At 38.1% G+C, this 72,089-nt stretch overlaps 2 protein-coding genes across 2 annotated transcripts; both read right to left on the bottom strand.

The window, feature by feature from the left end:
* Window positions 1–55,519: 55,519 nt before the first annotated feature.
* LOC143585973 (uncharacterized) lies at window positions 55,520–59,379 on the bottom strand. Its single transcript, XM_077067629.1, has 4 exons — window positions 58,465–59,379; window positions 56,956–57,619; window positions 55,604–56,309; window positions 55,520–55,532 (listed from the first exon to the last, which is right to left on the bottom strand). Exons 1-4 carry the CDS (start codon window positions 59,377–59,379, stop codon window positions 55,520–55,522), a joined length of 2,298 nt encoding a protein of 765 aa, XP_076923744.1.
* A 595-nt stretch (window positions 59,380–59,974) lies between these two features.
* On the bottom strand, window positions 59,975–60,980 carry LOC143585972 (putative receptor-like protein kinase At2g23200; the record flags this gene model as incomplete). The annotated part of the gene is made up of 2 exons (XM_077067628.1): window positions 59,975–60,019; window positions 60,152–60,980. Coding segments are annotated over 2 exons (874 nt in total), but the record flags the coding sequence as incomplete, so codon positions are not given.
* Between the last annotated feature and the right edge of the window lie 11,109 nt (window positions 60,981–72,089).

The following is a 72,089-nucleotide window of genomic DNA, read 5'->3' as shown; positions in this document are numbered from 1 at the left end:
CCACAAACCTCCACTCCACCTGAACAACCATCCCAAACCACAACACCACCCACACAACCTACCACTGAAATCGTAACCACCTCAATTTTCACATCTTTCATTTTCAGCTCACCAATCCAAACCACAAGCTTATGGAGCCAAACCGTTATTTCCTCACCACCAACAAAACTAGTATCAACCACCTTTGAACCCAGACCATACACACCTCTTCTTTCTAGACCACTCATCTCAACAACACCCACCTCCACAACCTCACCAATGCCTACCCAATCCATTACCCTACCCATCCAAACCACCTCACCACCCACTATGTCCATTACTCCATCATCTACAATCCTTTCACCAAACCCATCACCAAAGGAAAGTCCTTGACGCCTCTAGTGTACGCTGATCCTATCCTTGATAGGATCATCGCCTTGGAGGAATCTAACGTGAAGAGGGCTGAACGTGAGTTGGTGCTTCTTGAGTATATCAAGAATCAAAAGAAGAAGGAGCGTGAGGACGCGGTTACGAATGCAAAGTTGGTGTCAAGAGTTCAAGTCTTGGAGGAACAGAAAGAGTTGAATGATGCACTAATAGAAATTCAACGTATGCTGATCAACACTCTCCAAGACCGTATTTAGAATCAACAACAACTGCTCAACATTGAAGCCCTGAACAACACAATTCAATGAGCTGAGTACAAGTAAGTGTCTAATAGAGTGGAAACACTTGAAAAGAACTTGCCAGCTGCTGATCCTCTTGAAGAACGCTTGAACAAGATGATTGAGGATGCTATAACCAGGTGAGATGTTGATAAGGAGGCCACGAACTCCAGGGTGTCCATGTTAGAAGGACAGTTGGCCTCCTCGGCCTCTCTCGGTACGCTTATTTTCGAAAATTCTAAATTCAGAACCGAGATAGAGGCAATCAAGGTGAAGATTGCTGAGCATGATCGCCTAAATGAGTTGCAGTTGAAGACGAACGAGGAGTTTGTAAGAAAGCATCAAGCTGTCTCTGATCTTATGGGTATGCATGATGATGATTTCCATGCCCTGGAGGACAGACTTGATGCTTTGTTCAAAAGCTGGAGAAGGTTAGGTGATACTTTAAGGATGGGAGGACCACAACCTACAGTGGGTTCAAGTGTGGCCCTGCGAGGAGCTCAGGTTGTGGGTTCGGAAGGCGAGGCAACTGTTGGTCGCATTGCACAACAGGTTGGCCAAGCCGGAAACGGTGTAGGTACCAGCTTGGGTCCTGAACAAACTATACAACCTCAGGCCCAAGCTGGTGGTGATACAGGATGTGATGGTGGTAATTGTGACAATCGTCAATTTCAGGTTAACTCCGTTAACTCAACTCCGTCAATTCAAACTTTAAGATCGTTGAATCTATAACGCACACTTCATTACATTTAAACTAGTGTTTAAATGACGCTTAAACACTTACTACATGTGTAGTCTTTTGGGATTTGCACCGAAACGCAAACGAGTTGACGCAAACGATTGATAAACAAATGACAAACGTCAAAACAATAATTATGTGTTAATTATGTGTTAGATATATGTGTGTTACTTGATTGTTATGTGGAATGTTAAACAAGAAACAGGAACCAACTATTTAGGCTAGAGATGTAACATTTGGAAGTTTAGGGACTAGAGTGTAACTTGTATATCTATAAATATATCATTATCACAAACCCTAACTCCTCTCCTTCCCCTCACAAAAACCGACGGCAGCTAGACCCCCCCCCTCCGTGCGATCGGCTCACAAACACACACCAAACACTTGGTTTTAATCTTGGGTTTTCACAATTGAAGCATCCTACACCCGTTTCTAATCATCTCCTACCTTCCTCTTGCTTGTATTGGTGTTTTAAAGGTATAACTTGCAAACCCTAGGTCCGACTTTTTCCTATGCATGGTGTTCATATGATTCTTGTTTATTTGATGGTGTATTAGTGATGATTTGATAACTAGTTTTGATAGTATTGCATGATTCATTGTTGTCTTTGATTTGAGTTAAAACACAAACCCTAATCTTGTATGTATGGTGTAATTGAGTTGCATGGATAGTAGTATTAGTGTCTAGCATGTTATATGATTTATTTGTGATCCATGGCTAGTGAAATTGTTAAGTTTTGATGTGAACAGAATCTGGACAGAATGTATGTACGATGTTCAAGTGACTGTAACGAAGTGTAAACGTGAAAATTGGTTGAGATTGTGGGTACTGCAGTAAACTAGGTTGAGTCTAGTTTTCATGAAGTATAAGTTTGTAATTTTTGGACAAGTATAAGTGTGCTTTTATGATTTTACAAAAACGTGGTGCAAAGCTGAGCTGCTAGACCTGCTGTTAGGTTATGTTGTAAATGTTATATCTCATGAACTACAAGACCAATTGGGTTGGTTCCACTTCTGGAAGTTGACTCATTGAGTTAGGAACCAAACCCAAGTGGTCTTGCATTTATTGGATTCTTCGTTTAACGGGAATTGCAAATAACATTCTGTTGCGCATGAATCTGACTGATATGAGTTTGCTGTAATGTTTTGGTCATTATAAGAAAAATATGTGGAATAAAAATAAGATAAAATATGTTCTGGAAACCTAAGATATGTATGCTTCTGTGGTGATTTTTGGTGAATTAATTGAGACGTTATGATCGGTGAAATAGTACAATCTTTCAAGTAGAAATTCTGTCATAATGAAACTAACTGCTGAGTTGTGTAAAAATGCATGAAATATGATAGTTTTTATATAATTGTTGTGTTTTGACCAAAATACCCTTGCGGGGAATAGTTGTAAATTGATTGCCATGAATTGACCAAATTGCCCTTATGGGGAATAATGGTTAGTTAATCTTTGTTTGTTGACCAAAATGCCCTTACGGGGATAATTGCTAGTAAAGTATGTTATTAATACATGACACAAAAGTAACTGTTCACTCACGTATCGTATCACAATTGTACTTGTTTAAGTCACACACGATTCACAAACGAAAAACGAAACATGTTACGTGCATAGGTATTATGTGCCGAGTCTAGAGACTCGTTAAACATACCGATACTTAGAAAATCTCTTTGTTATTTAGAACGCTAGAGAGTTTCTACGACGCGCATCACTTGGTGATCTAATTCGGGATATTCTTCGCAAACAGTGAGTTTCACTTACCCCGCTCTTTGAACTGTTTTCAAACGTTTTTCACTTGGGGGAGATAACATACTCCGATAAACGCATTTTCTGAGATAAACGCATATTTAAGATTTTGTTATAAATTATATATCACTTGTAAAGGCTAAGCGGCAAACGTAACATTTGAAGTCCCACACATCGGACCGGTTAATATTTGGAATAGCGAGTCACTGTTGAGTAGTACTACTGGGTTTGACAAACCCCACCCGACGCTAAGCTCAACTGGAGGTTGAGTGGGTGTAATTTTGGCTAACACTTACCATGGTCTGGATTGACCTGGTGACGGGCACTTGATAAACAGTCAGCTTCGGTCGCGAACCACTTAGCGATACTTGTTGTATAGATTAGCTACCTATCGATATATAATTTGACATAACACTATCTGGTAATGCAACACTTAAACGTCGTAACGGGGTTACGCAACACTTAAACGTCGTAACGGGGTTACGCAACACTTAAACGTCGTAACGTGGTTACGCAACACTTAAACGTCGTAACGGGGTTACGCAACACTGAAACGCCGTAACGGGGTTACGCAAAACGCTAAACGATTTATCTTATTTAACTTGTGAACTCACCAACCTTGTGTTGACACTTTTAGTATGTTATTCTCAGGTAGCCGAGGCGGGCGCGCGGTTTAGGAGCATGCATTAAATGAAAACACTTTTATTCTGCAAACTTATTTTTAACAGTTATCTTTGGTTTTAAGTCGTCCTGCGAGACGCAGCTTTTGAATTAAGGTTTTTACGCTTCCGCACTTATTTGCATTTAAACGTTTTTATGGTTTGATTATAACTGATGATTCCGATCCTGCCAGTTCACACCCTCTGACGGTAAAACTCCGTTAGTGGATTTTGAGGGTGTGACAGATTGGTATCAGAGCCATTGGTTATAGCGAACTAGAAGCTGCATGCATACTAGACTATAACCGCGACGACCCATTAGTTATAATGATACGCACTGCATAGGTTTGTGTAGTCTGGTAATCTTATCTCTTTATCTCTTTCACTCATACGCGCGCATACACGGCTTACCTGTAGGAATGTCGACGCCACCCTCACCATCATCCGATTCGATGACGCATACTCACGGGAAGGAACCTCAGTTACCTACCGCCTCGCCACCCCGCGTAGTCCCGGAACTCGAAGCTCCCGCACCGAAGAGGTACCGCCTATCCGGAGGCCTTTACGAAAACGACGTTAGCTGGGATTGGTACCCTAACATGATCAGACGTATGGTCTATCGCGAACAAGTTCCCCCGTTGCCTCACCCGAACCATCCTGCTTATCCCAACACCCTACCACCCATAACCGAACCTGTGGAGCGAGTTCTCGCAGCTGTTGTTTCTTGTTTGGAGCGTGATGTGGGTTACATGCGCTACACGAGAGAAAACGTTTCCAGACTGTTTAAAGACGGAACCAAGACTAAGGAGGAGATTGCCCGCATGGCAGCGGCAATGAAAGATATGCAAGAGACTAGTGAGCAACAAATGAAGGTTATGATGAAGATGCAAGCTGAGATGATAGACTTGCAAGAGCAACTCCAAGAAGCAAGGACCCGAACTGAGATAGCGTTAGAGCGTTGCGATGTCTTACAAATGCAACTTGCTCAGAACGCAGCCGAACCTGAGGCAGAGCCTGAGGCCGAGCCCGAGGCAGAGCCTGAAGTAGATCCTGAGGAAGATCCCGAGGAGGAACCCGAAGAAGAACCGGAGGAAGAACCGGCTGAGGAGGAGGCACACTCGGAGGTGTCCTCAGATGACGACATCTAGTAATGATGACACTTAGATGGAGGGGAAATGGCTGGAAGAAACGCTGGACGAGGACGTGGTAACATCAGCATGACTGCAGCTGAACTCCAAACTCTGCTGAATGACCATGTGGCGGCCGCTTTAGCCGCACACGTTCAGAATCAAACTGGAGGTCCGAGTGGAACGTGTACCTTCAAGAACTACCTTGACTGCAAGCCCAGTACGTTTAAGGGCACTGAGGGAGCTATAGGCTTCCTGCGTTGGGCTGAGAAGGCCGAGTCGGCTTTTGAGATGTGTAATCGTCCCCCTGCCAGTAGGGTCAAATTCGCTGCTGGGACACTTGAGGATTCCGCCCTCACTTGGTGGAATTCAAACGTCCAGATCCTTGGGTTGGAACTGGCTAACGCGATGAACTGGGAGGAGTTCAAGAGCATGATGCGAGAGGAGTACTGTCCGAGGGAAGAAATTTCGAAGTTAGAGTCGGAGTTTTGGTCGTTGAAGATGGTGGGTTCGGAAATCGAAGCCTACACCACTCGTTCGCACGAGTTGGCTGTGATGTGTCCGCGGATGGTGGATCCGCCGAGCAAGAGGATAGAAATGTACATTGATGGTTTAGCACCGCAAATTCAGGGCATGGTGACGTCTTCCAGACCAGCCACGATCCAACAAGCGATCCGTTTAGCTCACAAACTGACGGATCAGGCTGTGACCCAAGGTGCGTTACCACCTAGGGGTTCGACCACTAAAGCCCGTGACAACCCGAGTAATGACCACGTCAGCAACAGTAACAGCAACAGCAACCCGAACAGCGGGAAGAGAAAGTTTGACAACACCAGATCTTCATCCTCGAACCTCCCACCGCAACAACACTACCGTAAGCCCGAGTTCACTCGGAGCTTTAACACTCAGAATCACAACAACAACAACAACAACAACAACAACGGTAGCGGGCAGGTTTCGAGCGGATATGCTGGGAAATATCCAAAGTGCAACAGGTGCAACTATCATCATGTTGGCCAGTGTGACCGTGTCAAGTGTCAAAGATGCGGAAAGATAGGTCACCCAGCGAAAGAGTGTAGAGGAGACCTTGCGGCAAAGGGTGCTCCTAAGCCACCGATGACAACTAAGGGATGTTTTGAATGTGGGCAGGAAGGTCATTTCCGGAAGGATTGCCCCAAGCTGAAACAGAATGACAACAATGGGGGTAATGGAAGTGGCAGTAATGGTGGAGGAAATGGCAAAGGAAGAGCGTTTGTGATTGGATCGGGTCAAGCCCGCAATGATCCGCATGTGGTGTCTGGTAAGTTCCCTGTAAACGATTGTTTTGCTTCTGTTTTGTTTGACACTGGAGCTGATAGGAGTTTTGTGTCGAAAGCCTTTAGCCAACTTTTAGACCTTACTCCAACCCCGTTAGACGCTAAGTTTCCTGTCGAATTAGCTAACGGTAAAACTGTAGTAACAACTCATATACTTGCGGAATGTAAATTGAAACTGTCAGTTTATGTCTTTGATATCGACCTTATTCCTTTTACGCTTAGTAGTTTCGATGTCGTTGTCGGCATGGACTGGTTGTCCGAGAACCGAGCGGAGATTATATGCCATGATAAGATAGTCCATATTACCACCCCTTCCGGCGAGATCATTTCGATCCGAGGCGAGAGAAGCGGCATGACCACCAGCGTCATTACCCTTTTGAAGGCACAGAAGTATCTACGAAAGGGTCATCCGGCAATTTTGGCGCAGATTGTTGAGAAACCCGCGGAGGAGAAACGAATTGAAGATATACCGGTTGTGCGAGACTTTCCGGAAGTTTTCCCAGAGGATTTGCCCGGACTCCCTCCTATTCGTCAAGTCGAATTTCAAATCGAGTTGACACCCGGTGCAGCACCCATAGCACGAGCCCCGTATCGACTCGCACCGGCGGAACTTCAGGAGTTGTCCACTCAGTTGCAAGATTTGTTGGATAAAGGTTTTATCCGACCTAGCTCATCGCCATGGGGAGCCCCTGTCTTGTTTGTCCGAAAGAAAGACGGGACTTTCCGAATGTGCATCGACTACCGGGAGTTGAACAAGGTGACGGTCAAGAACCGTTATCCTTTACCCCGAATTGATGATTTGTTTGACCAACTTCAGGGATCGAGTTACTACTCGAAGATCGATCTACGATCCGGTTACCACCAGCTGAGAGTGCGCGAAGAAGATATTTCAAAGACGGCTTTCAGAACACGGTATGGTCACTACGAGTTTTCGGTTATGCCTTTTGGCCTAACCAACGCGCCAGCTGTATTTATGGATCTCATGAATCGAGTATGCAAGGCGTACCTTGACAAGTTTGTGATTGTTTTCATTGATGATATTCTCGTCTACTCCAAGAACGAGACTGACCACGAAGAGCACTTAAGGATAATTCTGGAACTACTGAAGAAGGAACAACTGTATGCTAAACTCTCGAAATGTGAATTTTGGCTTCGCGAGGTTCACTTTTTAGGACATGTGATCAACGAGAATGGTATCCATGTCGATCCCGGTAAGGTAGAGGCCATCAAAAACTGGGAAGCACCTAAGACTCCGACTGAGGTGCGACAATTCCTAGGACTGGCCGGCTACTACCGGCGTTTCATCGAGGGATTTTCAAAAATTGCTCAACCCCTCACCGCTTTGACCCACAAGGGCACTAAGTACAACTGGGGTGACGCGCAAGAATCCGCTTTTCAACTGTTGAAAACCAAGCTTTGTAGCGCCCCTATTTTAGCCCTCCCCGAGGGAACGGAAAATTTTGAGGTACACTGTGACGCATCTATACAAGGTCTCGGTTGTGTGCTGATGCAACTCGAGAAGGTTATAGCCTACGCCTCTAGACAACTACGGGTTCACGAGAAGAACTACACGACCCATGATTTGGAACTCGGAGCTGTGGTGTTTGCTCTTAAGATATGGAGGCATTACTTGTACGGTACCAAGTTTACCATTTACACCGACCACTAGAGTCTCCAACATATCTACGATCAGAAGGAGCTGAACATGCGACAGCGTCGTTGGGTCGAGCTGCTTAAAGATTATGATTGTGCCATCAAGTACCACCCTGGCAAGGCCAATGTGGTGGCCGACGCCCTCAGCAGAAAAGAAACAGATAAACCCAGACGGGTGAGAGCATTGCAACTCACGATTCATGCCAGCTTACCCGATCAGATTCGCGATGCGCAACTGGAAGCTTTGAAAGGTGATAATTTTCCATCGGAACTCATGCGGGGCATGAGCAAGCAACTTGAAACCAAATCGGACGGGGTCCGATATTTTGAGAACCGGATTTGGGTTCCACGATACGGAGAGTTGAGAACTCTAGTGATGGACGAAGCTCACAAGTCACGATATTCTATCCACCCTGGCTCAGATAAAATGTATCATGATTTAAAGGCACTTTACTGGTGGCCGAACATGAAAGCCGACATTGCCACCTACGTGAGCAAATGCTTGACTTGTGCCAGAGTCAAGATAGAATACCAGAAACCATCTGGTCTACTGCAACAACCGGAACTCCCAATGTGGAAATGGGAGCACATCTCAATGGACTTTATTACGGGTTTGCCTAAGACACCGACGGGATGCGATACCATCTGGGTGATCGTTGACCGGTTGACTAAATCGGCACACTTCCTAGCAATTAAGGAAACGGACAAAATGGAAAGACTGACTCGCGTATACACGAAAGAAGTGGTGTCTAGACACGGAGTGCCTGTCTCGATCATTTCCGATCGAGATTCTCGTTTCACCTCGCACTTTTGGAAGTCGCTGCAAAGCGCACTGGGCACCCGTCTCGATATGAGTACAGCATACCATCCTCAGACAGATGGGCAAAGTGAACGGACTATTCAGACCCTGGAGGATATGTTGCGTGCATGCGTCTTAGATTTCGGAAAAGGTTGGGAACCCCACTTACCCTTGGTAGAGTTTTCGTATAATAACAGCTACCACGCAAGTATTAAGGCAGCGCCGTTTGAAGCGCTGTACGGACGAAAGTGCCGATCACCACTCTGCTGGGCAGAGGTGGGTGATAGCCAAATCACTGGTCCGGAACTGGTACTCGAAACCTCGGAAAAGATTGTTCAAATCCGAAATCGCATGGCAGCAGCACGTGATCGCCAAAAGAGTTACGCCGACAAGCGCCGAAAACCTCTCGAATTTCAAGTGAACGATCGGGTGTTACTCAAAGTCTCACCTTGGAAAGGTGTGGTTCGCTTTGGGAAGCGAAACAAACTCAACCCACGGTATGTTGGTCCGTACCGGATAACTGAGCGCATTGGTCCGGTGGCGTACCGACTGGACCTACCAACAGAACTCAGTGGCGTACACGATGTATTCCACGTATCAAATTTGAAGAAATGCCTATCTGATGAAACCCAAGTAGTCCCTTTGGAGGAACTACAAGTTGATGAACAGTTACGGTTCATTGAGGAACCAGTCGAGGTTTTGGATTGGGAAACCAAAATGCTCAAACACAGCAAAATTCCAATCGTTAAGGTTCGTTGGAACTCGAGACGTGGACCGGAGTTCACATGGGAACGCGAGGATCACATGATGAAAAAGTATCCTCACCTTTTTGAAGGGCTAACCAAACACCGAAAATCGCGAAACCCGGAAAACCGTCAAACATCACCGGAGGTATGAAGTAAATTTCGGGACGAAATTTCTTTCTACTAGGGGATGATATGACAAACTGAAAATTTTTCTTACTTTTTTTCAGACACTCATCACGACTTGACTCAAATTTTCGGGACGAAAATTCTTTAACATGGGAATGATGTGACAATCGTCAATTTCAGGTTAACTCCGTTAACTCAACTCCGTCAATTCAAACTTTAAGATCGTTGAATCTATAACGCACACTTCATTACATTTAAACTAGTGTTTAAATGACGCTTAAACACTTACTACATGTGTAGTCTTTTGGGATTTGCACCGAAACGCAAACGAGTTGACGCAAACGATTGATAAACAAATGACAAACGTCAAAACAATAATTATGTGTTAATTATGTGTTAGATATATGTGTGTTACTTGATTGTTATGTGGAATGTTAAACAAGAAACAGGAACCAACTATTTAGGCTAGAGATGTAACATTTGGAAGTTTAGGGACTAGAGTGTAACTTGTATATCTATAAATATATCATTATCACAAACCCTAACTCCTCTCCTTCCCCTCACAAAAACCGACGGCAGCTAGACCCCCCCCCCTCCGTGCGATCGGCTCACAAACACACACCAAACACTTGGTTTTAATCTTGGGTTTTCACAATTGAAGCATCCTACACCCGTTTCTAATCATCTCCTACCTTCCTCTTGCTTGTATTGGTGTTTTAAAGGTATAACTTGCAAACCCTAGGTCCGACTTTTTCCTATGCATGGTGTTCATATGATTCTTGTTTATTTGATGGTGTATTAGTGATGATTTGATAACTAGTTTTGATAGTATTGCATGATTCATTGTTGTCTTTGATTTGAGTTAAAACACAAACCCTAATCTTGTATGTATGGTGTAATTGAGTTGCATGGATAGTAGTATTAGTGTCTAGCATGTTATATGATTTATTTGTGATCCATGGCTAGTGAAATTGTTAAGTTTTGATGTGAACAGAATCTGGACAGAATGTATGTACGATGTTCAAGTGACTGTAACGAAGTGTAAACGTGAAAATTGGTTGAGATTGTGGGTACTGCAGTAAACTAGGTTGAGTCTAGTTTTCATGAAGTATAAGTTTGTAATTTTTGGACAAGTATAAGTGTGCTTTTATGATTTTACAAAAACGTGGTGCAAAGCTGAGCTGCTAGACCTGCTGTTAGGTTATGTTGTAAATGTTATATCTCATGAACTACAAGACCAATTGGGTTGGTTCCACTTCTGGAAGTTGACTCATTGAGTTAGGAACCAAACCCAAGTGGTCTTGCATTTATTGGATTCTTCGTTTAACGGGAATTGCAAATAACATTCTGTTGCGCATGAATCTGACTGATATGAGTTTGCTGTAATGTTTTGGTCATTATAAGAAAAATATGTGGAATAAAAATAAGATAAAATATGTTCTGGAAACCTAAGATATGTATGCTTCTGTGGTGATTTTTGGTGAATTAATTGAGACGTTATGATCGGTGAAATAGTACAATCTTTCAAGTAGAAATTCTGTCATAATGAAACTAACTGCTGAGTTGTGTAAAAATGCATGAAATATGATAGTTTTTATATAATTGTTGTGTTTTGACCAAAATACCCTTGCGGGGAATAGTTGTAAATTGATTGCCATGAATTGACCAAATTGCCCTTATGGGGAATAATGGTTAGTTAATCTTTGTTTGTTGACCAAAATGCCCTTACGGGGATAATTGCTAGTAAAGTATGTTATTAATACATGACACAAAAGTAACTGTTCACTCACGTATTGTATCACAATTGTACTTGTTTAAGTCACACACGATTCACAAACGAAAAACGAAACATGTTACGTGCATAGGTATTATGTGCCGAGTCTAGAGACTCGTTAAACATACCGATACTTAGAAAATCTCTTTGTTATTTAGAACGCTAGAGAGTTTCTACGACGCGCATCACTTGGTGATCTAATTCGGGATATTCTTCGCAAACAGTGAGTTTCACTTACCCCGCTCTTTGAACTGTTTTCAAACGTTTTTCACTTGGGGGAGATAACATACTCCGATAAACGCATTTTCTGAGATAAACGCATATTTAAGATTTTGTTATAAATTATATATCACTTGTAAAGGCTAAGCGGCAAACGTAACATTTGAAGTCCCACACATCGGACCGGTTAATATTTGGAATAGCGAGTCACTGTTGAGTAGTACTACTGGGTTTGACAAACCCCACCCGACGCTAAGCTCAACTGGAGGTTGAGTGGGTGTAATTTTGGCTAACACTTACCATGGTCTGGATTGACCTGGTGACGGGCACTTGATAAACAGTCAGCTTCGGTCGCGAACCACTTAGCGATACTTGTTGTATAGATTAGCTACCTATCGATATATAATTTGACATAACACTATCTGGTAATGCAACACTTAAACGTCGTAACGGGGTTACGCAACACTTAAACGTCGTAACGGGGTTACGCAACACTTAAACGTCGTAACGTGGTTACGCAACACTTAAACGTCGTAACGGGGTTACGCAACACTGAAACGCCGTAACGGGGTTACGCAAAACGCTAAACGATTTATCTTATTTAACTTGTGAACTCACCAACCTTGTGTTGACACTTTTAGTATGTTATTCTCAGGTAGCCGAGGCGGGCGCGCGGTTTAGAAGCATGCATTAAATGAAAACACTTTTATTCTGCAAACTTATTTTTAACAGTTATCTTTGGTTTTAAGTCGTCCTGCGAGACGCAGCTTTTGAATTAAGGTTTTTACGCTTCCGCACTTATTTGCATTTAAACGTTTTTATGGTTTGATTATAACTGATGATTCCGATCCTGCCAGTTCACACCCTCTGACGGTAAAACTCCGTTAGTGGATTTTGAGGGTGTGACAGTAATGATGGTGATGACGAAGATGAGAGTGAAAGTGATGATGACGAGGAAGACGATGACGAGGCGACAATTTCCATGACAGTTTCGATGAAGATGATTATAATAATAATGGAGGTGATGGTGGAGATGATGGAGCCAGTGCAGCAGGAGGTGGAGGTGGAGGTAACACTCAATCACCTCCACATACTCAAGAAACACTTCAAGACCCTGCTACACATGACTCGGCAAGCAAAGTCAGGGACGCTGACTCGAGGATTCAAAGTATATATAAAGAGTTGTTTGATGATGCAGGTGATTTTGCATAAATGATGGATGCTTTTATTGAAGCCGGGAAGATCTTGGAGCACTTCATTGCACCAAGTACAGAGGAGGCAGTAGACAACGATGATATAAACTACTCGTCGAATCCTGACACACCCCTAGCTCAAGCTCAAGCTACTTCAGATGCTCCGGCCCAAGATCCCATTGCTGATCCAACCGCCGACTTGGCACATGCCACACCAAAGAAGAAAAGAACTCACATAGTGTTAAGTCGTGCAAGCACCCGCTCCCTCAACTATCCCTATCACGATGACTCGCTAATCGTGTATGCAAAGTATAACAAGGAGAACAGTTGTTGGGCCATCAGAAGATACATCGGAGATCTCATATATATCTCTCATCACGAGCTTAAGTCGTTGCCAGAGCTTGACATCAATTATCTTCGCAAAGCTCTGGGATGAGGAGAATATGATGATTCATTGGAAGGTTGGGTCACCACACATCTACATCATCAGTCAAAGGTGGAATACAAGGATTTCGAGCTGAATAAGGATCGCACGTTCAAGAACCCAAGGGAGATTGACCCAGCCACCGAAGAGCCACGAACAATGTGGAGGTATAGGGCACCAAAGGACTGTCACATCATTTATCATGGTGAGCCTTATATTCCTAACACTCTTCGAGACTTCATTGGCTGGGAATTCGATAACAAGACAGGTGAGGCCATCATCCACTGCCAGAACATGCACGAGATTCGTGTGTTTGACGAGCACGAGCTTATGGTTTTACATATGGAGGACGTGAAGAAGCTCTACAACTCACCTCTGGGGAACGACGAGGATCTTGGTCGTCAAAACACCGACCGGATAGTCGAAGTCTTTAACAAGTTCGTCACAAGACTTGTTAAACTTCCACTGACCGAGGATGAATGCCTGGTCTACGATACCAACGAGTTCCAATACTAAAGACTAGAGGGAGATTGTTAGGTCCCATTTTGTGTATTTAATCTTTCGTATTGGTGTGTTTATGTATTTGGGCCTATTGGTCTCTTTTGTATGTATTGGGCCCAAGGCCACTTATAAACAAGCCCATTGGGCATAAATGAATATAGTCATGCTTCTCATGCATGCTTCCCTATAAATAGGAAGCATGCCATGAGAAACACAACCTTTTGCCCAAATCTCTAACTTACTTTGTCACTAGTTCTCTTTCTCTCTCACTCATTTCTTCAACCGAAAATAACTCTCAGGATCCGAGACCAAAAGGTGATTCGGTGTGATTTCCGCTAGCACCGGGTTTGGTTGATCCAAAGATTGTTGTTAGATCCACCCGCGTTGGGACCTACATCAGGCACAAGAACCCATGCAATCACTGGTTTAATATTTGACTTAAAGGAAATCATTCGAACCCCCAAAAGCTTACTGTGTTAGGCATTTCCTCCATTACGCTAATAATTTCAGAAGAAGACCAACATTTAAGAAATGTTTCCAACAAGTTCATTAGACTTATGAAGAAAAAAAAAGCTAATACATAGTTAGACAACCATAAAGTGCAATTTAGTTTAATTTTTGTCTAATTTGTTGGCCCAATCTTGATCTTTTGATTGTGAATTGATAAGATAATGAGATGAACAATATAATATAATATGAGTAACAAACTTTTATTGATAACTTGAACTTGGATTGAATGAATGAATGATCATATGTTACCCCTATTTATACATCACTGAGAGTCACGGTGATTAGGGTTGCAACCTTTCAAGATCAACAAAAAAACAAATACGTGTCTTTGACAGTAACAAACTTGACATGCTGACACTCTAACCCCTAGACTTTAGAGACTTGTTTAAGTAAAACTTAAACATACTTTCAACTAATTACACTACGACCCTTGTACTTCTTGATGATGAGTGATTAACACTACATTCACCCCCTTAATCACGATCATCTTCTTGTCGTAAATCTTGAACACCGAGCATTTGCCTCATTGTTGCAAACTTGAGTCTTGCGAATGCCTTTGTCCGAATATCCATGATTTGTAACTCATAGCTAATATGTTCAACATTGATGTGTCCGACTTCCACGCAATCTCTAATGAAGTGATTACGTTTGTCTATATGCTTGCTTCTTCCATGAAACAATGGATTCTTTATAAGCGCTATTGCTGAAATGTTGTCAACCTTTAGAGGTATATTCTCTTCCTTTTAGCCAGCTAATTCTCAGAGTAACCACTTTAGCCACAGTGCTTGACATTATGTTGCTATTACTACCATGAATTCTGATTCACACGATGAGAATGTTGGACTCGGTCTGCCCAAGACACATATTATAATTGATGTGGCTAGTATGTTATGATCCAAGTTGGGTAATACCCAATAACAAGCTAGACAAACACCAATATTATTATTTGTTTATGTGTGATATGATCATAGTAAATAAATAATAGCACTTATGTTATTTGGAAAGAGTTTCTAAATGCAATGTACTTATGAAATAAATAAATCATATGGATGATTTAATTTTGAGAGAAGATATCATATATATATATATAATATATATATATATATATATATATATATATATATTTATATTTAATGTTAATGTTATTTAAGTTGGTTAAATAACTTTCTGATAGGGACAAATGATCTTGCATGTAGCTTATATTATGTAACAATTTATTTTTGCATAACATAAGTTTAATGAGATGGATATTGTATCAAAAATTTGAATTTTGAATATGAAATAGGGAGCCCCATGTGGCCGCCCCCCCCCCCCCCCCCCTCTTTCCCACTCTCCTTCTTTCTTGATATAGTATACATGCAAGGCTTTTGGTTGGTTGTCTTGGTGGTGCCATAACTCCCTTGTTTCTCTCTCATTTTTCACAAGATACAAAATTTTTCCTCTCCATCTTTTCTTTCTTCTTGTATTCGGCCAAAAGGAAAGGAAAGGAAAGGAAAGGAAGGAAGATTATCAAGTGTTCAAATCCTAGCTAAATAAGGTGTTTGTTGGAAGGCTTGGGTATACAAGCTTGAGGAACTCCTCCTTTAAAGTTCTTGCCTACCATTCATCATCTCCTTCTCCTTATATTGATTTTGAAAGGTAGACTTAACATGCATGGACTTATAGTTACATGCATGTGCTTGTAAGTGTGCTTTTCGTATTTGGATCCGGGCTTGGGTTTTGCATGTGTAAAATCGGTTTTATACACTTCAAATTAACAAGATTTAAAACTTTAATCCGCTGCGTTTTTCATAAAAATGGTGTTTTATGACTTTGATAATATTGTTAAAACCCAACAATGGCATCAAGAGCCGCTTATACGGATGCACGCTTCATTAGACCCAAAAATTTTCAAGTTTATGGTGGGTTTTACCATTTGGCCGAAAATTTTAGGGGTTTTGGTTTCCCCTTGGTTTTTCAAGATGATACTTTACATGCATGTGGTAATCTTGAAAAATTGAGTCATTTGAATGATTGTTTATTTTGTTTGGACAAAACCCGAAACTTTCGTTTTGGTTATATTATGGCCGAAAGTTTTAGGGTCAAAGGGGAACCATTTTTGGTCATTGTGTTATTGCATATTTGGATGTGTAATAGATGTTCATAACCTAGCCATGGCCTTGTGTTTGGTTAAATGTTTGTGTTGTTATGTTTATTCATTCAAGTGGTTGTTTGTTCATTCAATATGGTTTTAATAGTTCTATTTGGGTTTTGTAATCTATTTATTTATTTCATTTGGTTTGTAATAATAAGTAGGTTAGATGCATTTCTTTTACTAGAAAAAATGAATTAGGATATATTTTGTAAAAGAAGATGCAAAGAAGGAAACCCAAATAAAATGATGGAGACCACAACACTTGGTGAACACTTGGAGCATTTGGATGCGGAATCAAGTGGGAGTTCACCGACACAAGTTTATGTTCTTAAGGGTCCCTTAGGAGAGACTTTTTGGCACACTTGTCTTCGGTCAACAAGTGTAGTCAATATTAGGTGGCTATGGTTATTAGCTTATGGTTGTGTGTTTTATGTTTGTATGGTTGATTTACTATTGTTTGTGTTATTACAATATGGATTGTTAACAACTTAAAATCAACAACTTGCATAAAATTGGTTCCTTAGAAATCGTTAGGTAATAAAATTGGTTTTATTAAAGACTAATAATTTCATAATAAAATGGGTTTTATTAATAGGAACTTTGAAAATGGGTTTTTCAACTAAGTACCATACATTTGAATGCATGCAAATGCAAGGTACATAAATTGTTTTCCAATCTAGAATTTAGAAAACGGAAAATCCCTTTTATAAAATAAGTCAAACACCATCCTTTTATACAACACTCGAATCAATTGGGAACTCGATGTGGGATAAAGGTCACCTAACCACATTGGAGGAAACTTGTGAGTTTGAGGTGGGTTTACCATATTTTTGGGATAAAAGGGTCACCTAACCACTTGTATGTGTAAACTCACATGTGTGTATAAGTAGGACGACTTAAATTGGAAACCATGTGAATAGGGTCACCGAAGCATGGCGTACAATGGTGTTGATGGGATTAAACATGCCAACTAAACATAAGATGTTTAACCGATCCCATAAAACTAGAAGTTGCAAAGGGTTGAAATCGTCAAACGTTGACTACCTTGTTAATTTAAATAGTAGGATAAAGGTCACCTAACTACTATTTGAATGTAACGTTGGGTTCTAGATTTTAATCATTAATTGTCTAGGAGACAAAAAGGGTATTAACGATTAAAATTAATTATTGATATCAAAAATACTAAAATTAAGCTTTGTTAAATTTGTAGATGGCCGCAATCAACAATCCACCTAACACTATTATCCCACCCGTTCGTAACCTATCACTAAAAGCTATACTTGATAAGGATCGTCTAAACTATAACAACTTTATGGATTGGTATCGAAACTTGAGAATCGTTCTCAAGCAAGAAAAGAAATCCTACGATTTAGAGGATCCTATTCCCGATGAACCTAGCATTGACAAAGCCGATGACTATAACGATTGGGTAAACAAAACGAAGATTCGGTACAAGTTTCTTGCCTCATGTTGGGAACTATGATTCCTGAGCTTCAAAAGGATTTTGTACTTCATGGGGCATTCGACATGATCACCCAACTTAAGGAAATGTTCCTTAGACAAGCTAGGGTGGAACGCTTCAAAATGGTTCGAGCGCTTCATGCATGTCGTATGGAAGAAACCCAATCGGTTTCCTCTTATGTGCTTAAGATGAAAAGCTACATTGATCGTCTCGAATGGTTAAATTGTCCAGTCTCAAAAGAGTTAGTGATGTGTTGTAAAACACACGTATTTTCCGCATGTTTTATCTACGTTTTATATTATATTTTATATGTTTTAACTCGTTTTAGATAGGTTTTATGTACATTTATTAATCTTATAGGTTTTGGGTAAAAGAAAGAAGAAAAACCGAGCTTTTCGAGCATTCTACGAACATTTTTACGCATACAAGTTCAAGACAAAGGTCAAGGCCCGACCCGTATGCATCATGGAGGCCCAAGATTATGTTATATTATAACATAAAAAATAAAAAAAACCCTAAGCACACAGCTACTGCTGCGATCGGACTTCAGCAAGGAAGAAAAGAAAGAAAAAAGTTTGTGGAGCTAGGGTTTGGACTTGTGGCGGCTAGGGAAGGTAGAAGACACAAGAACCAAGTCTCAGGAAGGTTTTTCATCAGTTGTGGCAGCCAAGAACAGCCCGGAATTCATTCATATCCTTACATCTTTTTCATTGTTCATATACTTTGATTTATTTGTTCAATTGATTAGTAGTTTTGCAATTACTTGAGAGATTGACTTGTTATTGATTAGTTTTGGTTATTGAATGTTTGAATTGATGTTTAAGATGAGTTTATTGATGCTTTTATTTAATGTTCATGGCTGTCCAAATATGATCATTGGCTAATCTTGTTGGTTCTACCTAGGAATGATGATTATTGTTAGTGTTTGATAGGTTTTATGGATAGTTTGATTAATAGACTTGAATTGCTATTGTAAAGTTTGATTTAGACATGAAATAGGTTGTGTTTAAGGGCTGGAAATTTTGGTGATTTATTGCATAAACCCCGTGTGTTGATTGATTAGTTTTGTATTGATTGATCGGTGCATTGTTTGATTCTAAACTTTGTGTTTCGGGTTTGTTTGCGGTAGGAACAACCGTAGGGTTTTGTTGCATGATTAATTGGATTAAGTACAGCGGTTAAACACCTTCCTTGAGACCGAGAGGTGATAGGAAGTTAGGGTTGTCTCATTGCCTTTGCATGATAGAATAAGGATTGCGCGAGAGCGAGTTCGTTTCTTGTCGGGTTTAGGTGTTTGAGCGACTAGTTGATCTAGTAAAAATCAAAAATCAATTAAATATTATTCTAAGGTAGGTCTTGTCTAGGGTTAGTGATCTTTAGCGTTCTAACGTGTCCACGTGTTCGATACTCGGACTTCCTAAGTCTATACTACTTGCGATCAGTACACTTGCCGGTTGTGTGTGGTTTTAGGATTTTCGTTTTAATATTAAAGCTTAGTTGTGAGGGTTATATTTATAGGGTTATTAGTCACACATCAGTTAGCCACGGATTTGATCCTAAATGGCCTAACCAAGAAGTTTGAAACTTTTGTATAAATTATAACATGAATGGATGGGACAAAAGCATTGGTGAGCTTCATGCAATGCTTAAAACGGTCGAGACGGGAATGGGTAAAAGGGTTTTACCCGTTCTCACGATCAATGAAGGAGAAAATAGGAAGAAGCATCACCCGGAACCCAAGGCAAAGGTTGCCAAAGGTAAGGGACAAGTCAAGGGTAAGTTCAAGGGAAAAGCGAAAGCGGAACCACCCAAACCGAAAGAAAAGAAGCCAAAGGGTTGTGCGGTGGATCCGTGCTTTGGATGTGGGGAGATAGGGCGTTAGATGAGGAATTGTCCAATCTATCTAAAAGAGTTGAAATCTAAGAGGGATGCGGGGCAAACCTCGGGTACAACTTTCATGATTCATATTGATCTTAATATTATTTCTTCTAACACATGGGTATTGGATACCGAATGTGGAACTCATATTTGCAATTTGTTGCAGGGGTTCAAAGGAAGTGATGGATTCAAGAAGGGAGATATTAGTCTCTTCATGGGCAACGGAGCAAAGGTTTTTGTCGAAGCCCGAGTGGACTACATTTTGAAGCTTTCAAATGGTTTGAAAGTTATTTTAAATAATGTCTTGTATGCTCCTAGTTTGACTAGGAATATTATATCCGTTTCACTTCTAAGACAATATGGTTATGATTTTAAATTTATGGATGATTGTATTTGTGTTTTCATGAATGATGTCTTTTATTTTAAAGCAATGCCGTCTAATGGCATTTATGAATTAGTTCATGATAGCACATCTTATGATAACACGTTGTACCAATCAGGCACCAAGAGACTCAAAATGGATTTGAGTAAGACTTGTCTTTGGCATTGTCTCCTTGGTCATATAAACAAAGATCGCATACATACACTTCAAAAGAATGGTCTTTTGGAATCAAGTGAAGATGATTCATTTGATAAGTGTGAGTCTTGTTTACTTGGAAAGATGACCGAGGACCCCTTTAGTGGAACAAATGAAAGGGCAAAAGGCTTATTAGGTATCATACATTCGGATGTATGTGGTCCCTTTAAGGCAATGACAAGGAATGGTGAAAGATACTTCATAGTCATTATGGGTATGTGTACTTTTTAAGACACAAAGATGAAGCTTTTGAAATGTTCAAAATCTTCCAAAGTGAAGTACAAAATCAACTCAATAAAACCATAAAGGTACTTCGATCGGATAGAGGAGGTGAATACCTAAGTGATGCTTTCCGAGATCATCTTAGAAGTTGTGGGATCATCTCGCAACTTACTCCGCCCGGAACACCACAACACAATGGTGTGTCCCAGAGGAGGAATCGAACTCTATTGGATATGGTTCGATCTATGATGGCTAGAAGCACATTGCCTCTATCATTTTGGGGTTTCGCTTTGCTCTCTGCGGCCCGTATTCTAAATATGGCCCCAACCAAGAAAGTGGACAAGACACCATTTGAAATATGGAATGGAAGGGCTCCATCGTTAACATATTTAAAGGTATGGGGTTGTGAGGCTTATGTCAAGAACAACAACCAAAACAAACTTGAAAGTCGATCCACTAAGTGTATCTTTGTAGGATATCCCAAAGATTCTATGGGATATTATTTTTACAACCCAAGCGAGCAAAAGGTGTTCGTGGCTCGAAAGGCCGAGTTCTTGGAAACTAAGTTCCTTATGGAAGGTACTAGTAGAATAGTGGAACTCGAGGAGGATCGAGAACCACAAGCTAATACACGTTTGGTTGACACTAGCAATCAATAAGAGGTTGTTGAGAATGATCAAATGGATGATCAAGACACACAAAACGTTCGCAAATCCGGTAGAATAAGTCATCCACCCAAAAGATATGGATTTTTCATAGACGGATGCTATGTGGTAGATTCGGATGAAACCACCGCATATCGTGATGTAATGTCACAATCCGATTGTGACAAATGGCTTGAAGCCATGAACGTTGAGATGCAATCCATGCATGAAAACCAAGTATGGGATTTGGTTGTACCACCTCTTAATTCCATACCGGTTGGAAGTAAGTGGGTTTTCAAGAAGAAAACCGATATGCATGGAAACTTGGATACTTATAAAGCAAGACTTGTAGCAAAAGGTTTTACTCAAACTCAAGGGGTTGATTATGATGAAACCTTCTCTCCCGTGGCAATGCTAAACTCGATTAGGATAATGTTTGCCACAGCCGCATATTAGTACTATGAGATTTGGCAAATGGATGTCAAAATCGCTTTTCTAAATGGGCATCTTGAGGAAGATGTCTATATGGTTCAGCCCGAAGGTTTTGTTGATCCACAACATCCTAATAAAGTTTGCAAGTTAAAGAAATCAATCTATGGATTGAAATAAGCATCTAGAAGTTAGAATCATCGTTTGATGAAGAAGTTATGAAATTTGGATTCATCAAGAACGCCGATGAAGCTTATGTGTATAAGAAAGCTAGTGGGAGCATCGTCACCTTCTTAGTATTGTATGTTGATGACATACTACTATTTGGAAATGACATTCCAACCATGGAAGGTGTAAAAGCATGGCTTGGAAGTTGTTTTTCCATCAAAGATCTTTGTGAAGCCGCCTATATTTTGGGAATAAAGATCTATAGGGATAGATCAAGGCGGTTGATAGGTTTAAACCAAAGTACGTACATTGACAAAATCTTGAAAAGGTTCAAGATATAGAACTCTAAGAAAGGTTTTGTACCTATTCAAAGAGGGATGATATTGAGTGCATCTCAATGTCCAAGCTCAAAGGATGAGCAAGAGAAAATGAATGGAATCCAATACGCGGCGGCTATAGGATCCATCATGTATGCAATGATATGTACTAGACCGGATGTGTCATGCGCTTTGAGCATGATAAGTAGATACCAACAAAATCCGGGAAGTAGCCATTGGATGGCGGTAAGAGTATATTGAAATACCTTAGAAGGACTAAGAACATGTTTCTAATATACAGTTCGGGTGAGGAGGAACTCGTTGTAAAAGGTTACACAGATGCGAGTTTCCAAACCAATCGAGATGACTCTCGATCACAATCGGGATATGTTTTCTTTATGAATGGTGGGGCAGTCTCTTGGAAGAGCTCAAAACAAGATGCGGTAGCATTGTCCACTAGAGAATCGGAATACATCGCCGCCTCATTGGCAGCTCAAGAAGCTGCGTGGATAAGGAAATTCATTGCCGATCTAGGGATTCCGTACCATTCAAGACCCTCTAGAGACCTTTTGTGACAACGAGGGTGCGATTCCTCAAATGAAGGAACCTCATGCACATCAAAAGACGAGGCACATTGAGCGGAGATTCAACTACATAAGGGATGAAGTTGAAAAGGGAAAGATATGTATTCGCAGAGTTCACACCGATCAAAACATTGCGGATCCACTCACGAAGCTCCTTGAAAGACCAAAGCATGAAGGTCACACTTGTGCCTTAGGACTTCGATATTCTAGTGATTGGATATGATCTATTTTGTATTTGGATATCAGAACAGTTTTATTTTACTCATCATATGATTATGACATTTTGAGTTATGTTCCATTTTAGCATGTTTAAATCCATGAATAAGTTAATTATTCTAAATGTACGTAGTCGCTCATATTTGTGGGAACAAGTATGAAGGTAAGACTATTATGAACTTGGATTGGTGGATATTCATAAGGTATGAATATAGAGAAAGAGGTTGCTGCCAAGGTTCATAGATATTTATGGGATATGAATATTGGACTGACCCGCTCTCAAATGTTACTACATGGAATCTTTGTGATTGATCATAAGTAAATTTGAGGAAAGGAGAATATCACAGTATCCTCTGACCTGAGATACATATTGGGTCTTGATATTCACCAAATATTATACTTTGACTTCGTTCTTCGCTGCTCTGAAACATGACGGTACATAAGTCTAAGATCAGGTATGGTACAAGGTGATTGTGAGAGACATATGTAGTCAAAAGGGGATGTGTCCTTCTTATTCGTTGAGAGTAAGATGTCTAAGGCCTGCTAAGTTAAATCAACAGAGAATGATCACTCTGTGTCTCTGGATTTGACATGACATCTGTGACAAAAGGATAAATGATAGTTTCACCTAAATCATTTCAAGTAAGGGACTTGAAGGGGATGATGTTATTGAATGACACCTCATTATGCGTATTAGGGGTAGTAAACCGTAGTTAGGCGGTATTTGATACTTGCATCAATCTTCTATGTATCTTGTGCAAGTGGGAGATTGTTGGACTCGATCTGCCGAAGACACGTATTATAATTGATGTGGCTAGTACGTTATGATCCAAGTCGAGTAATACCCAATAACAAGCTAGACAAACACTAATATTATTATTTGTTTATGTGTGATATGATCATAGTAAATAAATAATAGCATTTATGTTATTTGGAAAGGGTTCCTAAATGAAATGTACTTGTGAAATAAATAAATCATATGGATGATTTATTTTTGAGAGAAGATATATATATATATATATACACACACACACATATATATATATATATATATATATATATATATAATGTTATTTAAGTTGGTTAAATAACTTTCTGACAGGGACAAATGATCTTGCATGTAGCTTATATTATGTAACAATTTATTTTTGCATAACATAAGTTTAATGAGATGGATATTGTATCAAAAATTTGAATTTTGAATATGAAAGAGGGAGCCCCATGTGGCCGCACCCCCCCCCCCTATTTCCCACTCTCCTTCATTCTTGATATAGTATACATGCAAGGCTTTTGGTTGGTTGTCTTGGTGGTGCCATAACTCCCTTGTTTCTCTCTCATTTTTCACAAGATACAAAATTTTTCCTCTCCATCTTTTCTTTCTTCTTGTATTCGGCCAAAAGGAAAGGAAAGGAAGGAAGATTATCAAGTGTTCAAATCCTAGCTAAACAAGGTGTTTGTTGGAAGGCTTGGGTATACAAGCTTGAGGAACTCCTCCTTTAAAGTTCTTGCCTACCATTCATCATCTCCTTCTCCTTATATTGATTTTGAAAGGTAGACTTAACATGCATGGACTTATAGTGACATGCATGTGCTTGTAAGTGTGCTTTTCGTATTTGGATCTGGGCTTGGGTTTTGCATGTGTAAAATCGGTTTTATACACTTCAAATTAACAAGATTTAAAACTTTAATCCGCTGCGTTTTTCATAAAAATGGTGTCTTATGACTTTGATAATCTTGTTAAAACCCACCAGAGAATGCCACCGTTTGTTGCTTCTGTGTACACCTGGTTATAGGAGATTCTCCAAAGTAGAATACGAGCTCAGTAGTTCCCTTTCCTTTGTGTGTTGACGCCATAACTACTATCACTATAACCAGCTATCTTGTAGTTTCCTTTCTTGTAAATGCTTCCATGCTCCTTCGTTCCTTTGATGTAGCGTATCACTTGCTTAACAACTTTCAAGTGATTATCCATAGATCCATAGGTTTTTGCATGAATCTACTTAATAATCCCACTAAGTAACATAAATCTAGTCTTGTATGCAACAAGTACCTTAGGCTCCCAATTAGACTTATGTATTGAGTACAGTCTATAGCTGTGCCTCCCTCAGTCTTGGTCCGTACAACGCTTTACTAAGCTTGTATACCTTTCCCGCATTCTTAGGCTCTATGAAATCCTCAGTTTTGAGACATAGACCTTTTATTTCAATTCTCCATTTAAGAATGCTACCCTTACATCCATATAATGTACTTCCCAGCCATGATAGGCTGCCAAGGCTAAGATTAACCGAACAACTTCGATAGGCGTAACTAGTGCGAGAACTTCATCGAAACCTATTCCATGCTCTTGAACATAACCTTTTGCTACTAGCCTTTCCTTGTATTTCACGATGTTTCCCTTCGCATCTTTCTTCGTCTTAAACACCCACTTTAGACCAATTTCCTTATGAATGCTTGGCAAAGTAGCCGACTTCCAAGTGTTGTTCTTTTTGATTGAGTCCAATTCAACATTCATTGCTTCAATCCATTTTTCATCAGTAGATGCTTCCATGTAGTTGCGTGGTTCTTCTTCCACCATCATAAGCTCTTCAAATTCATCCATGTTTAAACGTTTTGCTGGTGCATTTTCTTGCACTTGTGATACCCTCCTAAAGGCTTGTTTAGGGGTATGATCACACTCGTGATGCGAACTCCTAGTATTTTCATGAACCTCTTCTTCTTCATCTGATATAGGTTCATAAGAATATGTTGGAGCGGTAACATGAGAGTTTTGATTATCAACTTCTCCTTTATGGTTATTATCTTCACGAATCTCGGGATTTACTGGTACTGTTTGAACGTCATTAAACCCTTCATTGAAAAACTTGTCCAATGCTTCTTTGATGTATCCTTCTCTTTGATATAGCTATCCCAATTCCAAGTTTCTTCTCCACAAATTTAACATTATGACTTACATAAATCTTATCTTTTGCTGGATCATATAACATATATGCCTTCGATCCTTCCTTTACACCTAAGTAAACCATAGCTGTTGTCAGGACCGGATTTCATGACACAATTACAGTAATTGGACAAGAATAATCACGAAACACTAATATGTGAAGACCTCTTGAATGTGGCTAGTGGAATCAACCACAAACAACATGTTTCTAATTATAGCAAGTCTTTGAGGAACAAACACACAAGATAACTCAAAAGATTTCCATTATCAAATATTCAGAAAGATACAAGGAAGGCTTAGGGTTTTAGGTGGAAAGCTGTCAAGTGCGGCTGTCAATGCTTGGTCAGAGAATAATCAGAGGTGTTTTCGCATGAATGAGGCGTATCATTCTATTATAGACGTCTGGCATTCCTTCTAGAAACCCTAATCATTACAAAACATTCTTAAAATAAATACAAGTGCAAACTGGTATTCGAGTAGACATATTCCTTTGTCGAGTAGACCTTGTAATCCTGAGTATGCTCGGAACATTCCGAGTAGATTTTTACTTAGAATGTTTTCCAGTGAAAATATTCCTCTCAAGTAAGATTTAATCTTCCTTATAAATCCAAACTTTGCTCGAAAATATCCCACAAGTAAACAAGTTCTTCACTGAATCTCTTCAATCTTCACAAAGGATTATTAGAGCAAACTTAGTATACTCGAATACTATAGATTACTCGAGATTGACTATGTTCAGAGTAACACTTACAATAATTTCTATAAACTCCCTACAAGTATACTTGAGATCCATCATTATTATATTCTTGCTCGACCCACATGGTTACTCGAGAACATAGTTTAAGCAAAGACTCATCAAGGGTTTGCTCGTTATAAAACCATGCTTGATAGAAGAACTAACCTTGCTCGATGAAGTGTAGCTTGCTCGAAACTAACACTCAGAAGATTTCATGAAGGATATCTTGCTCGGATAAGATATCTTGCTCGAAGAAGCAAAAACCTTGCTCGAAGTGCTTGAGTTTGCTCGAGTTCCATACTTAGCTTGATTTTGAGAAGATTCCAATGTTCCTTTTGACCCAACAATCTCCCCTGGATTGGAACAAACTCAGATGCACCAAAAGACACCTGTATTACATGCACTTTTCAAAAATACACATCAAATCCTTTAAAACTGTAAATTACATTGCAACGCAAAGGAAATGATTACATATTCAAATTCTACCACTTGTACATTACACATCAAAATAAAGCAAAATACATAAAATTCAAAAGATAAAAAGTACAAGAACCTAAGAATGGTGTTGGGTCAGAAAATTGACTAGGAATATTGGAATCTTCTCAACCTCCTCAGAAAATGGCTAAGTATGGAACTCGAGCAAGCTTGGAGCTTCAAGCACGACTTTTACTAGCTTGAGCATGATATCTTACGTATGTAAGATTATCTTGTAGAATTCTTCTAAGTGTTTAAAGTTTCGAGTAAGCTGCACTTCGTCGAGCAAGGATAAACTTCATCAAGCACAGTTTGGTATCCGAGCAAACACTTGATCTATCCGAGCTTAAACCAAAGTTTACAAGTATTTTGGTGGGTCGAGCATGGATACAATAAAGGGTGATCTCAATATGTTCTAACTAAAGCTTCAAGCATGGTTCAATCTCAAGCAAGTTTCTATACCCAAGCATACTGGAGTTGTTCTCAATAAACCTTAGTGAAGATTGAAGAGACCTAGAAGAATATGTTTGCTCATGGGATTTGTCCGAGCAAAGTTGGGATAAGTCATGAAGATTGAAGTCTGCTGGAGTAGAATATTTTCTAAGGAAAATATTCTAAGTAAAGGTTGCTCGAAGACATGTTTCGAGCATACTCAATGTTACAAGGTCTGCTCGACAAGGATATATCATACTCGAGGACCTATCTTACACTTGTATTGATTTTAATTGTATTTGGTAATCATTAGGGCATCTAGACGGAACGTCTACGGGCCTATATAAAAAATACTAGGTTTACATCATAGGTACGCGTGCATAAATGATTAATGAGAGACTAAGACCTCATTTATGCAAATCTAGCACGACCGTCATTGAATACGAAACCCTAGACGTTCCATGCAAACCCTAAACACTTCCATTGTTTTTGAGTGAATATTATAGTATACTGGAAATCTTTTGAGCATATTTGTGAGTGTTTAGACAATCATATTGCTATACCAACATCCTGATTATAACTGATTCTGCCAGATATAATCAGTGGGTCTTCATATATTGATTTTGTAACGCCCGTTAATTTCCGACAAAAGGTTTAACCCTGTAGTGTTGTGTACACCTTTCGGGCTTGACCCGGCATTTTTTCGAGAGCTCCTTGCCGGCCTCGTAAACGTTTCTCACTTAAATTTCTTACAAATTCGATCATTAGTAAAGTGGAGGGGCTAGAATGTATTATTGTTATTATATTATACAAAAAAATAAATAAATAAACCTAACAATCTAGGCCGATCGGCGCCCCCGTCCCCCTCTCTTCTCGATTTCTGTGCAAGACCAGCCCATTTCCGGCCATCCAAACTTCAATTTCAGGTTGGTTCTATCTTGTTATAACTCTTTTTCACCATTAAACCCTTTGTTGAACACATTAGGGTTGAGTTTTGATTATAACAATTTCTGACAAATTCGTACTCATTTATTGATCGGTCTGTAACTCGATGAAAATATATTTGTTTTGATCAATTATTGTTTCTATGATATTCTACTTTGAGTCTAGTTTCCAGAAAGGTATAATACGTAATTTTTGGACGAGATTTGAATACTTTTTATGATTTTATAAGATCGAGTGTCAAAGCTGATGCGGGATGACGGATTCTGGTCTGTCTTCCCGACATCATAACCCTTTTTAGACAAGTCTAAATTGGTTGGTTCGACTTCTAAAAGTTAATATTTTGAGTTAGGAACCAAACCCAATTAGAATCGTTTAATTTGGCTGGGTAATGAATTTTATAAAAATAAAACCATTTTATTGCGCATTAAAATATATGCACATACCTTTCTGTGTTGGAGGAATTTTTATGATTTTTGTGTCCACTAGAAAAATATAATAAAAATATTTTTATAAACTTAAGATATTTATGCAACTCTGGTAAAAATTTAATAATTTAATTCCATGGTTTTCCTATGTAATAAAATACATCTTTGCATGCTAAAATCTGCATGTTATATTCGTTATTGATCGATAAGTTCGTTTTAGGCTTAACCGGTGGCTGCCCTTTCTCGCATCTTTCGGGGCTGTTATAATTGAAGTTCGTGCTCCGTCATCTTCTTAGGTATGTCTAATGTAATATACTTTAGTATCATGAGTTTTGGCATTCGTTAGATTGGTCAACTGTTGATGAAGTGAAAACTAGGTTTCGGTTGTCTAGTTTGTCAATTGTTGCGTCTAGCGCGTTGTTTGAGGGAATTAACAACCAATTCGGATGTTGTAGCCTAGGTATGATGTGTTGGCTGTGAAATACTATATTTTTATGTTATTGGGGCTGAATTGGTTGTCGATTACTCAAACGGGTCGGTACGGCGCAAATTCGCATTTATTGGTAATTTGTGCATCGTGCTTGCGAATTACCAACCCATCCAAATCGTGTAGCATCGTGTGGACTTGTTGGCTGTGATTTTACTAAATTTGGTCCACACGTGGCTGAGTCGGTATCTAAGTGCATAAACAACCCGTTAACGCGCGTATTCGATAAAGTCAACAACTTTCGAGGGTAAATTGGGAACCCTTTGTCCCCGAAATTAACTAAGGGTGGTTTTGGTAAATACATGGCCTCGGGGGATGATGTAATTGAATTTGGTAATGTCAAGGCTTTAGGTCAATCAAATCATGTTAGAACGGCTCGTAGGATAAACGAGTCAGTACGTTTAGTTAGTAATCTTTGTGTGCAATCCGACATGCTTGTAAACTGTGGATTGGATTTGAAGTTCTCAAACTCTTTGGTGTTTGTGTGGCTCGTTTCAGGTGAGTTCATGATGCCCCTTTTAAATCTTTTTACGTTTTGGGTTAGCATACACACGCAATACAATTTTACACGATTTTACTCTTTAAAACTATTCAGATGGTATTACATAGCGTTATTTGTATTTGTGCATTTATAAAACTATGAGTGGATTATATTCTATGCCTTAGGATATTTTAGACTAGTTTATGGTCGTATATTCCTTAAGGTTATACATATTACTTGTGCTCTAAGCTCGAGGTTACTATTAGGCCTAGTATTGAATGCCTACATTATCCATTATTTATGGATTGTATGTGATGATAATGTTGGTTGGATATTTGAATTAGATGAATGTGTATGTGTGTATGGGAATGTGTATGTGTTGGTAAACTGTGACCGAGTCAAATATACTACTCGGGGAAGACCCGGGGTGAAGAGGCCCGTGTTGCATGTTTATGATGCAGCTGGGTCAAATATATTACTCGGGGAAGACCCGGGGTGAGGAGGCCCACCGTTCTATAAACCGTGGTCGGGTCAAATATATTACTTGGGGAAGACCCGGGGTGAGGAGGCCCGTATCACGTGTTTGGTATGTTAAACCGCGACCGAGTCAAATATATTACTTGGGGATAACCTGGGGTGAGAAGGCTCGTGTTGCGTTACGGATGGATGGTGATCTTGGCCGGGCCAAACTATACGACTCAGGTTCTTAAATCCTGTGGCGGGCCCTGAAAAGCCAGTGAGGGGGGGAGGCTCGTGTGGCATGATCATCATCGGATGTTACGTGTTTGGGTTGTACGTGTGCTCGAACCTGAATTTTATACGTGGATGTTATATATAGGGATGTACTTAAAGGATGTTAATATATGTATATTTTGTATATGTACATATGTATGAGAATGTTTAGTCTTTGGTAATGATGACTTAATGAATGTACTCTTTTTATTTTTAAAGTTTTGGCATGACTATAATAATTTCCATTTCATTACTGATATTATTTATTTAAAACTTGAACTCACTCAGCTCAAGCTGACTTTGTGTGTATGTAGTGTGAGTTTCAGGTTTAGAGGAGGATGCTTACCGCTTGGACGTGCTCGAGACTACTCGAAAGGTTGAAGGCATTTCTAGTCGAGGATTTCCAATAAAACGGATATTATATTTATATTTGATTTTTGGACACTTGTACCCCCGTATTTGGGATTTTCTTTAAATAATTACACTTTTTCCGCTGTTATTTACTCTGAACATGTTTTAAATAAAAACGAATCGTTTGGTTTTAATTTTTGTGAAATTGTGGATGTGATTACCAACTGTAGGATTCCCGGGATTCGGGGTCTTACAAATTTCGTGTGTGTGTGTGTTCTTGTCAACTGTTTTAGTGTAACACGAGATCCTCGTCTACAAGTGGTATCAGAGATTTGTATGCTCACTAAAGACCACTGTGTTAGAAACATTGTGATTGTGAAGGTTGTGCATCAGATCTGAGGTATTCAAGAAAATATGGACGATCAATAAGTGTCTACTAACAAGATCCCGAGACTACTAGGTCAAGAGAACTAGATCAAATGGACAGTGCTGTTTGAAGCGGCAGTAAACTACAACGACACAGAGCTTTAGGCCTCAATCGAAGAAGGTCCTTATGTTCCTAAAGCAACTCTTAATTCTAATGCAACAGTTGAAAGACATATGAAAATAAGACATGATAAAGCTCTCTCTATGCTGAAGCTAGGGTTTTCATGGAAGATTCTTACAAGTGTGAACCATCACACAAATGCTAAGGCAATGTATGATGCGGAAGTAGAGATGTTTGAGGGGAATGTTGAACTCAGAGACATCAAGAAGGATAGATTGAAGCAACAACTGGATCACTTCAAGTTCAAGGAGGGAGAATGACTAAAGTCTGTGTTGAAAAAGTTCATTGCAATAGTGAATGAAATAAGGACAACTGATCTACAGATTAGTGATTTTGATATGAACAAGAAGTTGTTGCTTTCAATGTCAGGAGAATGGTACACAGCTAGCAAGTTCATCAGGGAGAAGGTGAACTTTCCAAACTTCAAGTTAAATGATGTCATCTCCTTTCTTCAAGTCATAGAGCAAGAGATGATTGAGAATCACATGATCAAGGAAGAGCAACCAAGCTTCCCGGTATCCAATGCATTGATTGCACCAATGAGCAATATCTCAACAAGCTCTCAACAGCAACACCCAATAGTTGATGAACCTTTGGACTTTAACTCTGTGACTTCAGAAACACCAAAAGTGTATGCTAATGCTTCTAGATCAAGCCAACAAAGGTTCAATGCAGATGCTGGAGGACAATGATAATGCATCAATTGCTAGTGGACAACCTCCATATTCCAAAAAACTCAAGCCAAGGAAATGACTATCAGGCTTTGTTTTCAATGTTCACTGAATCTTATAATGCATTTGTGGCTAAGAATCTGATCCATACAAGTGTGGTTCAAAAAGACCTTGAATATATTGATGTTGATGAATAGGAAGACATGGATCTCAAGTGGCAAGCTGCCATGCTAGCAGTAAGAAGTAAGAGACTTTACAACAGGATACGGAGATCAACCTTATATGGTCCTAATGATAGAATCGATTTTGACAAGTCAAAGGCTATCTGCTTCAACTATCAACAACCAGGACAATTTGCTAGGGAGTGCAATCTTCCTAGGAAATATAGAAACCAAGTCAATCAAACTCAGTTTTATCAAAACCAGAATCAGAACTAGCAGAACTACCAGCCAAGAAACCAACCATTGAACCAAAATCCTTATCCTTAGAAAATAAAACAACATACCTTGCAGCAACCTAGAAATAATCAACTACAACTACAAACCAACCAAAATAGGGGGAAAACTGGAGGAAACAATCAAGGAAGGGGTCAAGGGAATATGGCTGTCACCATGTAACCTCAAGATGGTGAATTTGACTGAAGTAATCATGCAGCTGAAATGGAGAATGCAAATGTTGCATACATGGCCAAAGATTAATGAAATTGGAGGAGCAGCATCAAGTGCACAGGTATCTTCTAAACTTTCAACTTCTGATTTGCTATTAATGGTTGATGATTTGAAAAAGGAAGTAGGAAAATGGAAAAGTGAGTGCAACAGGAAAGATGTGGTGATCAACGTCTTTGATATGAGTGAAAGAACCTATGAGAACCAAATCAAGAGTCTTGAAGAAGACTACCTTGAAAGTTATAAGACTCAGTCAAGACTGAATATGGAGGTTGACAGGTTGAAGAAGGTGTATTAGAAGAGAAGTTGAAGAACACTGAGTTGCAAATACAGATAGACTTCTTGAAGAATCTTGTGTCAACTAGAAATATTTTGGGAAAAATTGAGAAAATGAAACCATAAGACAAATACAAAACTGTACCACCACCATTTTGGGACAAGTATCCTCTGAAAGTTGACAAAGATAATAGAGAAGAATACTCGAAGCAGTTCAAGTCAACTTTTGAAGATGAAGAGGAATTTGTGAGCTTGTATGAAAATGTGGTTGTCAGTAAAAAAGGTGAATTTGTCATAAGTGAGAAAACTCCATCAGTTGATCAGTTGATCAGGGTGTAGTAACAAGGGAAGAAGAGGATGATTTGGAGACTAAGGGAAGTGTCTCAAGTGAATGTAGTTCTTGTAGCTGCAACAGCAAAAGTGAAGAAGGTAAGGAGTTCAATAAGAAGAAATCAACTGAAAAGGTGCCAAGATTACCAAAGCAGTCCAACAAAATGAAAATGCGCCATGAAAAGATGAGGTCTAAGCACAAAGTGTTTGACTTGTGTGGAAATTCACAGAGTTAGAAAACAAAGATCAAGACCTCTACTAGGGTTGACAAATTTCTACTAATCTACCTAGTTTTTGCAATCATGAGCTGTTTGATGTTGGAGATCCTGACTTAGTGCCCAGAAGAAAAATAAGTCCAGAAAGAGAAGCAAGATCAATCAGTTCACAAATGAAGCTGATGGAAATAAAGTTTGTAAAGGCAAAAGAACAACCAAAGATAGATGTGTGTGGACCCATTCAGGTGGATTTTGATAAATACACATATGCTCATAAATCACTGGGATTGGATATGCCTAAACCAAGTGAAAGGTTCAACAGTGATAGAGTATCACAAGAGCTTCGACATTTGAGCAAAGTGTGGTGCAAGAAGCTGTGATACCTATGGTCATCACATAGACTCATGCCTAAACAAAGAGGAAGATGAGGATGTGATTCCTGATAAGTTCTGCGGACAAGATTTGGGTCTACACAAGAAGAAGTATGAAAAGTAATTAAGAAATTAGAAATGTGATGAAAATTCAGAAGATGATGAGTTAAGGCTAAAAATAGATTAAAAGCCGTGCTGAAAAATGAATGAAAAATCAAATGCATATGGCAAAGCAAGTATGAGAAATTCTGACGTTTCCAAGAAGTCTGATCAAAAAGGGTTTCAAGTCTGAAGGTGAATAAGAAAGGGATGAGCAGATTAAATGGTGATATTAAAGCAAGGGTTTGAACCAAGAGGGTTTCAGTGGAAAACAAAAGAAGAAAGACAAAAGTCAGTATGAAGAAAGAAGAAATAGTGTTAGAACCCTTTGTGATCTAAGAAGGGGAAAACAAAGTTGAGATTGGATATGAATCTGATGACTCTTGTGAGGTTGTACATGAAGATCCAATTGTTTCTTTATGTGCAGGGTCATTCCATAGAGGTAAATGATGTATGGTACATGGATAGTGGATGTTCCAGGCACATGACTTGTGATAGGAGATCACTTGTGAATTATGAAGAGAAGTATGAAGGACTGGTTGCATTTGGAAGTGATGAGAATGGAAGGAAGATAGTTGGAAGAGGCACACTTACCAATGGAAAAGTGTCTTTTGAAAATGTGTTGCATGTGGAGGGTCTACAATACAATCTACTAAGGTGCTGTTTGTTTTTTCATAGGTAAAATGTCTGCAGTCTGCGGACCACATCTGCAGACATCTGTAGCAGAAGAGGTGGACCAAACCTCTGCACTCTGCAAGAACAAGACTGTTTGTTTTTTAACGTCTGCAGAATGCTAAAACTTTCAATATAAGCTCTATACCAAAAACACAAATTATCTAGCAACAATTAAAAATATATAAATCCAAATTTTATACATCTAAACTAGCAAATTATAAAACTTGCATTAACAATTTTTCACGTGAATGTTTTTTCCTCCAAAAGTTTTCGAAAGTAGATAGTTCATACATAATGAATGAAACGAGCCAAAACTCGAGCTTAAAACAACTCACAAGCCGATGACATAAACCTAAACTTTCTACAAACCTTTTTCAACTAAAAACTTTTTATAGACTTTTTATAATCCTAAACTTTCTACAAACTTTTTTCAACTAAAAACTAACAATACTTGAACAATTATGCAAAATTATAATTGAACAAAAAAAACTAATCAATTAACAACTCAATTGAATAAATCAATTAACAAGAATTCAATTAACAAAAACTTAATAACTTAATTGATATCTGATGGAAATAATGAGTTTAGAAGAGGTTGGAAGACTGTGGTCCAAGTCGGCACCAAGAAGAGGGCGCGCAGACGCTTTTTAATGAAACGTCTTCGAAAAAACAAACAGTCTGCAGAGGGTAATGTCTGCGCGTGGTCTGTGCGCTGCAGACAAAAGAGGCCAGGAAGATCATTTGTAAAAAAACAAACACCACCTAAGCATATCTCAAGTCTATAACAAGGGGTATAAAGTTGGTTTTGATAATGCACATTGCTTCATTCTGACACCTAAGTTTGTGATACCTCCAGACATGATCATGATAATGGCAACCAAGAATGGAAACTTATATGAGCTTAGAATGAAGAATGCAGCATCAAGGGGTGGATCATGCTTTGTGTCAAAGGCAACTGAGAATGAAACAAGGTTGTGGCATAGGAAGATGTGTCATGTTAATCTAAAGAACATAAACAAGCTGGTGGAAGGAGAACATGTGATTGGTCTTCCAACCAAGGAGTTCAAGTTGGATGAAAAATGTTCCTCATGCATCAAAGGGAAACAACACAAATCATCTCATAAGAAAATGTTGGTAAATTCAAATGATGAAGTGCTGGAATTATTTCACATGGATCACTTTGGTCCTATGAGTGTACCCAGTATTAGGAAGAAGAAGTTTTGTCTTGTGATTATAGATGATTATTCAAGATTTACATTGGTATTTTTCTTGGCAACAAAAGATGAAACTACAAAATTGATAAAGGGGTATGTGACTAGAATAGAGAATCAGCTGGATAAGAGAGTGAAGATGATCAGAAGTGATAATGGGACTGAGTTCAAGAAGGGGTGATGTGTCACACCCCAACCTAAGGCGCAAATGCCGGGGAGTGAGCCGATTGTTCACAGCTCAAAGATACTATCATTAATAAAATGACAATATCTATTAAATTAATTATTTCAAATAAGGGTGCACAAATTATCCAAACATGAAAAATAATCCAAAGAAGTAAATTATTCCAAACAAATTTTAAATACAAATACTCTTCTTTAATTCCCTAAAGTCTTTTATATATGTCCATCACTTCAAGCTTCAAGTCAAAGGATAACCTGCATATGCGTAGAAAATAAATATAGTTTGTCAACACAAGGTTGAGTGAGATTATCACCAGTTTTGCATGATATGATAATTAAATAAGCAAAATGAAATAAATGTGGTAATAAACAATCAAACCATAAATAAATAAACACGGGTTATGGCTACAATGACTAAATATGATTTGTCGGTTTACCATCGCCATGCAAATCGGGCTTTGGTTACTAAGACGGCGTATGATCATAGTGACTTGCTAGACTTCTGATGAACCTCTTCGAAAAATGATAGAATATAAGTACATAAGCACATAAGAAGGTAACAAATAACATTTAATCGATATAAACACAATCATTCATTTTCTAGTTTTGTGTAGATATGTAGTATGAAAATATGAATTAGATATTGGTACTAGTACGCATATGTCCCCAAAACTTATGAAAATCGGTAAAATAAAGGGGAATGATAAAACTCACCTAAGTGAGTAAGCGAGTAAACAATGATATGAATAAACAATTAAGAATTAGACGGATCGTCCGTTAAGGTGTCGAACCAAGTAAATCAAATGAATCTGAAACTTTGAGATAAATAAATATGAGTAAAACTGAACTCGTTGCAGCTGGAATCGTTTCAAACGGATGTCTAGAACTCCGGTTATATTAAATTAAACGTTTAAGCGAGCTGGTACTGACCAGAATCTAAACAGCGAGTCGGAAGTCGGGTTTTGGTCAGTAGCCCTAAAATCTTGTTACGAAAATAAAAGTCTTCTGGACTGAACATCATTTCTAACCAGAAGCGTGAGAAAACGAGTAGTCACACTTGTTAACTATTATGCCGTTTAACGGGTTTTAAACGAATTGACCAATCAACACCCTTTAATCTCATAAATTGATTGAAGGTTATTGACTAGGGGATATATATGAACGATTTTGTTGTTCACAACTTACCCAGAAAGTGTATGAATCAACTGAAAAGTGAAGTCAAAGGTCGTTGTGATAGCAAAGTCAAACACCGAAGCTTGTATCTTCAAGTAATTAGGGTTTAGGGAAGTTTGTGGCAGAAGAAATAAGTCTTGTTTATATAGAATACACAAAACGAACTAAAAATATAGCTATTTTACTCGTTTAAGAAACCGAACTAAACATATAGAATATATTATACTCGTTTAAGAAACCGAACTAAAAATATATTTTGCTCGTTTATATAGAATACACAAAAACGAACTCAAAATATAGAATACACAAAAACGAACTAAAAATATAGCTATTTTACTCGTTTAAGAAATCGAATACGGTTTTAATAACCAAATCAATATTATATGCAGCCAAATTTATTCTTTAGGAAGGGGTAATGAATATGGACATGTACTTAGTCTATATTAATTTTCTTAGGGCTTAATTCACGTGATACGATCCATAAATAAATGAGTTTGTACCACAAATGAACTAGGAAGTACAACAAACAATATAATCTGCACAGACTTGCCACGACGGTGCGCAGTGTCTAGGGTCACTTGTGGTTGCGCAGCGCCCCGGGTCCAAGGGGGAAGAAGTTTGATATTTGACTACTTTGGTCCTTGTACTTTCTAAAATGGCTAATTATTGATTATTTTTAATGTTAAATCAAGGAATGAACAACTTTAAGAACCTAAAGGATATAAAATGAAAATACATTAAAGAATACTTATAAATATTTGATTTTATTAATAATAAGGATCCGAATAATGTTCCCGGATCGGGCTATATGCAAACGAATACGAATACGAAAAATTCGAGATGTTACAGTCTCCCCTACTTTATGGAATTTTGTCCTGAAATTAAGGAAAACTAAAACAAATCGTGTTTAAAAATAAATAAACTTTTTAAGGAACATATTTTTAAATTTAAACCTAAAATTTACCATAACATAGAATTTCCAATAGCCAAAGCAACGCTCCAAATGAAAATACGATAAGGGCACTTATATATAGGATTTACAAGCGGCGTATCCACCATGTCCTTATCATCTAATCAATTGTACCGTTACTCGAACTACTTTCGGTTCTAGAATATGACACACAATTGTACGTATTATGATTTCCATACGAGGACTTGGATAACTATGTTCGCGACCATAATTACTCTTATCGTTTGATGGTTCACATAATCCGCCCCATCATGTGGGTTACAAAAACATTGAAAGACAAAATTTTGAGAGAAAACAAAAGTTTTGATAACTTTAAATATAAATCCAAAAGATAATCAAGGTATGAAACACTTCTAAAAACGAAGGTTCGAGTTTGATTAGTTAAACAGTGTAATTTCTAAAACATCTTTTGCTTAAAAAAGTAAAATCTTGAAGATTGAAAGAAAAATATATAGATTTCTTGAAGCAGATGTTATAATGAATCGTGATGAACGAGAATAAGAAAATAAGATAAAGCTACAAGATCATAAGAAATTAACCTTGATAAAAGAAACTTTATTCGCGCAAAATAGTTCAAATTGAAATTATCCAATACCACAAATAAATAAAAAGTCGATACAATGCATAAACTGAAAAGACAAGATAACTTAAGATAGAAGTAACGAAAGCAACAGAAATCTTCAGGGTCTTCGATAAGCTTTAGTTACGATTGACTTGGTTCACTTGACTTGGAGCACTCGAGGTAGTTGGATCCATAAGAACTTGAGCAGTCGAGGTAGATGGATTCGAAATAGCTTGAATAGATTGAGCTTGAACATATGGCACTGGTGGGGTTTGAGTGGTCTAAGTTTGGTAGACTTGAGCTTGCGGGTACAGGATTTGATAGGTTTGAGTTAAGTATGGAGGATTTTGGTTGAGAGGAGAGGCTTGGAGAATGTAAGGTTGATAGGTTTGGACTTGAGGAACATTGGTAGTGTAGTAGGGTGCAGGTATAGCTTGAACTTGGTGTGCATGGACGAATTATGGACACACATTGCGAAGATGATTAAGGTCTCCACAATTGTAGCAAGCACGGGTAGTAGGGGTCTAGGAGCAGACGGTGCAAACCGTTGTGGGACGGCTTACGCTCCAGGCAGTGTACGGCAAACATTAGTGAGGTGGCCGTAAAGATTGCATTTGGTGCAAAATTGGGTCGGATGATGATAGTTATGATGTAGTCTAAATTATACATATTATTATATAAATATTCCTTATTTTTAAGTGCTTTTGAGCCAAGTTTTTATTGAATAATATTAATATTTGGTTCATATGTGAGTTTAATGGTTTCAAGTGACAATGAGCTAAAGTGGAGCACTTTTACTAAACTTGAGACCGACGAATGAAGGGTCGAGTATATGTTATATATTACTAGTTACTATTAACTATTAAAAAATATTTTAAAAAGAAAAAAAAGAAAAGAAAACATTTTCTTATATTAACTTTTGTATTTTTTTTGGCAGTGTAACCGTAATTTCTACATCTTACTCGCGAATTGATTCGTGATCATTTTAAGTTGGGCTAATTATTTCATTTTGTTTTGGGCTGTAACAAATAACTAGAAAGCTACATCGTAGGCTAGATCAAGAAAAGCTAAACTGTTTGAACTACCTAGGTTGAGATGAATATTGATTTTATTTAACGGCTTATTTGGTTTTGATTGATAACATGACGTGATTATTATTGAAAAGCTTTATTTAATTCGATCTTGGATGTGTTAGTTATTGTTTTTATATAATTTTTGCATGTGATTCCCCTTATTGCCTTGATTGGGTGATTTTGTGTCGTTCGGTTATGGTTATTTGGTTAGGTCTTTTTTTATTAGGCAATACTTAGTTAGGGTCTAGTTTTCCGAGCCACCTCACGTGTCTTTGAGTTCGATATCCGGACTTCCTTTCTCTTTGCTACACGCAACCGGTACACTTGTCGATTGTGTGAACAAGATTAGGTTGTTTGGTTTTCAAAGCTTAGTTGCGAATCATTTTATTAATTAGATATATTATCGCACATCAAGTTTTTCGCGCCGTTGCGGGGACACGGTTTGAGGCGATTAGAAAACGACCCATGTTAGGAACTTGCCTGTTTATTTTTGTTTTCTAGTTTAGATTAGTTTAGCTTAATTAGTTTCATTTTGTTTTGTAGTTGGGGTCAGGCTAAGCACGCGTTAAACTAAGGGCTCTCGGGAGGCAACCCGAGTTGTAGAGTTTTGTAGTTATTTTGTTTATTTTATTTTCTGTTCAGGAATTCTCTCTATTAACGACCGCTCGTACTCAATCTCCATTCGATTCGATCGATTTTAGAAGTATTCTATATAAAAAAACAAATAAAAATCCAAAAAAAGAATTAAAAAAATCATAAAATGAAAAAATACAAAAATATGTTTATTTCTTATATTTTCTTTTTGTTTTGTACGTCGCTATATGCAAGCGAGTGTGGTTTAGTACAGATGGTATTTATTCGCATGATAGCTCTGATGGCGTTGTGGAACTTGCTCCCGATGATCGCAAGATTAGAAGACACGGCTATTTACCAGGGGAGTATTAGGTCTTTTCTTTCGTTTTTTTTAATTTCTAGAATAGTTTTATTTTATTTTAGTTTCCTTTCTTTTTCTTGTTCTTATCGAGGATGATGTTTTCGTTCAAGTGTGGGGATGAGAGTTTTTTTTACTTAGTTGTAGGACAAAATAAAAAAAATAATAAAATAATAAATTAAAAAAAAGATACAAAAAATAAATAAATGTAAAAAAAGAGAGAGAGTTCCCTTGAATTAAATGTTTTGCAAGAAAATGAAAAATGATAGAAAATTGTGGATTGGTTTTTGAAACTACTAATATATATGAGATAAATAAATATAGAAAAGGCACTTAATTTGGGGTGTGCCGATAGGCCCAACTGGCTTGAAAGGTTTCCCCTGGTTATTATTAATATACCTAATAGTCATAAACTTTGTGGGTTCTCATCTTGAGGGGAGATAGTGAGGCTGAAAATTCGATAGGGCATAGTGAGTATTACCGTAATCTGACTACTTTGAGGTGGTGAGAATTACATGCAGTTAAAATTAGCACGCCACTTTGTTTTATGTAAGTAAATAATGAGTGGTGGCGCCCCGTCATGTCTATTTTTTTAGAAGCTTAGGAAAATAGTTATATATTTAGGTAAAAGATGCCTAAGAGCACAAAATTTTGTTGCACGAACATCAAAGATGTGCAAATATTTTGAAAATAAAAGTGAATGACAAAGTTATGCAAATGCCAAAGAGCATTCACTAAAAAAACCCATCAAAAATAGAAAACGAGGCCAAAAGACACATACTAGACAGGCCGAGAGCTTACGTGTTACCAAGGGGATGGTGACTCTGAGGATACACTATTGGGGCTCGAAGGTTTTTAGTCAATATATATATATATATATATATATATATATATATATATATATATATATACACTAATTAGGAAATACTAATGGTGGAGGCCTGGGACCATCATATACTGGGTTGCAGCTCGGGTGAAACAATGTTGGGCCAAAATCCGCTAATATAATTTTAGGATTAGGTATTGCTCGTACGACCTCTTTTGACATTTCATCCATCTAAATTCCACCTAAGTGCATTTTCCTCTTACCATTAAAGGGTTTTTAGATTGTGGTGATATGTTGAACCAGTCTGTTTCAACTCGGTTTTAATTGTCCTGATTATGCTTGAGATGGGGGTAAGCAGATTTGTAACTCTTTAGGTGTGAGACCCATAGGTTTATTAATATCACTTGAACTTAATCGTTAAATATGATGGGGGATTGATAGGTTGGAGGCTGGGTTTAAGTGGACAACAATATCGGCAATCGCCGTTTTTGCGTCATCTGTTATTAATTAAAGTAACCTAAATGTTTTGAAAATCAATTTTCCGATTATGATTCCATTGCAAATAGCTTTTTCAGGAATGAAAAAGGTTTAAGTGTGGGGATATTTGATGTGGTCTAAATTATACATATTATTATATAAATGTTCCTGCTTTTAAGTGCTTTTGAGCCAAATTTTTATTGAATATTATTAATATTTGGTTCACATGTGAGTTTAATGGTTTTAAGTGACAATGAGCTAAAGTGGACTGGAGCACTTTTACTAAACTTGAGACCGACAAATGAAGGGTCAAGTATATATTATATATTACTAGTTACTATTAACTATTAAATATTATTTTAAAAAGAAAAAAAAAAAGAAAAGAAAACATTTTCTTATATTAACTTTTGTATTTTTTTTGGCAGTGTAACCATAATTTCTACATCTTACTCGCGAATTGATTTGTGATCATTTTAAGTTGGGCTAATTATTTCATTTTGTTTTGGGCTGTAACAAATAACTAGAAAAGCTACATCGTAGGCTAGATCAAGAAAATAACTTGGATGAACTGCTAGGAATATAATTAGGAAGGCAAGTTGGCATCGGAAAGGGAGGCACGGTTGGAAGGCGACAAAACCCTACTGCAGCAATTAGTAGGTGACGAAAAAGAAAAGAGGCGGATCCGATTAGCAGGTGGAAGGAAATTTCAAAGAAGGGGATTCTACCTTGTTTTGAGAGAGGCTAGTGGAGAAACACAAATACATGAGTTTGGCTATTGGTTATTTTGATTCGTTCATTATTATTATGAGTAGCTAAACTGTTTGAACTACATATGTTGAGATGAATATTGATTTTATTTGACGGCTTATTTGGTTTTGATTGATCACATGACATGATTATTATTGAAAAGTTTTATTTAATTCGATCTTCGATGTGTTAGTTATTGTTTTTATATAATTTTTGCATGTGATTCCCCTTATTGCCTTGATTGGGTGATTTTGTGTCGTTCGGTTGCGGTTATTTGGTTAGGTCTTAGACTTTGTGTTTTTGATCTATTTGTGGTTAGCGCGACCATAGGAATCTTTTATGCAATTAATTATTAAAATTCAATAGGTTCTCCTTCCTTATGACCGAGAGGTAATAGGAAGTCGGTTTGTCTTGTTTCTTTATTCGGCTAGGTTAGAATTGCGCGAGAGCGAGTTTTGGTCTTGTCTGGTTTAGATTTGCGTGCAAATAGGTGTCCTAGATCAAGTTAAATATTGTTACCCCTTTATCCCTAGAGTTGCTAGTACCAATTTTTAGCAGGTTTTGTGTCGTTGAGTCCGAGAGAAAATGCTTCATTAGGGTACCTTAGTAATCTTTATCCCGGTAGGTTAATTCAATCTTTTTAGATTCGCGAGGGTTAGTTGGTGAGACCGAGAGGTGATCTAGCGAACTTTAGTGAGCCTTAGCAGATCTATTTTTAAGATCCCAGTGTCGTGTGATTAGTTAATTCCGTTAGGTGTTGAACTGTCAATAGGATTCTTGCCTAGGTAGTCGTTTCTCCATACTCGTCAGAAGTTCGTTAGTTTCGTTAAGTTTTCTCGTTAGTGTCGCTAAGTTAAGTAAGTCAGTTAAATTAGTTTAAATTAATTAAATAAAATAAGAAAGATAAAAAAGTTAAATTCTTTTATTAGGCAATACTTAGGGTCTAGTTTTCCGAGCCACCTCACATGTCCTTGAGTTCGATATCCTGACTTCCTTTCTCTTTGCTACACGCGACCGGTACACTTGTCGATTGTGTGCACTAGGTTAGGTTGTTTGGTTTTTAAAGCTTAGTTGCAAATCATTTTATTAATTAGATATATTTTTGCACATCAAGTTACAAGTGGAATATAACGGGTAAGGTCCAGTATAAGGTTTCTTGTTCAGGACAGTTTGGTTTGGTTGAGGTTGTTGGTTGGCTTGGTTAACGGCATAGTTTTGGTGTTTGGACTTACGTTTGTGGTGAGAAGGGTTGTTATTGTGCGAAGTAGGTTTGGGTTCGGCCTTAGCATCGGTTGAAGATTCGGTTTTGGAGTTGTCAATAGTAGATTTAGGGTCCTTTCGAGTCAAGGTTCCATCCCTAACATGGTCATCGGAAAGTGAAGCAGCAAGAGCAATAGCTTCCTCGATGGAGAGAGGGTCTCGACTAACCACAACATCACGGAAAATTGTTGGCAATCCACGAATATAATTTTGAATCCCACGAGATGCAGCTCCTTGAAACGGTTGGAATAAGTTGAGTTGTCGCCACCGATTTGCTTGAGTTCCCAAAACTCAGTCTCAATTCTTTGCAGTTCATGTTCAGGGCAAAACTCCTTCGTAGCATCCTTGAATTGCTCCCAAGGCATAGTCGTAGCAATCTCAACGCCTTAGACCGCCTTAAAAGTATTCCACCATGTGAGAGCTCGTTCCTCGAAGACGCTCGAGGCGAACTTAGTTCGCTTGTCGTCCGGACATTCATAGTGGATAAACTGATTCTCACCACCATTTAATTTAGATGTAAACTGATTCTTGACTGATCTTCATTATCATTCAATTTAGATGTGAACTGCTTCTTGACTGATCTTGCATTTGTCTTTTTCTTCAGGATTGGTGTAGAAGATTTTTCAGAACTCTTCACACTTGAGGATTCAGAAGTTGTTTTGTACACACCTTTCTTCTTTACATCTTTTGCTTTCTCAACCTTCTTTCCAACATCTTTTCCTTTTTCAAGATCAGCCCATACTTTTTCTTGTAATAGCCAAAATCTTGCCCTTACATTATTGAGTCAGGAATCTCAAAAGGTTGTGGCTTGATCTTGCTTCTACATGAATCAGTATGGTGCCCATAAGCATCACAAATTCTACACCACACTTTCACATTGATGTTATAATCTTCAATTGATTTCCCTTTCTTGAATCTTTGGCTTGGTTTTGGTAATTCTACTTCAATTGTTTTTTGATGAGTGAAAATATCTATAGCAGTTGGTGCTAAAATATCAATTTTCTCTTCATTCTAAGTCACTTTCCCTTTCACAAACTTTACTTCTTGTGGTGACTTATATTTACCACTGCTTTTGCATACCATAGAGGACTTGGTCTGTCTTTCTTAGGTAAATCTTGAGGATCACCACAGATATCAAACACCTCATGGTTCAAATTAACATGGTAAATTGGATGAAACTCTTGAGTTTTCTTTGATGTTTCAGCAGACTTCTTGTACTCTGATTTTAACAAATTTGACTTTCCTTTAATTTTACTTGGAGCTTTCTTCCTAATGATCTTCTCATTCTTCAATGAACACTTGCAACTGCAACAACTAGAACATTGGTTGCTTTCACTGCTTGAAATACTCTTGGCAATCTCACTTGATTCAGCTTCACTGCTTGTTTTCTTTAACTCTTGTTCAATTAAAGATTCAGATTTTGTTTCACTTGCATCAGTTTCAAAGATAGCAAATTCACCTTCAGTATTAATTATGACAGTGCCATAATTTTTCAAGAAATCCTTTCTGTCTTAAAACACAGACTTGAATTGGCTCAAGGATGCTTCTCTCTGTTCCTTATCAACCTTTAATGCATAATTATCATTAAAAGGTGGCGGAACGGTTTTGTACTTTTCTTCTGGGTTAGTTTTCTCCAATTTGCCACAAATGTTACCAGTAGACACAAGGTTCTTCAGGAGAATTCATCATTGTACATTCCCTTCAATCCTTAAATTTCAACAGTCAATCTTGATTGAGTTCTATAACTCTTGATCTGTTGCTAATATATTTTGTCAGTCTCTTCATAAACAGAGATAAATTGATTCTTTATTCCATCCTCAGCCTCATAATTTCCTAACTTCTTCAATTCATCAATAATAATTAACAATTCAGAGGTAGTAGGTTCAGATGGTACCTAAGATGAAGATTCTCCTCCATTTTTTTTATCTCTGCCATGAATGCAATATTTGCTCTTTCTATTTCTACAGCATTGTTACTCAAATCGAAGTCACCATCCTGGGGATCTTGTGTAACAGCTACATTTCCTTGGTTCCTCTGTTGATTGTTTGTAGCATGTTGACCTTGAGCATGATTGTTTCTGTTCTGATTTTGTTTTATAGAAGCTTGATTGGGCATTCTGGTTTCTTGGTGGTTGTTGAATGATTTGTTGGTTTTGAGGTTGTTGAAAGTTGTTTTGGTTTTGTCTGTTCTGAGGGTATGGGTTTTGGTTATGAAATTGGTTTCTTTGTTGATGTTGATAGGCTTGATTTTGATTTTGGTTTTGGTTATGGTAAAATTGATTCTGGTATTTTCTGGGAAGATTACACTCTCTTGCAAAGTGGCTAGGTTGTTGGAAATTGTAACAAATGGCTTTCGATTTATCAAATCCGATTCTATCATTTGGACCTGCAAATGTATTCCTATTCTGTTGTATAATCTCTTGCTTTTTATTGCCAATATAGCACCTTGCCACTTTAAATCCATATCTTCTAAATCATCCGCATCAATCTGCTCTAAGTCTTCTTGTACCACACTTGTGTGTATCAAGTTCTTAGCCGCAAAGATATTGTATGAGTCAGTAAACATTGAGAACATAGCTTGGTACTCATTGTTTTGTGGAGCAGTGTTCGAAACATATGGAGCTTGACCACTTGCAATAGATGATGCATCTCCATCCTCAATCATCGGAACATTAAATTTAGCTTGACTGGGTTAGCGAGATGACGGAGCATCAGCAACAGAAATCACCCTTGGTAAATCAGCAAATTCATCAGGTTCTTCAATTATAGTAATCTATTGTTGTGGTCTAGTGTTCAGGTTGTTCATTGGAGCAATCAATGCATTAGCAATAGGGAAGCTTGTCTTATCTTCCTTAATCATGTGGTTCTCTATTATTTCATGCTCAGCAGCCTGTAGAAATGAGATAACATCATCCAACTTCAAACAAGGAAAGTTAGTTTTCTCCTTGATAAACTTTGACGCAGTGTACCATTCACCGGATAATGATGAAAGCAGCTTCTTATTCAGGTCATTATATGTGATCTGCAAATCAGTTGTTCTTATCTAATTCACAATGGCTACAAACCTTTGTAACATGGACTTCAACCTATCACATTCCTTGAATTTGAACCTATCAAGTTGTTGCTTCAACCTGTCTTTCTTTATCTCTTTCAAACATATCTACCACTGCGTCATACATATCTTTGGCAGATGTATGATTTGGAACACTGGTGAGAATTTGCCATGACAAACCAAGTTTAAGCATAGACATTTCCTTGTCATCTCTTCTTGTCATATGTTTCTCAATAGCTTGAAGAGTAGATGCACCAACAGTAGGCACATAAGGGCTTTCTTTGATAGACAACCAAAGATCTGGGCCATTATAGTTTACAGCTGCCTCAAATAACACTTTCCACTTAATATAGTTCTCATGTCCTAAAAACCTTGGAATTTTGTTAGTTGAAACTTCTTGGTCCATATCCATATGTTTTTTTATTTTTGAAGAATATTTAAGAAATTTAGAAAATATTTCTGTGATTTTTTATTTTAATTTTTAAGATTGAAAATTAAACTAAAATTACTGAAAACTTGGAAATATTTGTGAAATAACCTCAAAAAATTTGTAGATCTGAAAAGAAATTTTCATATCAGTGATTAACAAAAATAGCAAATGGATTCTGACCAAGATCTAAACAAAAAGATAAACAAACAAGTATAAATCTAAGATTAGAATACTTTTAAACCTTTGAAATTTGTAGATCTGGAACTAAAAATGAAGAAATCAGATCAGGTGACGTCACTATTCAATGGAACAGTGTTTGGCTGATGTTATTGTCTTCAACCTTCAAAAATTCAACTCAAATCCGACAAATCTTCAAACGAAACACCCAAACAGCAACAAAATGGTCTTTAGAGAGCTCACTCAGCTATGATACCACTTGTCAGGACCGGATTTCGTGACACAATTACAGTAATTAGACAAGAACAATCACGAAACACTAATATGTGAAGACCTCTTGAATGTGGCCTGCGAAATCAACCACAAAAAGAATGTTGCTAATTATAGTAAGTCTGTGAGGAACAAACACACAAGATAACTCAAAAGATTTCCATTATCAAATATTTAGAAAGATATAAGGAAAGCTTAGGGTTTCATGTGGAATGCTGTCAGGTGCGGCTGTCAATGCTAGGTCAGAAAATAATCAGAGGTGTTTTCTCATAAATGAGACGTATCATTCTATTTATAGGCATCTAACTTTACTTCTAGAAACCCTAATCATTACAAAACTTTCTTAAAATAAATAGTCTTTGAGTAGACATATTCCTTTGTCGAGCAGACCTTGTAATCCTGAGTATGCTTGGAACATTACTTCTAGTAGACTTTTACTTAGAATACTTTCCCGTGAAAAAATTCCTCTCAAGAAAGCTTCAATCTTCCTGATAAGTCCAAACTTTGCTCGGAAATATCCCATAAGCAAAAAAAATTCTTCACTGAATCTCTTCAATTTTCACTAAGGATTATTAGAGCAAACTTAGTATACTCGGATACTAAAGCTTACTCGAGATTGACTTTTCTCGGAGTAGCACTTAAAATAATTTCCAAAAACTCCCTACATACATGCTTGAGATCCATTTTTATTATATCCTTTCTCAACCCACTAGGTTACTTGGGAACTTAGTTTAAGTAAAGACTCGTCAAGGGTTTGCTCGTTACGTAATCATGCTTGATAGAAGAACTAACCTTTCTCAACGAAGTGTAGCTTGCTTGAAACTAACACTTAGAATATTTCATGAAGGATATCTTGCTCGAAGAAGCAAAAACATTTCTCGATGTGCTTGAGTTTGCTCGACTTTCATACATAGCATTTTCAGGGGAGTTTGAGAAGATTTCAATCCTTTAGACCCAACAGGCGTGCTCCTATCATAAAATTTCTTCAAGTGAGATGATATTACCTTAGCATATATCGTGCAACCAAAAATATTCAAGTCTCCTAAATTTGGCTTCCTTCTAGTTAGTGTGTCGTACGGTGTTTTATCCCATAGAGCCTTTGTAGGGACTCTATTCAGTATAAATATTGTGTGCCTAACTGCTTCTCCCCAAAAATTCTGAGACATCTTCATTGCCTTAAGCATGCTCCTAATAGTAGATAACATCGTCTTGTTTCTTCATTCAACTACTCCATTTTGTTGTGGCGAGTAAGGTGCAGTTAATTGCCTTGAAATGCCATTTCCCTTGCAATACTGAGTGAATTCATTTGACGTGAATTCTCCTCCTCTATCGGTCCTCAGCATCCTTAACTTGGTTTGTAATTCCAACCCCACCTCTTCATTGAATTCTTTAAATAACTCAAATGCTTGATCTTTCGAGATTAAGAAATAAACCCACATGTAACGAGTGCATTTGTCTACAAGTAGGAATATGTACTTATATCACTAATATGTAGGTAAGGATATAGGACCATAAAGTTCTCCATATACCAAGTCTAAAGATTTTAAAGACCTGAACTTAGCCTTATTTGGAAATGGATCTCTATTGTCTTTTCCTATTACACAAGCATCACAAATCTGTCCCTTGTGCTTGACTTCAGGAATTCCTTTTCTTCCGAGTCATACCTTTGATTGAATCAAAGTTTAAGTGACCCAATCTTGCATGCCACATCCATGCTTCATCATCCATATTTTCTATAAGACATATGGGTGTTTCTATCTTCAGCGTGACGTTGTATAACCTGTTCTTAGACCTTTCTCCCTGAATAACAGGTTCCTCCCGTGATCATATATTAATAGACGATTTTCTTCCATGACCACTTTACACGCAATCTCCATTAGTTACCTTAGGCTCAATATATTATTCTTGAGATTTGGAATGTAATATACATCGGATATGATCCTTTGTTCTTGATTCTTACATTCCAACAATAGAGCCTCTTCCCTAGATCTCTACATATGATCCATCTCTAAATCGAGCACGACCATTGATTGCTTCATCAATCTCCGTGAAGTGAATCCTCACTCCAGTCATGTGATTGCTTGCACCATTGTCTAAATACCATAGACTTTCCTCTGTTGAAGTGTGCTTCCTGGGTTGGACTTCACCATCGTTCAACATAACTTTTTCACTATCATTCACAATGATTTCTATTAATAGTGTTGGTTCTTCGTCTTTTTGCATCAAGTTTGGTTGTGCTTCACCAATGTCCTTTGTGGACATTTCCTTTGAACGTGTCCGGACTTCTCATAATTGTGACATTTGACATTACTCTTGTCAAACTTCCTCCAATTCTTGTTCGTCCTAGGTATGCTTGACAAGTCCTTTTCCTTAGGATTTTTCTTATCCTGCCATCTTTCTCATGGTAGGTTAAACTTTCCTCGTCCACCATTCCCAAATCGCTTATCTCTGCCTGAGTTGTTGTCGTGGCATGTGTACAAGAACCTGTCCTGACCGTCTCTAGGGCTTCTCTTCTTGAGCTTTATCCGCTTTTCATAAGTCTTCAATTTCCTGACTACTTCGTTGATTGAAACTTAATCTATGTCGGTACTCTGTTATGTTGATGCAACAATCTAGATAAACCGGTCTGGCATGGATTTAAGAGTTTCTGTACAAGCATGGGTTCATCCGAGGATTTCCCAATTAACTAGCCATAGTGGTATATGTGTTAATCCTTTCCATAAACGCGTCTATTGACTCCTCCTCCTTCATTTGCATCATTTGGAACTCCACCATTAAATATTGTTAACGATCCTACTGTACTCTTTCAACACTGACATGCCTTTTCCTCAACTCTTCCCACACTTCCGTTGTCATTTTGCAATTTGCCACTTGCAAAATGACAGCCTCCGGTATCGCTTGATACAGGTACGCAATTGCTGCCTTGTCCTTCCGAACATCTGGTTAGGTTCAGTAGGTTCAATCATTTCTCATAATCCGTTCACCTAAAGAAATCTTGCCTTGAATTGTCCAAACCGTTTAACTTGTAGACTTTAAAATCGGGCATTGGTAATGGGATATCGATCCTACCCCTTTATGTGTTACTAGTGCGTTGTTATTCGGAGGTGTCTCCAAATCTGACATCCTTTCAAATCGTATAACTTTCATCTTGATTGACTATGGTTTTCATGCTCCCTGTATAGACAAACCTACTGGTTCAATATACTATAATACAAAAATTCAAACCTGAATTTTGTATTACTGAAAACCTGTGAATAAGATTTCTTCTTCGGTTTAGTCCTTCAACAAAACTCCTTTTTGTTGGAATAGATCAAATTTGATCTTCAACCTCGGTTTCTGATTTCGTACTCAAAACGTAACGAACCACCGTCGTGATTGCCTTTGATTACCGAATATCGCTGGATTTACAATAGCCCGCAAACACAATTACCGTGCTGCCTTTCACTTCCGATTACCCCGCCAGAAATTCTACGCCGACGCCCTTTTTTATACCACCGGAAAATCGCAGTTGCTACCTACAACAAATTAACCTTTAAATTTTTTGAATTTGAAACCTGAAATATTACCGCCACTGATCCTGAGCATAATGTTTTAAAAACGTTGCTGCTGCACAAAAATCCACTGGAATTTCGTTGCCTGAAAATCGGATTCGCCGGAAAACCGTGTAGCGCCGAACAATCTGTACCACCACCTTTTTCTTGTGCCAGAACCTTCAATCCTATTGCCTGAAACCACCAACAATACTTGTTCTTCAAAATTCGCCGGAAAAAAGGCATTCCGGAAAAACGTTTTTGCTGAATTGGACACTGGAAAAACGGATTTCGCAAGAAATTTTGCTGCCGCTCTTTTCTCTTGCCGGAAACTTCAATATCGTCGGAAACCACCGTCAATTACTACCTTTGTTCAAATTTTACCCAAAAAGACTTGCCGAAAAAACGGGCCTGCTGGAATTTCTTATCGTCAATTACTACCTTTGTTCAAATTTTACCCAAAAAGACTTGCCGAAAAAACGGGCCTGCTGGAATTTCTTGCCGGAAAAACCGAACTTTTCCGGAATCTTCTTCTGATCATGGAATTTACCACCGCCGATCTTCATTTGTTCAACCTAACAGTTAATTCATGAAATCCTTGCTCTAGTGCGATTTTTTGGCCCAATCTTTATCTTTTGATTGTGAATTGATAAGATAATGTGATGAACAATCTATAATATATATTAACCAAAACCCTAAAATTCTATCTGTCGCGATGTGGTCGCTCCCCCATTTATTAAAGCCACCAGATTGCTTAATTTTTAAATGGAGGCCTCTTATTGATTTAAGTCAAATTCATGGGTATAGGTCTTACCAAAACCAGATAGCTCTGAAACGGGTTATAACATCTCATTAAATTAAAAATTAATCTTACCAATTATTTGATGTGAAAATCATATAAAACAAGGATATACTAAAATTTAATATCCAATTTAAAAAGGAAAAGATATTATTTATAATTAATAAATGATTTTATAGTAAAAAACATAAGCGGGTCATGGGTCACCAAATCCAAATAGCTTTTAAACGGATTATAACATATCATTTATTTATGAAACTCTTTCATCATCAAACCCTAAATATATTATTAAATTTCTTACAATAAAGAAAATTAAAATCCCAAAAATAAATATTAAAAAAATGAAAAATGTAAAACAACTATTCTCTCAAGCTATCAGATTGCTTTATTTGTAAATGAAGGCTTCTCACACATTTGACCCGAATTCACGGGTAAATGTTTCACCAAACCCAGATAGCTCTTAAACGGGTTATAACATCTCATTATATTAAAAATTAATCTCATAAAATATTTGATATGAAAATCCTATAAAACAGGGATATATTAAAAATTAATATCCTATTTTATTTAAAAAAAATATTATTTATAATTAAGAAATAATTTTATAATAAAGAAAATAAACGGGTAATGAGTATCACCAAACCCAGATAGCTTTTAAACCGGATTATAACATATTATCTATTTGTGAAACCATTTTATCATCAAACCTCAAATATATTAATTATTAACTTTTTACAATAAATACAATTAAAATCCAAATAGACATATATAAATATTAAAAACGAAAATGTAAACAACCCCCGTAATACGGAGGATAAAATCTAGTATAATATAATATGAACCACAAATTTTTATTGATAACTTAAACTTGGATTGAATGAATGAATGATCAAATGTTGCCCTAATTTATACATCACCAAGAGTTACGATAATTAGGGTTGCAACCTTTCAAGATCAACAAAATAGAGACACTTGTTTTTGACAATTACAAACTTGACATGTTGACACTTTAACCCCTAGACTTTACAGACTTGTTTAAGTATAGCTTTAACATACTTTTAACTAATTACACTACAGCCCTTGTACTTCTTGATGACAAGTGATTAATACTTCATTTGTTTTGCAAAGAAAAAAATATATCAAGTTCAGTTGCTTTTACCTTCCAAATTTCAATTGTGCGGCCATGGGCAATACGCTGAAATCCCTTATAAATTTTTAAATGATGGCATCTATATATAAATCAGTCGTCTCCATGCGATGCACCACAAGTGCAAAAAAGTATCGGTTCTTAAAATTGGAGCGTAGAGAGCTTGTGACCCAATGAACTTCTTACAACCCATCCTGGCATGTCCCCACATTCCCTGCTTTAATTTTGCCCATCAATTTTATACATCACCCAAAATATTAACTAAAAGCCTTACTTTAAAGGTCCAAACAAGCCCTTAGTCTTATTGTATTTGGTACCTAGTAGCTAGGTCGGGACCTTTGTTTGAGAACGTGTATTTATCAGTTGTGTTGCATTTGAGGCATTAGGCTTATTCAAATATTGTATTCGTGACACGTAATAAGATCACATCAACCCTTTTTGGGAAGTGGCTTTAGATCTGAGATAGTGGAAGATGAAGCTATCATCTCCTCTTCGTTGAGTGTCATAGGTGGCATATTCCATCTATGTCTCCTTTTTGAATACGTCCTCCTAACAGTTGGTGATGTGATAGGCTCGGAGTGGTAATCTTCGTCATGTTCCCGAATAAAGTGAACTGATTGTTCGATATCCCAAATTTTCTGTTCAGTGACGTGAGTTATCTGATAGAAGACACATAATTGATCAACAAATCCACATGCAGTGGTCGAGTATAATAAGATGCATATAATTTTGAGGTTGATTTAACCGTTTCTTGTTGACTGAACAAGAAGTCATATAAATTTGGCAGATGAAAAATTAAGATGTATGAACCTTAGGAAGAAAAACACGAGCATCAAACCCTATTAAAAAAATATGATATTTGATGATGATGATATGCAAGATTTTGTTGTGTATTAGGATTGTCTTATCGATCATAAAGGTACATTGATGATGATCTGCAAGTGAAATTAGATATGCAAAATAACGTCTCATATGACATGCATTTAAACAATGTATAATATTATGTTCATGAGTATGGTTAAATCTACCGTATTCAGAAAGACTAATTCTACAGGTAGTTCATTACAACACATATATACAAGTTTGTATCTCTTCTCAAACGGTATATGCCATCTTTGTCTTATCTTTTGAATGTAATAATAGCATGCATACTATATTAATGTTACAAAACCTCAAACTTTATACTCATAAGAAATCTACTTTTTTTAGATGTATGAAATAAAAAACTTTGTCTCGTGAATGAGTGCTGTAAGACTGTAAGAGGGATTCTTTATAATATGACCATAAAATGGTCATTTTCTTGATCATCTCTATATGAAAACTAGTTATTGTAACAATATATATACTTAGCTTGTGTGTGAACACAATTTTGGCCGATATTGGTTTCTATAGTTTAGATCGAATCTAAACTTCAGATTCATATACATAAAAACAATTAAAATAACATAAATGAACTATGCATAATGATAAATACTATTTTAAAAGTAGAAAAAGATATGATGTGTACAAAATAAGATAAGAGAATGAAGTACCAGTTTGTCATCTTCAAGAAGGATTCCCTTGGAGAGTATGTTGTAGATATCCTTTTTCCGCATTGTGGAGTAAATTTCTGGAGACCTCGAAAACTCATGAAGTATATCTTCATACGTTCTGTCCAGTTTAGCCTTCCGTATTTCATAAGCCTCCTACATATTAATTAAAATATTAAAAACTATGCACAACATATCTAAGTTTTGCTATTTCCATTTGAATATTTGATTTATCTTAGACATTGAAAAATAAAAGAGAACAAGGACAGGGTTTCAAGTGAGCATCACACTACAATACTTTACTGTCTATTCATACATGGAAACAAAGACTAATTTGTAACGTTGTGAAAACTTACTTGAAATTCCAAAGCTTTCTGAAGTTGTGCAACCACATCGCTAACTGTGGGTCGTTCTTCTCTCTTTTCATGTAAGCATAAAAATGCAATCCTTTGAAATGCAGCAAATGATTTTAGCAAAATGTGTTTCTTTATGCCCTCAAATACTATCTCCTCAAGTCTTGCGGCTTTAAAGTGGCTTTTAACAAAATCATCTATAAATGAATTGCGACCTTTGACATCCTCTAGACAAGCGGACCTCCAGCACAAGATTTCAAATAAAATCACACCAAATGAGTAAATATCAGATTCTTTGGTTAATATATGCGTTTCCATATACAATGGGTCACAATAGCCAGTCGAGACTACAACATCATTAATGTCATACTCTATTTCCTTATCTGCGGGACATGTTAAGGCAAGCTCAAATCCACAAATTTTTGCTTTCCTATCATCTGTTAGTAGAATGTTGGAACCTTTTATGTCTCTATGTATCACCACATCTTGTCCCATATCCCCTCCATGAAGAAACTTCAACCCCTTTGCAATATCAATGCATATCTTAAGTCGTTTTGTCCATGAAAAAGTAGGATCATTTAAGTACATACTAAGACTTCCCTTAGAGGCGTTCTCATAAACAATGATTTTTTCTTCCATTTCTTTACAATAGCCGACAAGACCGATGATATTCTCTTGTTTATACTTGAAAAGAACTTCAAATTCTTTCAAAAAACCATATTCTTTGCAGGTAAACCGTTTAACAACAACTTTCTTATGTTTGTTATTGTCTTGAAGTGTTCCTTTGTACAACAACCCATATACTCCTCTCATAATGCATTTGTCATCACTGAAGTTCTTCACGCCCAATTTTACGTGTTCAAGTGAAATTTTGAGGGTTTTCATCCGGGTTTTCTGTGTATTATTGAAAGTATGCTGATTTGAATAATATGTTCTAACAGTAGAAACTGAACAGAATTAAGTGCAAACCTTAGTAAAAACTAAAGAGAATTAAGTGCAAACCTTACTGTATGTAATACACAAAAATTTCATGTAGAATTTGTGCATTTAAAAAACATATATAAACCATGAACAATAATTTTCGGAGTATAGTTCTCTAAATAAAAATAAATAATAGTTATGCTTTATATATAAACTGTGCTTAGGTTTCTGAAATAGCATAATGCTCTATTTACCACTATTGATAAGGAATACAAAGAAAAGTCTTTTCTAGGCATAGCCTCAAGGACAATAATTTAAGATATCGACTTACTTGAAACTGTAATGCTTCCTTAAGATCATTGATGACGACTTCAATTGTTGGACGCTTGTCTTGATTTCTTTCCAAACATCGATATGCAATTTTTGAAAATGAATCTAAAGAATCATGAGTGGGTCTTACTTTTAAAGTTAAACCGAGTTCAGAAGCTTCATCCATCGTGGTAGGATCTAACATTTCTTTTATTGTTCCCTTTTGAAAGTGTCTTTGTGCAATGGGTGCAAGCCCCTTGTCATTTTCCTCCATGTAGGTTTTATCATAAGCCAATTTCCCAGAGAAGATCTCAAATTAAACTACCCCAAAGGATTATATATCTGATGCTTTTTTCAACCTACCTGTCCTAGCATATTCTGGATCCAAGTACACTTCTGTGCCAGCAATAGTTTTTGCGTTGATGGTGCTCGCCTCCTCAAGATTCCCAGAGTGAACTTTTGAGAGCCCAAAGTCAGCAATTTTGGCCTCCCAATTCTTACCCAAAAGAATATTGGCACTTTTAATATCACGATGTATAATCCTACTTTTGTCCTTCATGTATGTGTGAAGGTAATTCAATCCATGTGCAATATCAATGCACATCTTCAGACGTTGTGCCCACGTAAGACTAATGAGCTTATCGGTACTTCCCAAATACTCATCCAAACTTCCATTGGAAGCATGCTCATAGACAAGAAGCATTTCTCTACCTTCAACACAAACTCCAAGAAGAGACACTATGTTAGGATGCTCACATTTACGGAGCTCATCAAGTTCAGCAAGGAACCCTTCTTTTCCTTGGTTGTCTTCCCTACTCAATATGCGCTTTATAGCTACAGTGTAGAGAATTTGAGGAGAATCGCATTTACTCTTCATTTTTATTGCCCAAGAACTTCTAATATGGATATTACTGAGTTCTGCTTTGTAGAATGCACCATACCCACCTGTGCCAATAAGATATTTTTCATCAAAATTATTTGTGGCCAACCGTATTACCTCAAGTGGAATCACAATTTTTTCTTGCACCTACAACAATTGATGGGGAAAAGAGAGTACTGTAACTTATGCATGCAAGAAAAGGGGAAAATGAATTCAAAATTAAGAAATTATGTCATTTATTCTTTGTTGATCCTTTTCTAGAATCTCTAGAAAATTTATATTAAAGAAATGGTTTTCTGGTAGTGGGAAAAAGTGTCAATGAAAATTAAGGTAGAGTTGAACCGCTAGTAGTCATGTTCTAGCACATCTTCAGTGTTAAAACATTCACTACTGAGAATCCCAAAAAAAGCTGTATAAGGCTACATAAAGGCTAGGAAAAATAACCCTTTTTAGTTACATTTACTTACCTGTATGTGATTTTGGTGAGAGGACGACCGAAATTGACTTGGGATAGAGGACGACCGAAATTGACTTGGGATGAGAGGATTAGGCATGATTTGATAGACCTAAACCTCTCCGAGGACATGGTTGAGGATAGGAATTCGTGGAGAAGTAGAATTAAAGTTAAGGATTTTTAGAGAGAATTGAATACCTTAGGGCTTAGACTTAACTTATTTAGGTCACATACCATAATGGTATTTCCCTTACATATTTTATTATTATTATTATTAGCTTTTATATTGCGGTTAAACTGTGACCTTATTATTAATATTATTATAATTAGTAGTAGTTTTTTATATAACTGTTAAACTTTGATTTCCTTTTTTTTGCTTCATACACATTTTCTTAGAGCCGAGGGTCTCTCTGGAAGCCACCTCTTTATTCCTTTGGATAGAGGTACGGTGTGCCTACATCCCACCCTCCCCAGACCCTACCTATAGCTCTGCTGTCGGTGGGATTTTACTGGGTATGATTGATTGATTGATACTTACCTGTATGTGTAATGCCTTCTCAAGGGACTTGATGACAACTTCCAACGTAGGACGCTCGCTTGGAGTTTCTAGTGCCAAACATTGATATGTAATTTCTGTAAATGTATCTAAAGAATCTTGAGCTTCTTCCATTATCCTAGGACTTCCCATTTTCTTTAGTTTTCCTTTATTAAAGTGTCTCTTTACCATGGATGCAAGCCCATTGACATTTCCCGTCATATTAAATTGATGATCAACCAACCTCCCGGTTAGGACCTCAAATAAGATTACTCCCAGAGAAAAAATGTCGTCTACAACAAGTCTTTGGCCTGATTGCCCCAAAGATGTAGGGTATGAGCTGAATTCCGATAGCCTAAAATCAGCTATCTTTGCGGTCCAATTCTCATCAAGAAAAACATTGGCGCTATGCATTACTTCATGTATCATACTTGGTTTGCGCTTCATGTTTTGAAGGTACTTCAACCCATGCGCAATATCAAGGCAAATGCGTATTCGTTGCTCCCAAGTAAGATTAGTCCTGTTACTAATTCTTCTCAAATAATCATTGAGGGTTTGTTTATAAGTCCATTCGAAAACAAGAATCATTTCAGAATCTTCATAACAAAAGCCATAAAAGGAGAGTAGGTTGGGATACTTACAAATAGTAAGCATTTCAACTTCTGCAAAGAAGTCTTTTGTTGTTTTCTCATTATCAACACAGATGCGTGCAATAATTACTGTCTTCTTTGGCAATTCCGCTATATTCTCCCCTTCTATTGTCAACACATTTTCCCAGTTGAAATGGTTTAGCTCTGCTTTATACACCTTATCATATTTGTGTGACTTGATGCGGTACGTATCTGCAAAATTATCCGTCGCCAGCTTTATTTGTGTGAGTGGAATCTTCAAGCGTGCAAAGTCTTTCTGTTGCACCATGTGTGCTAAGAAAAAAAACAGGTGTTCAAGGCAATACATGGTAGTAATTAAGAATAAAAATGAAATTATAAAAGAAAACCACTAATATATTTAGATTAGTAAAAAGCTAATTAAAAATTATAACAAAAAACTTTACTAATATACATCCAAAGACTTCATCATACGTAGAAGGCGTGTATATTAAGAGATCTCTAAACTCGAAGTGACCATGAAACGTAGTATATAAGGGGGTGTTTGGGATTGCTTATTTTCACCAACTTATAACTTATTAACTTTTTGAAAAGTAATAAGGTGTTTGGGATTGCTTATATTGTGAAAGGAAAAGTTTCATAAGTTACAATGTTGTAATTTATTAACTTAATGAAAAGTTATAAGGAGGTAAAATAAGGAATCCCAAACACCCCTAAGTTAGACATGTAATGGGTCGGACCTACTGAATCGCAAACCATACCTGTGCATAGACCAGATTTTAGAAAAGAAACTTATGTTCCAAAATCTCATTTATGAATTCATTAAATTGGCATTTGCAATATGTATATTACATACACTGATCTAAAAATGATTTAAAACAAAACTATAGAAGGATAGTGTTTGATCAAAATGTTAGTTTGTTTAGTGCTACAATCTTATAATTGAGGAACTGCAAACAAAAGTAAAAAGAAAATCAATTCTAAAACAAACCTCATATCTAAAATTACTTTTATAAAAATTTCCTTAAACTAAAAGTTCGTTGGATATAAATGGAAAAACGAAGTATTATGAAAGTGCATACAAGATTTTCATGTTTCCATTGAATCTCAAAAGCTTCTTTCAGTCTTTTCAAAATATATGTGTGTTGCTTATCAGGTTGTTCCTTCAAGCAATAATAGGCTATGTCTGAGAAGATGAGCAGTGACTGCGGGTGCATTTGTTGCCTTAGACTTGGATCAATGATATCATCCAGCTGCTCATAATGGTTTTTCTCCATTTTAGTTAGATAATAATCGACATCTTTAGCCGTTGCTTTCCTCCCATAAAGCACTTCCAACAATGTCACACCAAAAGCATACATAGGGTTTGTTTTGTCATACGAGTTGAATGCAATAGAAATTTGTACCTTGGCTTCCCAATCTTTATCTATCAATACTTTAAAGCCCTTCATATTATATCTTCTTGTGTTATTATCATTATAACAGTATGTCAATGCAAGTGCAACACCAAAACATATTTGCAGTCTTTGCAACCATGTGAAGAATGTTGGATCACTTAGATGTAAGTCGAGACCTCCGTTAGTTGCATGCTCCATAACTATCATCCTTTCATCTTTATCACCACAAAAACCAATAAAACAGACGATATTTCTATGCTTGACACCAGAAATTATCTTAATCTCATCATAGAACTTGCGTGCATCACTCCTATACTCAGAAAAATGACCAAACTTTCGTATAACAACATTGATGCTTACTTTGGACCGCAAGAGCAATACTCCTTTGTAAACATCTGCCCCTTCGCCATGTTTTAATAGATTTTCTTCAGCAAAATATTTGGTAGCGGTTACTATATCTTCAAATGGAATCCGTAACGAAGCAAGCTTTGCATCTAAAGAAGAGATGGTGTTTCTGTATAATAACAAGAGAAGGCCAACAGAATTATGAGTGTGAAGAAAGACAATGACACAACTCGATAAAAGCAGGTTATATAGGGATTGGTTATTGCTAAAAATGTTTAAATTCATGAGAAGCACCCAGGAGATGCAACGTGAACTAATGGGCGAAGGATAAATGTGTCCAATGAAATTATAAAAATCCGGGCATCGAAGTCACAAATCCTGATGCACTGGTTTTATGGGTAAATGCACTGTTAAAAAACCCTATCCCGTGGTTGTTCGCACCAAGTTCAAAACACTTTCAAAAAAGCTCTTTTTTTAATATAACAATATCATACTCGAATCATAAAACCAAAATTTTTTATTTTGTAGAATAAATTAAAAATGTATACGTGCTATTAAAACGATGAAGCAAGGGGGTCAACAGTCATTGAATTGGTATACGTACACACGGCAACACTCTTTTATCTATGTCTTTGATTTGATTTGACCAATGGTTTAGATTTCTTTGCACAGATACTTTTACTTTCTCACTAGTTATACTAAGCGATATTTTAAGTTTCTCAACTCAACCTTCACATGAGTAACAAGAGGCAGAGAGAATAATTAATCAGAAAAACTTAACTTAGGTTTATGAAATGGTAAGTGTGAAGAAAAAGATAGACAAGATATATTGTGTTTGGAGAGCAGATCTATTAATATTTAAAAGCAGGGAGAATAGAAATCTGATGAAGACAATAGTAACTAGTAGTAAGGTTTTAAATAGATTTTAGTTTAGATCACGGGCAGCTCAACCGGTATGGAAGTTCAAAGTGAGTTAAAATATAAACCCTTTTCAAAAGAATTTTTCCTTTTAAAACAACCTAATTTCGCACTTTCAATTTCAGCTTGACATGAAAAAATATCAAGTTAGCCTAAACAACTACTAAACTAATAGGCAGAAGTCACAATCTAGCAGCCCTAGCAAATGCAAGTCTCAAATGAATCAACAAATAGTTAAAATAGCAAAGCACCAAGATGACTTAAAAATTAGAATGCTCTCACCTTTAGCTGTCTAGTATGTGCGCAATCTGATTCCAGTAACTGCAAACAAGACTTCAAATACTGGTATTTAAATGAATGAGAAGTTAGTTAAGGCCATTTCAATATTTTTTTTCTTGGTCTCAATTCAACATCAAGCGTCCGAACTATGTGAATACTTGTGTCCCAAATCGAGTTCTCACTTGTTCGTCAACTAAAACTATACGAACTCCAGCATGCTCCAAATAAATTCAAAGGGGTATCCAGGGGTTTGTCCAAGATACCCCTCAACTTTCACGGCCGTCAAAATGTAAAATTAGTGCAAATTTTTATTCTTCTATGTTATGTATGTGGATACCCCTAGCAAATACTAGGAGACCTGGCTCCAAAAGGTTTTTTGGGATATCCTGAAGTTTCTTCTAAATCCGCCAAGGGGAACCCACAAGGGTTTTGTGACTTTTGTCATTGAGAAAATGCAAAAGAAAAAAAGAAACGTAGGATAACTAATGAAACTAAGGAATCACAAAATAAGAAACCAGACAGAGAAGTAACTTAACAAAAATCAAGGGACTAACATAAGCATTAAACCACCATATATCCTTGGCCCATCTCCATTTGACTATTGCAATCAACAGAGAAGTTTTCGGATACCTGTAAAGATTAATATTCTGTACTTCGATTCTGATTTGTAAGAATTCATTGTAAACTTCGATAATCTGAGAAAACAAGAATTGGAAACTGGGAAACCCTTTGGTTTCATCGTTTCAAGCAGGTCTGTAACTAAATCTACTGAAGTGTTGACATTGGCCCAACTGCTCAGAGCCCAACCATGCATGTATATTATACGTAAGGGTTCTGAACCAAAACCGGCCCGCTCCATAGACCAGTTTGAAACCGAACAAACCGCCGGTTTGTAATCGGTTTGAGATCTCTTCCATGAAACCAGTTTCAAACGGTTAAGACCGAACCGTTTAAAACGGTCTATTGGGCCCTTGTGTTAGACACAGGGGAGGCCTTGAGGGTGGACAATGTAGGCGTCCGGCCTAGGCACATGTTTTTCTAGGGCACGAAAATTTTAAAAAATTCCGGATATTATATATTTAGAACACCTGAACTTTTATAAGGCCACTATTTTGCTAATTGTTATGTTTATTGTTAGAACTTTAATCGACATTTAAAAGAATAATACTTTACATTATTTAGTTTGTTAAGGCTGAAGGGACATATTTTTTTTGCTCGGCCGGGATACATGAATTCTCAAGGTTGGCCCTGCTTATAAAGTATATTTCTCTATAAGATTGAAGGTTCTATTTTTCATAGAGTAAACTATCATTTTCGTCCTTGTGATGGTTTAATTACCAAAATACCCTCAATAATAATATCTTTTTTGATTTCTTTTTATTGTCATTGTAGTTCAACTATCATTTTCGTTTGCTTAGTTTTGCTAATTCTGTTCAAAATGTTTATTTCTACCATTTCTGTCATTTTGATTTCTTTTGCTTGTCATTTCAGTCCAACTCAATATCCTCGTTAGTTGTTTTCTGTTAAGTGATGATTATAATACCAAAATACTGTCAATAACACCCTCTCTAACAGAAAAGGTTAAAATAAAAAGTTTCATGAGAATAGTAAGAAGGGAATAAAATTTGAAGTTAAAAAACCATGTGAGTCTATCTAGGAAATTATATAGCCTAAATTCTAAATCTTAGAAAACTATTTAGTATTTTAAAAACTACTAATCTCAACCACTATGTTCTAGCTCCAATGGCCTAGATTTGTTCTTACTCTTCCTAAAAACTATTTCTTTTTACCTTAACCCACCCCCGTTCTAATAAATAATATATCTCTATTAATATTATATATTAATAACTAACTTTTATCCACCGTATTACGGGGATTGTTTTAGATTATTTGTTTATAATATTTATATATTTTTGTTTTACATTATTCGTTTCTAATGTTTATATATTTTTTTGGATTTTAATTTTGTATTGTAAGAAAGTTAATAATATACTTAGGGTTTCACAAATAAATGATGTTATAACCCGGTTTAAAAACTATCTGGGTTTGGTGAGACCCATGACCCGCTTATTTTTTTTACTATAAAACTGTTTCTTAATAATATCATTTTTTTTAAATCGGATATTAATTTTTAGTATATCTCTATTTTGTAGAATTTTCATATCAAATATGTTATGCAATCGATATCACCGATACATCACCGATAGGTCACTCGGTGAAATATCAGTCAAAATATCAGTCAGAATATCGGTACCGATAATATTAGCGATACTGACCGATGTTTTACCGATATTTGACTGATATTTGACCGATATATTATCGATATTCCCGATATCAGAGTTTAAGTCTTAATTATCAACTTTTAGTGTTCAATGTTAGTATTTTAAGTCTTAATCAATTCTTATTTGCTACAATTGTTAGTGTTTTGCAAGTTGCAAAAGGTTAATTTGTTGACAGTAGGAGACTATACAGATTTATTAGTGTTAAATTGCTATATGTAGAATTTTACATGATATTAAAATTATAGATATCCCAACGACATCTCACTGTGATAACCGATGTCTCAGATATCGGTCCTTGGCCGATATCCGATATTTTTCCACATTAACTGCTTAGCAAATATGTAAAGCCTATTTTGATGCTATAAGTCTTTTCTATTTGTTAGCTAATTATCAGTTATATCTTATGCTTTCGTTTATTTTGTCAAATGTATGGTTGGGCCAAGGCCCTTTGACGTAACCAAGCCTATTGGGCCTTATGAAAATAATATGGGAATGCATGAGACTTGCACTATAAATTGTGCAAGCTTCTCATGCACACACACGCTTTTGGAAAAACTCATCTCAACTACTCTCACTTTTCTATACCTTATCCACTTATTTCCTTTTATAGCAAATAACTTAAACCCCAAGAAGATCTGAGATCTAGCTCAGTTGTAAATGGTTTCTGCTATCCTTCAACTTAGATTAATCCAAGAACAAGTTGTTAGATCCGTTTTAGGGACCTACAAAATATTTGGCGAGATTAATTTTTAATTTAATGAGATGTTATTACCCGTTTAAGGGCTATCCGGGTTTGGTAAGACCCATACCCGTGAATTCGGGTCAAATGCATGAGAAACCTTCATTTAGAAATAAAGCAATCTGATGGCTTGAGATGAAATAAGGATCAACAGAGAGCTTTTAAAACTTTCGCTTATATATTTAAGTTCTATCAAATCCCAACCCCCGATTTGCTTAAATACAAACCCCACCGTTCCTAGTTTGTGGTTTCTTATCAGAGCAACAATTTCAAACGAAGAACGTTCCAACAAGCAATCTTTTGATCTGCATCCTCCATTATCTTCAGCACTCCAATTATGAAAAAAAAAAAGTTGTCATTTTATCCACTAAAAACAAGATTCAGTAGATGAGTGGGACGAGACTATGTTCATTACTAGGCAAATTAGGGTACAGATTCAAATGGTTGTTTCAGTAAGAAATGCACGTCCTATGCTCGATTGGCTCTGCTCCGGCATCCATCCCTCCAACATCCTCTCCCCCTCTGATCTCTCACAATTATGTATATTTTCTTGGGGAAAACATGAGTTTAAAACACATAATATTAAGAACACAACATGGTATGATGACCCCTAACCCATCAACGAAGATCAAGTTTTTTTTTTATTTGTTATTATATTTCTTAACACACTTTCTATGAAACCTAACCCATCTATTTATACTAAAATAAATCATACTAATCCTATTCAAACAAAACATAAACTTAACATAATTAAACTCAAACTCAAAACTCCTAACAGCTAGACTAGATAAACTAGCAAATAAATCAAATAAACTAAAGAGATAATTCTAAGCATTCAAACTAAAACATTTCCACTTAACCTTTTCGCCTCTTTCTTTTAACTTGTTTCAAAATTAACTTTCAAACAATTTGAAGCCAACCCGTATTGTACCCCCTACCAAATAAATTCTATGTTGGCTGTCTGTATATGTACATTGACTCTATATAACAAACATAGTTTTACTCAAGTTATATATAAAATCCAAGAAATTTGTTTTATCAATTTGTCAACATTATAACCTTGATATTGGTCCAAGTCTGTTTAAATACAATAAATAGTAGCTTTAGAAGATGCGATGTGTACCTATCATGTGACTGGTGCGACATAAACAAGTTGGTATTTGTTGTTTTGTACCCTACTGGTTATTTGGTTTTTATTGAAGTAAACAAATCAGAACTGTCGGAACTAAAATGAAGAAAAAACAGGAAGAACGTTAAGCGATTTTGGGGTACACATATCGGTTTTCTAGTTCGCAATCACCGAACTCAGTAATCTACTTAATAAAAGTCGATAAAAAGCAATAGAAAAGCTTATCTGTGATGGGTAAAATTTGTCATAAAATAAAAATTTATTAAAAGAGTCAATGATATTTTTAGTTTGAGTTAAATATTTACACTGAACGCTTTCTATATTATATTACCTAAGGTTTCTAAAACCCCTCCAAAGATTTTTACCTGCGTTTCTCTTTCTCCTCTTCACACTAATCAAATTCAAATTTCAAACAGCCACATATCTCTCCGTGATTCAAGGCTCATCATTCTTCTCAACATCATTGAAGAAACGTGGATCTACTCACTGGTAGCAGATCTACTTTCCTCGGGTGTGATTATACTATTTCACCGATGGTTCTTCTGGATCAGTGTTCTTCCACCTACAAAATGAACAGCGCCGTTACTTACCCCTCAGAAAGGGACAGAGGGGTCCTCTTTGGGGTAACCCTCCGGCGTGAGAATCAGTATCTTTGTGGAGAAGATAATAATGTGTGTAAGAGAATCTCCAGGATATTGCTGAATAGCTGAATACCCTCTTGATTGTGAGACTGTCTGTTTGTATGTAACTGACTGTGAGTGAATGTGATTCAATATGATTGAATGTGTTATCACTGCTTGTAACTGTCAATGATTGAGTATGAATGTGTCATCAAAGTGGAGTTGATGCTGTATTTATAGTGCTAGGGTTACCACCGGTTAGGCTCAACCTCGTTGGCTTCCTCCAATCGCACTGCGCCACGTGTCCTCTGGGACACCTGGCGCTTTCTCGTTGGTTGTAATCACGTGGTAACACATGTGTCATGCTGAGTTGTCGACCTTTCATTTGGCAGCTATCAACATCAGCATATTCTTTCTCCTTAAAAAGATGTCTTCTGGAAGGTTGTTTGACGTGCACAATCAAGGTTGCCCTAATCCTGATTGGGATAAGGACGAGGTTGATTATGCGCACGTGTGATATGCGCCCATCCTGAGGATGCGCGAGGTCTTCTCTTTATTCTCACGCGCAGATATTTCATGCGCAGATGTGATATGCACGAGCATGTGATATGCGCCGCGCGCTGATGCGCTGCGCGCATATGTGATGCGCGAGCATGTGTGTCTGGGCAGATGCGATATGCACGAGCATGTGATATGCGCCGCGCGCTGATGCGCCGCGCGCTGATGTGATGCGCGAGCATATGTGTGCCTGGGCATATGATGCCTGAGGATGTTTTGTATGCGCCATGCGCATAGGTTTTGGCTTTGTGTCTTCATAATGTCTTTATCTTGTGGGTTGACCCGCCTTGCTCGGTGTTGAGGCGGGTACATACCTCTTCAAGCCCCCCCAGTCTAATGTGTGTCTTATCTCGCGCGAGCGCGGTAAGATGGATATTAGACTTACTGATTTTTGTCTTTAAATGGGGTTTTGTCGTTTTCCTGGTTGCTTTCATCGTTGCGCGAAGTCCTATCCATTTGGTTGAAAACGAAGGGTTGAAAACGACGGGTCGAACACGTGGTTAGATGGTGGTGACGTGCGCCGTAAACATGTCAGACGTTTCGTGTGCTCGAGGTGCTACAGTTGCCTTTCACGTCCCCTCACACAGCTGTCTTGAACACGTGTCGCGCTCGCATTGGTTAGCATCTGCGAGTGGGGGCGCGTCTCTGCTCCGTGGCAGGTCGGTTACAATTTTATGTCCCCTCAACAGTGTTAGGGACACGTGTCGCGCCCTCGTTGGCTTGCACCCGCGAGTGGGGGCGCGTGAAATCCGATCAGCTGCCACATTTCTCTCTCCTGGGCCTATAAAAGGAGGCCCTTAGGAAATTTTTTATCTTCATCTTCATTGTTGATAATTTTCGAGTTTCTGCCTTTCATATTCTGAATTGAGTGTTTTCATCTTTTCGATTTCTCGATTATCTGCTGCTGCAGTTGTATGTCTGATAGTTCAGACTCGTCTAGCCCCTCAATCACCTCTGTTGCCTCTCGAAGACGCCGTGTGAAATCTGTGGTGATGTCGACATTGAAGCAAAAGGGGAAAGGGAAGAGGGTTGTTGAGACCACATCGGAGGAAGTAGGGAGGACCAAGGCCACCAAAAGGTGGAATGAAATCCTCTGCAAATTGAAGCAGGCCGATCTCGACAACCTCATCGCCTCTCAGGGCTTTCCCACCCTGTTTGGCTGCATGTTGCCTAGGTCCGGGCAAACGGCGGCGGACCCGCCTTCCGGCTATATATCCCTATATAGCCACTTTTTCACCCACTGCAACCTTCGTCTCCCGATGACAAGGTTTGTGGGTGCACTGCTGAAGTTCTATGGGATTCATATATCCCAAGTCCATCCGTTTGGACTCGTGCGCGTGACTCACTTCGAGTTCATGTGCAAATCCCAGCGCGAGGAACCCACTCCTCGGCACTTTCAATATTTTTACAAGCCCAAGATCCAGGACAATTGGATCTCTTTCATTCCTCGCAGTCAGAAGGTGAAGTGCTCCACTGTTTCATTCAAGAGCCTTCATGACTGGTCTGAGAGGTTCTTTTACATAAGGGCTGGTGTGATCCCCATCCGTATGACCATGCGCTCTATCTCTTCTGCGCCTGCGGATGAGGGTGTCCTCAAGAACCCAACTGGCGCCTGGGTTAAGAAACTGACCGCCGAACCATCCCCCGCGAAGAAAATTTGCGAGGAGGCGCTGGTTGGGGTCGGCATGAGTAAGCTTTGGGCCGATAGCGCGCTTGAGCCCGTTATCCAAGTCGACGGGTTGTGTAAGTTTAGTTCATTGGTTTATTTATTTTTTCTGCGCGAACATAATTGTTTTGCTGATATCACTTGATTTGTTTTTGCGCAGTCACCAAGGATTATGTCCTTGCCGCTTATGATGAACAAGTGGAGGGTGGCTCCGTCGCGCTTGGCGCTGGGGAAGTTGGTTTCCCAGATCGCTTCGATGACATGTTCATCCCAGTGGATCTGGAATTTGACTTTGACAGTGACGCGCCTGGTAAGCCTTCGCACTTATGCTCATTCCTTTAGAATATCCAAGTTTATTAACAGTTCTGTTGGTTGTTTTTGTAGATGCGCTTGAAAACTACGAGCTAGAGCTCGCGGAAGAGGAGGAGGAGGAAGAGGAGGCGCCCCTACTAAAGCGCAAAGCTAAGGGGAAATCTGGCGCAGGGGCCAGTAAGAAACAGAAGAAAGATGACACCCCTGTCGCTCATCCCCATGCTCAAACGAAGGGACCTAAGGAAACCCAGGTGTTTACCACAAAGGTTTCTTTAGCTTCTCTGCCTGTGAGAGTGGGCAGACCTCCTGTCCACTTGAGGTATGGTGGCGTCGCCTCCTCCTTTCGCGCGGCTGAAGAGAGAAGCAGTGCCGCGCCTGCAACAGGTATACTTTATTTATCTTCATCTGGCTGAATTGTTATTAAACCTTTCCTCCTTTGAATGTTTGCAGAACCGGCGACGGTAGGAGATGAGCCACAGGCGCCACAAGGTGCTGAGGCTGCGCCGGGGGCTGCTTCGGAGTCCCCTGTTCTACCCTCTGAAAAGGGTAGAATGAATTTTATGGCGATGTTCGCCGCGCGAACAGAATTGCGCCAAGGTATGTTTTGCACACTTGTCTTCTTTATTTTTCCTTTGGATTCAGTCATAAACCATTTTTCCTTGTTGATTTGTTCATAGGAGTTGTAGCTGGCGTACAAGTTGCTGGCGAGACTCCTGGCGCCGTTGGCGGCGCCGCTGGTTCTGGTCCTGCTCCTGCTAGTGCTGATTCTCCCCTTATTGGGGTTACAAAAGAGGAGGAAGCCGTATTGCGCGCCGAACTGGCGGCGTCGAGACCTCCCTCGCCTCCTCCTACGCGCAGCCCTCTCCGCGATGCTGGTTTGGAGCCCCCCAGGTCGCAGGAGAAGAGGCATATTCAAGAAGATGAGGAGGATGAGGGGGCTCAAGCTGAGGGCTCCTTGGGAGACCGCGCCAGCCCTGCGATGCCACAAGTCTTCGCAGCGCATACTTCTGGTGGGGCTGGCGCTGACTTTTCTGCTTCATCCCCGCAGGTATGTTTTAATTTGTTGCTCCGCTGCGCGTTCCTCCATATAAGTATGTTTTATGACTTAGAACATTTCTTGTGTTTTGTAGGAAGGTGACCACGTTTATCGCCCGAGATGGAATATTAATGAAGAAAGTTCCTTCCAATCCATGGGCGTATGCGAGGACTTCTGGGCTCATGCCGTGCCTCCTACTGAAAGGAGGTATCAGGGGGAGCGCACTCGCGCTGACTTGCTCAACGATCACATTTTCGCTGGGTCAGCTTTCTTTGCTGCCTCCCAAGAGCTTCATCGCGATTATATTAAAGTACGCGATGCTCTTGTGGCAGCCCAGCAAGAGGCTAAGGTGGCTGCTTGGAACCTTTCTGATGCTCGCGCACGAGCTGAGAAACTCCAGGCGGAGCTCAGCGAAAATAGAGCAAGTGCCAACACCGCGTATATTAAGCGCGGGCATGAGCTCCAAGCTGCGCGGGAGAAGCAGCAGTTGGCGGAGGCCGAAGTTGCCAAGTACGCGCGTAGAGTGCGTGTCTTGGAACAGCAGGCTGAGGCGCGTGACCAAGCTATCGTCCAGAGTATCACTGAAAAATCATCACTGGAGAGCGAGGTTGCGCGCCTGAAGAGGGAGTTGGCGGCCGCGCAGGCCGATAGAGATGAGGCCTTGGCGACGGCGGCGTCCAGCCAGGAAGCACTTGGTGCTGCGCAGGCGGAGAAAGAAAAAATTTTGGCGGCAGCAGCGTCTGATAAGGAGGAGCTACAAAAGACTAAGGAAACTGTTGAGTTATTAAACTCCCAGGTTCCTGTCCTCGAGACGTCTGTTGCTGGCCTAGCGCAGGATCGCCAATGGCTGTTGTCACAGGGCATAACTCGCTGCGCTTTGGCGATGAAATATTCCGCCGAGTTTCAGGCCCTTGTGATGGACTGCAATGCCGCCGCGCGCTTGGTGGGCCGAGCTGAAGGGTTTACGGATGGGTATGACTATGGCATGTTGAAGAAGAACCCATCCGAGTACCCTTATAAGAGCGATGCGGCCTGCGCGGACATGGCCGCGGTGGGGGAAAAGTACATGAATACTCCCATCCCCATCCTTATGCAGGTACCTTGACCTTAATGAGTTTTACTTGACTAATTTTTCCAAGTGTTTTGCACTCAATACTTTTCTAATGATTTTGCAGATAGCTGCGCTTGCTGACCAGCCTGACCTCGGCGCACTAAAGAAGTTGCTCGATGAATGCGAGAGGGCTGGTGGCGATGATGGTGGCGCGGGGGATGCTGGCCCTACCAGCGGTTCTGGTGCGGCGAAAAAATCTGCTCCTGACACCGTTGTGATCGAAGACTCCAATGAGGAGGAAGAACTTGACTATGGTCAGTTCGGAGATGAGGAGCAGACCGCGCCAGATGCTGCGGGAGATGATGAGGGTGATGAAGCGGCTGACGTCGACGTGGAGACTTGAGAAGCCCTTCATCAAATTTTACATATTTAATTTTTTATACTTGTAATTTGTAACTCATCATACTTGTAAATTTCAATCCAATGGAATGAAACTTGTTTTCTCTTTTTCACATCTTGCGCATTTCCATTCATCTCTTCATGTTTGCTTGTATAGATATAAGATATGCTTGCACGTTAAAATAAGAACAAGGTTGTAAGGAAATTATTCACTTAACCTCTGTTCTATTTTGTTTGTGGTTTCGCAGTATCTTGCTCATGCTGACATGCGCGCTAACTTTTCATTATT

The sequence above is a fragment of the Bidens hawaiensis genome, unplaced genomic scaffold (genome assembly GCF_021521415.1).
Source record: "Bidens hawaiensis isolate Kalapana, Puna unplaced genomic scaffold, B.hawaiensis_p1.1 tig00034252_1, whole genome shotgun sequence".
Lineage (NCBI taxonomy): Eukaryota > Viridiplantae > Streptophyta > Magnoliopsida > Asterales > Asteraceae > Bidens > Bidens hawaiensis.
The sequence above is the reverse complement of the archived record's forward strand: the minus strand, read 5'-3'. Positions and strand labels throughout refer to the sequence as shown.

Excerpts from the sequence above, each read along its gene's own strand:
- LOC143585973 (XM_077067629.1), bottom strand. The coding sequence starts at position 59,379 with ATGGTGCAACAGAAAGACTTTGCACGCTTGAAGATTCCACTCACACAA. Across the intron at positions 57,620-58,464 it reads AGAAGGCATTACACATACAG|GTGCAAGAAAAAATTGTGAT; the intron begins GTAAGTATCAAT and ends CAATTGTTGTAG. Across the intron at positions 56,310-56,955 it reads TCCAGAATATGCTAGGACAG|TTTCTACTGTTAGAACATAT; the intron begins GTAGGTTGAAAA and ends AATTCTGTTCAG.